The following is a 71399-nucleotide window of genomic DNA, read 5'->3' as shown; positions in this document are numbered from 1 at the left end:
TGATTTTTTTTTTAATTAGAAAATCAAATTAACTTATCTTTAGAATCAAATTAACTTATCTTTAGAATCAAATTAAGTTACCTTTATAAAATCAAATTAAATCAATTATAAAACTAACTTAATAGTAACATACTTTTAGTGATTTAATGTTGGTCATTACAACTTTAGCTTAATTAGGTTATTAATAACAACGTACTTCTAGTAATTTTAATTTAATTATAAAATTAAATTAAATTAATGTTAAAAAAAATCAATAAAAAATAATAAATTAATTGTAAAATCAAATTAAAGTAGTTTTAAAATCAAGTTAATGTTAATATTAAAATAAAATAAAATTAGTTAAAAAAATTAAACTAAATTAATATATATATATATATATATATATATATATATATATATATATATATATATATATATATATACTTTTTTAATATTTTATCCATTTCTAATTAGGTTATTAATAGTAACATACTTTTAGTGACTTAATGTTGGTTATTACAACTTTAGCTTAATTAGGTTATTAATAGCAACGTACTTCTAGTAATTTTAATTTAATTATAAAATAAAATAAAATAAATTTTAAAAAAAATCAATAAAAAATAATAAATTAATTGTAAAATCAAATTAAAGTAGTTTTAAAATCAAGTTAATAATAATATTAAAATAAAATAAAATTAGTTTAAAAAATTAAACTAAATTAATATATATATATATATATATATATATATATATATATATATATATATATATATATATATATATATACTCTTTTAATATTTTATCCATTTCTGATTATTTGTTCATGTGTTCCCATGTTGGGATACTTTTTGAATCATCAACTTTATGAATACTCTACTTGATTTTCGTTTCCCGTAGAGTAAACCTTAAATACTAAATTATTTTTCAGTTGCATCATGTCTATTGATAAAAGCTGGACTACTAATCCACATCGTCAATCTCCCAAGTTCCAACTAGGACTCGACTCTTTTGTCGAGAGATCCATGTTACACCTAGATTGTAAAGGTGAAACCAGATGTCCGTGTGAGAAATGTGATAATCGTTACTTCATGGATCCGAAAGCAATGAGACGGCATGTTCGTATATATGGTTTCAGTCAATCATACGACACGTGGATATATCACGGTGAACCTTTAATCCCTCCAGTTGTAGATGTCGTATCACCAAGCAACGAGATAGTTGATGTTATTGACGATGTTATGTGCGATTCGAGAGAAAATGATACAAACCTCGATGAAGGAACCTCGAATACAGGGGGTAGTGGTGTCGATGATGATTTTGAAGAGTTGTTAGAGGCAGTCGAAACCAAGTTATATCCTGGTTGTACGTTTTTATTTCTTGATTTTTTAGAAAAGCTGATGCATATGAAGGTCAATAACAAATGCATTGATAGTTCATTTGATCAACTCCTTGAGTTGTTGCATTCGACATTTCCACCAGACAACAAGGTTCCCCGTTCATATTATTTAGCAAAAAAGAAACTGAAGAAGTTAGGTTTGGGGTACGAGTCAATTTATGTGTGCAAAAACGATTGTTTTCTCTTCTGGAAGGAACACAAGTCATTACAAGTTTGTCCCGTTTGTAAAGAGAGTCAGTGGATTGATAAAAACACCAAGGGTAAGAAAGTGGCTCATAAGGTGTTACGGTACTTTCCAGTGACCCCTAGACTACGTCGTATGTATTGTTCACGGTACACTTCTAAAAATATGATATGGCATAGTACTAGGAGATCAGAAAATGGTGTGATGCGTTATCCCGTTGATGGAGAGTGTTGGCAAAAATTTGATGTAGATTACCCTAACTTCTCGAGCGAACCTCGCAACGTACGTCTAAGGCTGGCAGCTGATGACTTTAATCCATTTGGTAACATGTGTAATCCACATAGTACGTGGCCGGTTGTACTCACCACATACAATTTGCCACAATGGCTTTGTATGAAAGAGTCATCATTCATGTTGGCCTTGTTGATTCCCGGCCCTCAAGCGCCTGGAAAGGACATAGATGTTTTCCTTAGGACGTTAGTGGAAGAGCTTAAGTTTTTATGGCAATCAGGCGTACGTATTAAAGACACAGCAACAAACACATTCTTCACGATGAAAGCTATGTTGTTATGGACAATAAATGACTTTCCAGCTCGTAGTAGTTTATTGGGCTGGAGCGGACAAGGGTATAGAGCATGCCTGACTTGCAATGAAGACACTCCTTCGTACCGTGCAGTAAATAAAGTCGTTTATATCGGTCATCGTCGGTTCTTAGATACTGATGATCCATTAAGGATGAGTTTGAAATTTAACAGGAAACCCGAGACAAGACCCTCTCCAAGACACTTTACTAATGAAGACATACAAGAGCAACTAGGTCGTCTAATACTTCGTAAACCAGGTAAACATCCTAACACTCTCAAAGAAAACATGGATCGGCAAGGATTCGAGTTGAACTGGTCAAAACATAGCATATTTTTTGAGCTCGAGTATTGGTCTTCTCTGCAGCTGAAGCACAACATAGATTTGATGCATGTGGAGAAAAATGTAGGTGAGAGTCTTTTGGGTACTTCTATGATGAATGATAAGAGTAAAGACACATCAAATGCACGTGAGGACTTGAAAAATCTGAATATCTGGCGTAATCAATGGTTGCAAAAAAAAAGGGTAACATGTTCACTAGACCACATGCAAGCTACTCATTCAAGAAACCTGACCGCAAAATCTTTTGTCAATTTATAAGAGATGTTAAATTTCCTGATGGGTTTGGATCTAACATCAGTAAGAAAGTGGTAGATAATGATACTAACATTATTGGGTTGAAATCTCATGACTATCACATTATTATGCAACTTTTGATACCGATTGGAGTTAGAGCGTTATTGGACAAAGAAACTTCTACACCAATTGTAGATCTTTGTATGTTTTTCAAGCAAATTTGCTCCAGAACACTGAAGGTGGAAGATATGAGGAAAGCAAAAGAAGACATTATTAGAATCTTGTGCAAGTTAGAGTTGATTTATCCTCCAGCGTTTTTCGACATTATGATTCATTTAGTTTTGCATTTACCTGATGAAGCGATTGCCAAATGCCCGGTATGTATGAGATGGATGTATCCGTTCGAAAGGTATATGAAAAAACTAAAAAATTATGTCAGAAATAAGGCGAGGCCGGAAGGTTGTATAGCTGAAGGTTATATTGCTGAAGAAGCTTTGACAGGGAGATCACATATTCCCCTGTCGGGAAGCGTGGTAATTGGTTCACACATGAAATTGGGAGGTATTTGTGGAACAATGTCCCTTTCAACGTATCTGGTTGGGAAAATGTTTCCCCCGCCTTAAGGAACGCAGCAGTTGTACATCTAAAGATAACTTGGATACAATTTTAAGTTTAGTTGTGATTGTTATTTAATTAACTAAATTTTTTGTGTTTTGCAGAATAAATTTGATTTGGATAAGGTTAACATGGATCCGGAGCGTGCTCAATTTTTGCGGAGCATTGATTCGAGTCTTGCAAAAGAGGCCGAAAAAGAAAAGCTCATTCTTATTTTAAGGAAATCGAGGGGCCTGCAGATATCCCAACCGCATTAAACAACCCCCCCTAACGGTATGTCACATGAAAATTGGGCGAAGGCAGTCGAACATTTTCAAACGCCAGAATTTTAAGGCGTTCGGCGTCAAACAAAGAATGTAATGCAAAACAAGTAGTTGTAAACAGAGGGGGTCGAGCTCATACAGCAATGCATGTTTCAAAGAAGTAAGTTATGATATATTTAAATATTTATTTAAAGTATAAGTAATCTAAATTTTAATGTTAAATAGGATATCAGTCGAATCGAAGCTTTTCATAAGGCTAATTCCAATCGCCAAGGGGTATTTTATAGTCCTGCACTCGAGCAACAATATGTAAGTGGTTAATTTTGTATTTTTCATATAAGTGTTTATATCGTCAAAGGTATTTAGTAATCGAATTTGTATGATTTTTATTATTTTTAAAAAATACAGAATGCTTTACTCGAGGAGATAAACCAACGAACCCAAGCTACTTCTGAGGCAAGCGGACTAGCACCAACTGATATAAAAGATTGTTTTGAAAGAATATTGGGTGTTGGACGCGGACATATCAGAGGCATTGGGCATAAACCCCCTACCGTTGTGTCCATGTACGATCAAGAACAACCAATGACACAAGAACAACCACAATCACAGGTAATTGTTAGTAAATGCTATAATGGAAAGTAGATGTATGTTTAAGTGTATTTGATATGTTGATATTTTGATATTTTGTAGAATGGTATAATTAATTATAATGTTATTCTGATATGTTGTTAATATATTTTGTTTTCTTTATAGTTGCAAATGTTGCAAACAATACTACAGGACCCGGCCTGTTCTGCAGCATTGGAAGAGTGGTTTCGCTCATTACCGCCACCAAATAATGAAGGAAATAATCATGAGGACGAGTAGTTACTTTAGATTTTATGAAACGTTTTGTAATTTTGAAGAATACTTAATGTGGTATGGATTAATATTTTGGATTGATTGCATAATATGTATTAATATTTCTATAAAAACTTATCAGATTTTTCAAATGCTATATGGATTAATATTTGGATTGATTATAAATTTAATATTAAATAAATAAACTAAAAAAGATAAAAAAATTAAAAGAGTATTAGCGGCGAAAGCTTTTGTGTCGACATGTATGTATTAGCGGCGAAATGTATTAGCAGCGACGCGCAGCATTAGCGACAACACGTAGTATTAGCGGCGACAACAAGCGTATTAGCGACGAAGCAATACCGGCGACGCATTTGCAGCGACAGGTCGCCGCTAAAGGTATTAGCGGCGACACGTCTAACCTTTAGCGGCGACATGTGTCGCCGCTGTTGCCCAATCTTCTTGTAGTGTTGGAGGTTGTTAATTAAGATAAAACCGTCAGCATAATAGATGAACAAAGATATATAACACAAAATTATATTTCACAATTGCTGTAGATGAACAAGGGTTTGGGAGGTAGTTATCCATGCATATATTTATATGTGGATCTCCCCACAAACGTATTTATGTGATGGTCTATTGATAATATTTTATAGAGCTCTAACAGATTGTATAAGAAACTCAGAAACACCATTAACTAATTAACCGAAACTAACATAAGATAGCTTACCCTATCTCATTGAATAGGGAGGCCAGTAAAAGTTGAGGAATTGAACCCATGTGTTAAACAGGGTCTTCATATCCCCTTTTAACTGGCCTTTGAAGAATGATACTCTCGTCTATAAAAGATCAGAAATTCTGAGAGTAGGATCCTCCGTCTCTAGGCACTAGCAATACTCAAAAGGGAGCCCAATAATTGTCAAGATCAGCACACTGATCCATCGTCATGAACCTATTGTTGCCAAGTCCATTTGAGTTGCTACTCATTTCCCCAACATAACCCATGGCTTGTTCATTGCCAAGTCCACCACTATTTATAAGCATTGAGGAGGTAACATCCTCTTGCAGTTGTGGTGGTAGGGATGATGTTGCTGCAGATGGTTGTTGTTGTGCCATGGCCCTCATCTGTGTTGAAGTTGATCCTCTTAGGTTTAGATTCAGGCCGGAAATAGTAAAGCATTCAGCTCCACCTCCGTCGGGATAGTTCATCTGGGTTTGGTGGAGAGGCATATTGTTGCTACCTCTATAAACCCTAGAAAACTCGGCGAGATCAGCATTGCTCATGTAACTTCTTCCTAATCCAACTGGGAACTGATAGCTTGGATCTGTCGACATGATCTGGGGAGGCAGATGAATCCCTGAAGCTGGGCCAATCTCATGGTTGTATGGATTAATCATGCCTCTTGAATGACTAGACGAGGGATATTTCTTGCCACCAGCAGTCTTTTGGAAAACCCGGCATACAACCCACTCATCCTGCATATGCAATTCAGATACTTGAAAACTTATTTTATGAATAAATAAATATATTCGAGATATACATCATGTATGAACGATTTGTAAAGGAGCTTGATATCGGTCTCATCAAAAATAAATGCAACCCTAGATCATATATACCTTGGAAGTTCGAAACGCAGATTTTGCATGAACACGATATTCATGCATGACCCAATTGGTTTTCTCACCACGAGGTGCTCTCCCTCTATAAAATACCAAAGTCTTCTTCATACCAACAAGATCGGATGTATTGCTATTGAAGATCTCCTTGTCCTTTCCAGTCGTCTTCCAATACCCAGTGTTGGTGGCTCTATTTGTTCTCACTCCTGTTGGGTATTTCCTATCTCGTAGGCTGAAGAAATACCACTCTTTCTCTCCCATTTTCGCCTTCCCTGTTTCAAAATTAATCTCACAATGTTAATTGCTTCTCGCTGTATTTGTGTGTCTGGAAAAACCATCAGTTCTTTAATTTGGAGGGTGCACTAGCAACTTTTGTTAATCTAGAAACACTTGGAAATTGGAATGGTGAGATATTGTAAGATGAAGTTCTTAATTTTCTTTGAATTTTTAACAAAATTAATGTATATGCTGTTTGTGTGTGCCACTAGACTATCATGCATAATTAAGTACACAATTCTTATAGTTTGTTGAGAAAAATGATGGTGTGATTAACCATGGCTATAAGGAATGACTTTCATACAAAACATTACCTTTTATTGTAATCTTCTATGAGAATCATATTTTTCCTGCCAATTCTTATTAGTTTAATATGCAACTTATGGTCATTTTGCTCTCTTTAAAATATGATTCGAATGATTCTCATCATGGTTATTCGTAATCCCACTGAACGTAACACAATAAAATAAATAATATTATACGATAAATTAATCCCAATAATATTATCGATATGATAATATCAACAATAAACTGTTTTATTATTAATCTTGTACACCATCCGTGTTCCCTTTTTCTATTTCATTTGATTTTCGTTCTAATATGATGATGATTGGCTCACACACTACAAGAAATAAGGTAATTAACAGGTGTTAGACATTTATCATATCCCTAGGTAAAAATAGTTCACTTTTTGCCACTTTTGCTCTACGATGGTACTTGTTGATGCTAACGGTGATAGAAAACAAAAGCAAAATAAGAATAAGAACAAAAACAAAATTAAACGAAAACCAATCTATTGACAAATCAAAGATATATATGAACAATATATCACTTGGATAAATAATAACGCCAGTAACTAATTGCTATTTAATTAGTCATGCAAAAAATGTACACCTAAAGAATATAAAACCCTAAGATTTAGGATTTTTTTTTTGACACAAGAAGTATATTAAAACGTAATTATAAGATTTTTTTTGACATTTCGGTACCGGGACAGATACACCAATCATTCCGATTAAGTAAAGCACCTTTTCTAGATCTAATTTTGAGCCATGTACGTAAAAGCCATAATCTTCACTTCACTAGCTAAATCTGCACTATATCCGATTCAAGTTCCAAATTACCTATTTTAGTTATATATTTACATGCATAGACAACATATTATTGAGGCTAGCCCAGTTGGGGAGTTATTAACAAGGAGATTTGGGTTGTCTCCCAAACATATACTTATAACCCGGCCGCTGTTCAAATAAAAAACAAAATAGATCATTGTAGAGAGGGAGAGAGCACATACCTGGAAGATCCCAAGGCTCACATTTATTAAGATCAACATCAGTAATTGCCCTTCCAGTAAAACTTGAATCGGATATCTTGTTTACAAGATAAGAAGTGATGAGTTCTTCATCAGTAGGATGAAACCTAAATCCTGGAGGAAGTTTGTCAGCCTCCTTGTTTACTTCTCCTTCCATATTTACTACCTTTCTTAAAATATTATCTAAAACTAATTATCTACCCTTACTCTCATACAGTGGGTCTAACTATACCATGATTTTGATCAAAAGGGCTAGCTGAAAAGAAAAGGGAGTGTACAGTGTTAATTAACTCATGAGAGATAAGGTTTGGTGTGGAGTTTGGAAGTTTTCTTGCCTACAATTTTAGAATGTAAAACTTGTAACTTACAACTATAAGAAGAAAGAAGGTAGAGAAGGAGGGCGGTTCTATGAAGCTCTCACCTACTCTTGTTCTTAAGATATACTCTTCTCCGAAAAGTCGTATAAAACCCTAGTCGTCGACAACCCTAATTTTTAAACAGTTTGAAGTTATTTCAGCGTAAATAAATAAAAATAATTAAGTATATATATCTGGTTTCCCTTTTCAATTCATAAATCTGAGTTTTAAATCGCAATAAAATTTTAAGTGGTGGTTGATAACTTGTTGCAGTAAATATATAAAATGATATTTTGCACTCTCCATGCATGTGTAGGAAAACCTGTAAGAAAATAATCATTTATATATAATTCAAAACATTGCATGAATACTAAGGATTATTCCTTTGGGTTAATTTCTTATTTCGTTGTTATGTAACATAAGATCCCCTCTTAAATAATCAAGAAAAGATTAGTGTAGTGGCCTGATCGCTTGTTTTGATATAATTAATTTCCCTCCTAGAAGGTCAAGAGCTTCTTTACTACGTTTTCTTCTTAATTATGAGATAAAGGGAAAGGTTATTAAAATGCATGACATGTTCAAAACTCTATGTTTAAAATTCCGAGTATATATATGCTATAAATTTAGTATATCCAATGAATTATTATAGATGTGTCAACAGCAAATTAATAACAGAAATTGTTTTCAAGACTTTTGTTGATAATTGCAAAACATTTACAGCTAGTTAGTTATCTCCTCTCTTTTTGTTATAGTATTACAGCTTTGAAGGCACATATAGCTTAGTTACACATATTATTTAGTTAAATAAAAAAGGGTCTTAAAAAATGCATTTTTAACAATTTGTTAGTCTATTATATGATTAATTTGCAGGAAATCTTATAGAGTAATTTTCACATTTTTAATTTTTTTTACTTCTGATTGAGGTAATTTACTTTTTTAACAATTTGTAATTAATAAATGTACTAAATTTGAGGCTTCCAGGTACATTATAAATCCCGAGTGATCTTGACTGTCGTGATCTGTTTTTGTAATGGTGAAAATGATCGAATAGCTAGCTAAATAGAAAATTAAGTACAGCAATAATAAAGCTTGTTTAAATCCTGTTACGTACAGTATCTCGAGGCATGTATAAATGTATAATTGAATACTCTTGCAAAACATTGGAAGCAGCACAATGAAATTATTTTTGTTGATGATCAAATTATTTGTATACAAGACCAATGTTGTTCACCCTCAATGAAATTATTTGTATAATTCCATGCTGATGATCAAATTATTTGTATACAAGCACTATGAAATGTTGGTGATTTGATATCATCAATATTATTTAAGTGTAATAAGATTAAATTCATTGGCGGATCTACATTAGATCCCGGGATGCCCCTCAAAAAAATTTCAGTAGTATAAATTTTTCCGAAAAATTTCGTTTATGTTGCGGTCCTTAATATAAATATGTTTTGCGAAAAAATAACAAAAGTTTTAGTTGGTTTAGTTGGTTATGACAATAGGGTGTTTTTCTGGAGGTTAGAAGTTCTAATCTTGACCTTAACATAGGTGTATTTTTTTGTTTATCGGTTTCTATCCTATATCCCTTCAACTTCTTTCTTATTTCTTATAATTCTAAAATTGTCCCACATCGGCCATAACATGAAACATAGCGCATATACATCTGTTATAAAAGCAACACAAACTTTTCAATTCTCAACAAGTTAAACATTCAAATGGGTTTGGGTTTAAACCCGAAACCAAGTTTGGAAAACTGAAAAACCAAGAAACTGAATCCATTGGTTTGGGATACCCCTTTATTTTGATCATGGCAGCCCTCTAGGAGCAGGGTCCAAGGGGCAGAGATGGCTAGGTGGTGGTGATGGTGGAACCAAGAGCGGCTCAACCAAGTTGGGGCTCTAAGCAAACAAAAAAATAGGGGCCCTTCAAGTAAGTAAACAATTTCGAACTTGAGATCCTTAATTTTATAAACCAGCACTTTTACTGTTTGAATCCTAAGTCGAGTAGGACTTGGAGACCAATCTAGGTTTTAGGAAATCATCAACAAGTCGGTTTCTAGTTTCCTAATTGTGATCTAATTCTATAACTCGGTAGTTTTAGGAGTATATATGTATAGATATCGAGACATGATATTATGCAAAAAAATATAATTGGTTTTTGAGTTATTTTTCCAATTAATCAAAGAGGTGTTTGATTAAACTGTTTTTGCAATTTTGTTTTACAAACTTGAATTGGTATCAGAGCCAAGGAACCGAAGTCTGTGAGAACGAGTTTGTTACCAGGTCAACATGTCGGATGGAGAAGATGGTGCACAGCCTCCTCCGTCGAGAGTGAAGGAGGTTGGGACAACCACAGTCACATGTCCTATGCTCACATCAACGAATTACACCGTGTGGGCAATGCGTATGAAAGTTGTCTTACGTATCCACAAAGTCTGGACTGTGATTGATCCAGGAACCGAAGTTAATGAAGAGAAGGATTGTCTCGTTGTGGGTCTACTGTACCAAGCCCTACCAGAAAACTTGATAATGCAAATTGGCGATGTTGAATCTTCAAAGGCTATGTGGGAATCGATCAAGGCTCACTATGTAGGAGCTGATAGGGTGAAAGAGGCCCGATTGCAAATCCTAAACGCCGAATTCGATTGGCTAAAGATGATGGAGACGGAAACCATCAACGAGTATGCTGGAAAGCTGTCCGGTATAGCCTCGAAATCAGCAGCTTTAGGAGAGGTTGTTGATGAATCGAAATTAGTGAAGAAGTTCCTTAAAACCTTGCCTCGTTCGAAGTTTATACACATCGTCGCCTCTTTGGAACAGGTGCTCGATCTGAAATCAGTCGGATTCGAAGATGTAGTCGGTCGATTAAAGGCATACGAAGAAAGAATAAGGGAAGAAGATATCAGCGAGGCAGATCAGTCGAAGGTGCTATTTGTGAAATCGACGTCTGAAGTAGGAGGCTCGTCGGCAGGTGGGGGTAACTCATCGGGAACGAAGGTGCGACATCCCCAATTTTCACGGTCAAAAAAGACTGATTTTGTTTATGCTTTATAAAAATCAGAGTACTTCATTTCATAAAAATGTTGCAGAATTTGTTCCCAGAAAAACACGATAAATACGTTATCAAAACAATTTCTAAGAAACGTATTTTATTCATTTTAAAATGTTTGGGATGTCATCGTCAATACAAAAACATAAGCATAAACGGAACTTATATTTATTTACACTAGTGATCTACATCTCTTTAATCTCTCGGTGTAATGTGACTTCGTATCAACACATGTGATGTAAATAAACTGAGTGGGTCAGGTTGGAAAACCTGGTGAGTACATAGAGTTTTCAACCCACAATAATATAATTATTATGTTTAAACAATCAAACAATCAACCCAATTACCCATCCCCATTATCTTCTTTACTTTTAAGGATTTAACCTAAGAGTCATCTATCATGCATTCGTTTATTCCGAAGTCCCTTACTTCCAGGGTTATAGGACTGGCACTAAATCCATAGCTGCCAATGCGCGTTCGTAAAGCACTAATTCCATAGTTGCTATAGTTTACTCATTGGGTACTAAATCCATAGCTACCAGTGTTTATCTAATATGTACTAAGTCCATAGCTACCAATTCCTAACAGGTACTAAGTCCATAGCTACTGGTGTTTGTCCAATAGGCACTAAGTTCATAGTTGCCGATGTTTATTAGGCACTAAATCCATAGTTGCCAATGTTTACTCACATTATCTTTTATCTCCCATCATTCATCTACCCATCTCATACCCAACATACTTGTATATAAAATACATATACAGTTTAAATCCTTTAAAACATGTATAAAACGTTCATCCAGCATAGACAACAAGTATTCAGATAATATGCACACATAGCACGTAGTTTATATAAAATACTTCATATCTATGTGTAACATGAAAGGGACTATGCACTCACCTGAAAGGTGATGACTCAACACTCGGACAGCGCTTCGATACTCTCAAAACAATTTTCCTTCGATAAAACCTAGTACCAATACCACTAGGGTTTAGTCTAACGATAACCGCGACAAATTAATTGTCTGACTATTATTATTATTATTATATAAATGTTAAATAACACTCAATATAACTCATAATAATAGCTCAAATAATTATTTTAAGGACCTAATAACATTCCTATAATTATTTGGAAGCTATATTAAAAATTGCGTAAGCGTAGCTCACTTACAACGAATTTTATCGAAAACCAGAACTTTATTTGGAGCAGCGTTTCGAAACCAAAAGACACTTTTTCTCGGGACTCTGGGAGCCTCAGGGCTTCCCTCGGGAGCTAGGGATTTTATCTAGGGTTTTGGGGGCTCAAAATAGGCTAGAGAAAGAAAGAAATCTAGAGAGAGAAAGGAAATGTTGTGAAAAACTCGGAAATCTTTGCAGCCTTTTATAGGCGCTCAGCAGCTTGGACTATGTTGCGCGTTCAGCAGCTACGTTGGGCGTAGTTCGGATATGGTTGCCAGCTCGCACCAGCTGGCTCGCACTTCGGACTCGGATGGATAAGAACCAAGGTACGCTGGGCATACCGAACTCGTACGCGGGGCATAAAGCGAAGGGCGATGTGTCAAGATCCGAAGCGAGGCTTCCTTCGGCGATGGACAGTTCAGAACGCGCCATGTCATCGATCCTTCATTAGGTCTCGCAATTTCATGCTTAAACTTTAAAAATTCATAACTTTCGCGTACGAGCTCCGTTTTAGGCGTTCTTTATATTCACGCGAAGGTGGGAACGTACTCTACAACTTTCATTTAGACTCCGCCGGCTAATTTTGATTCGATTTTAAATTTTATATGATTAACAGGCCAGGACAGGATTGGTTCGTTAAATCCTCATACCTTCTTCATCCGACGTTCGTTTTCGCCCATCTTTTTCTCGTTACGCTACTCTTAACGAGATCTTCGATTCTCGTTTAGGTCGTGTCGGCTAAAAATCACTCGATCTAATATTCAAATTTCGGGTTGTACACTACTAATCCGAAACTTCGAAAAATCATAACTTCTTCATACGAAGTCAGATTTGGGCGTTCTTGTTATCGATGTTCTTAGCTTAACGTACTCTACGACTTTTGTTTATATCGCTAAGGCTAAAACTCGCTCTATCGTAAATTCACTATTTACGCTTCCCGATGTCGTGCCAGTTCCGTCGCGAAACTTCGACGGGTCATAACTTCTTCGTTATAACTCGGATTTCGGCGTTCTTTATATGTATGGAAAACTTGTGACATATACTAAAACTTGGTTCAAATTATTTATTCTAAATAATCTTTTGTCGAAAAGTCGTTTTCGACCCCTATTGCCTCTAATTTGACTAGCCCGGAACTGCGGGCGTTACAGAAGGGAAAGTGGAAAGGATCAAATGGGTCATCCAGGTTAAGTCAAGCTAATGGGCCACATGGGTTGAACAAAACCAAGTCAGCCCAAGAACAAAAACCCAATAACAATTCTGATTTAATTCAACCTGATTCCAACAATTGCAAAAAATGTAATTGTTGTTGTGTAACAGCCCGAAAACCAGGTACCCTTCTATTTAGCCCCTTCATCTTTGTTATGTTATCATTTTAGGGTTGCATGTTAGGCGAGTACGCTGGGCGTACAAGGAGTACGTTGCGCGTACTCGTGCGCTTCATTTGGACGCGTTCACCCTCAGGTACGCTGGGCATACCCAAGGTTACGCAGGGCGTAACCGGTCCAGACCTAAAAACCCTAATTCATTTGGAGGGCTATAAAAGGAATGTGTGGCTCGAATTCTTAGCCACCATCCCTCAGAAAGAAACCCTAAAAAGAGTGTGCATCCGTTCTTAGGCCATTTGTGAGTATTCTAAGCTTGGTGGTGCCATTTCAAGGTAACAAAGGAGAAGAGGAGCTCATTGGGAAGGCTAGAAGTGGTACTCAAGTGTAGATCTGAGCTTTGCAAAGGTTGAGGCTTCATTATAAGGTAAAAAGCTCGGATCTTGTCCTATAGTTCTTGTAATATGCTTCATGTACCATTTTCTAGGGTTTTAGTCCCAAAGGTGGAGACTTTTGAGCAAATGGTCTCCATAAGCTTAGATCCTTCGTATTTCTGGTCTATTTGAGTTGTAGACTCATAAAAATGTAATCTTGTTCGTGAATATTGCACCATGCATGAGATCTAGGTCCTTGAGTTGGATTAGAGTGATGTTATGAAGTGTTGGAGCCTTTACAGCCATGCCAAGGCTTAAAGGTCTCGACTTTATGGGTATAGATGCATAAGCAGAGCCGGATCTAGAAGTTGGAGTAATGGCTTAACCGATTAAGACCAGAAATGGTGTATGTTAGAATCTGATGATTACGCTGGGCGTAACTTCCAGTACGTGCAGCGTACTGGGTGGAGACCCCGATCCATGGTTGGCGATGTACGCCCCGCGTACTCATAAGATTGACTTTTGTTGACTTTTAGGGTTTTGGTCAACATGAAGACTTTGGGTCAAGGAAGGGTAAAATGGTCTTTTACCCTCTGAGGAATGACGATAAGGGGTAAAGTTTTGTTGTGAAAGTATTTGATTATTAAAATGATATTTTTATGATTAGGCGAGGTAGAGTCGTCGTTGGATTTTGGGAGATAACGAGTACGCGAGATCTTAGACTTTCCACGAGGTGAGTCTTCTCACTATACGTCACGTTGAGTGGTATTCTGAGTTGACCAGAGGGTCTTATGTGCTATGTATGAGATTATGTGTTATATTTGAGATTACATGCTATGTGTTATTTGTATGTTGTATGACTATATAGACCGGACCGGAGGGTCCAACGATTCAGACTGGGCCAGAGGGCCCAATGAGCTATGACTGGATCGGAGGGTCCGACGAGCTGCGGGGCTGGAGGGTCCCGCTGAGACATCTTGACCAGAGGGTCGGGTTAGCCTCGAGTGGCGTATTTGTGGTATGTGGTATTTTAGGGAACTCACTAAGCATTATGCTTACAGTTGTTGTGTTTGATGTCTCAGGTACCAGCGAGGACCGTGGGAAGGCGCCGGCTTGACTCGTACACACTCACACCGATGGAGTTCACTTTTGAGAGATCTTGGGAATTTGTTTTGAAAACACTATTGTTTCGGATTTGAAATTATGATATGATATACATTTTGTGGTTTTAAAAATTAAAAATTTAATTGGAAAAATTACGTTGTTACAAGTTGGTATCAGAGCCTTGGTTTGAGGGATTCGGATGCACCTTCGGGTGTATTTGAACTCAAACCGAGGATTTGAGAAATTTTACAACCAAAAATGCAAATTTTCTAAAAAGAAAAAGAAGTTTTGGAAACGAGCAGAGTGGATGGTGTGTACGGTCAGCCAGCGCCCGAACGGTGAATCCTCAAAATACCCTTACATTATATGTTATGAATTATGAGATATTATTTTATGCATGATAGAGAGGCTAGGTATTCCTATAAGGACTAGAGTGGCCTGATTTGTGATGCCTTAGCCTAGGAGATTACTGCTGCTATGAGATACTTTGAAAGTGAGTAGGTAGCAGTGAGGAGCTCATGATAGGTCTACTGAGGGTAGCCAATGCATAGCGAGAGTAGAGTATTCACGACTTGGGATCCTAGGAGGAGGACTTGGATTGTATATTGATTCGATGTGGACAATAGTTTTGGGCCCGTACTATTGAAAACACCGGATTGGTGCGCAGTCCAAGTAAGAATCCTTGGGGTACCAGGAGTGAGGATGTTTGAGTTATCGAGTGTGAGTATACTCGAGAGTATCCCTGATATTTCTTATATTGTATTTCAGAGGTTGATCATGGTCGGGACACGCCATACCCCCGAGAGTAGTGGGGTGAGTGATGAGGAGATCCGTCGGATCATCCATGAGGAGGTGGCTACTGCCATCAGAGCCGAGATTCCAAAGATGTTTGGGTCTATTAAGACCACACTTATCGAGACGTTTGACGAGCGTTATGCTGCCTTGACTGATGCTGCTGTTGCTGCAGCCACAGCAGCTGTTGCTGCTGCGAGACCCCAGGGTGGTGATTCGTTGCTGTACTGAGAGTTCAGCAACACGAAACCACCAGAGTTCGATGGTACACAGGATCCAATCGCCGCTATGAGGTGGATCTCAAACATGGAGGGGTGTTTCTATACGTGTTCATGTCCGGATCACTTGAGGGTGCGGTTCGCACTCAACCAGCTTTGCTTGGGGGCGAAGGACTGGTGGAAGTTTGTGACCGTGAGCTATTCGACAACTGAGCTGACTGCAGTGACCTGGGAGAGGTTTACTGCGATGTTTCGTGACGAGTATGTTCCCCAGGTGCAGAGGGAACGCTTAGCTCAGGAGTTTCTGACCCTCAAGCAGGGGACAGAAGCGGTGACAGTGATTACGAGGCTGTTTCATGAGCGGGCGCTGTTTTGCCCGGAACTGGTGTCCACTGAGCAGGCTCGCATGAGCCGTTATCTGAGTATTTTGAGGAGGGACATCCGCGAGTTCGTGGCGAACTCGACTTACCAGATATTTGCCGAGCTCCAGGCAAATGCCAGGAAGAGGGAGATTGAGCTTGAGACACAGACGAGGGAGGAGACTGAGTTGCAGAGGGGTGATCAACGACCGACGCAGTCGCAGCCGGCCGCCAAGCGGGCAAAGCCCGCTGATTCGAGGACGGGTAGTTCGAGGGGCCGCACTTGTGGGAAGTGAGGCAAGAGCCATGATGGGCCGTGTAAGACTGGGGTATGCTACAAATGCGGGAAGGAAGGACATTTTGCGAGGGATTGTCCTAAGGGGTTCTCGGTTTGCTTCCATTGCAACCAGACCGGCCATCGAAAGACCGAGTGCCCCCAACTTCATAGGTCACTGCAGGGATCTGCACCTGCGGTTCGAGCTACTAAGACCCGGCCAGTGAAGGCGGAATCACCGAAGGCTAGGGGGAGAGCCTTCCAGCTGACTGCAGAGGAGGTCCGCGCAGCACCTGACGTCGTGGCGGGTATGTAATCTTTATCTATTTTATATTGAGTTTATGTTATTGTAATTGCTATACGTTATGCGTAGGTACTTTTCTTGTAAGTTCTGTACCTGCATTAGTTTTATTCGACTCGGGTGCGAGTCGGTCTTTCATATCTATGACTTTTAGTCAGCACATTAGTATTCCGAGAGAGGCATTGAGTCGACCTCTGCGGGTTTCCATAGCAGATGAGTGTGAGGTATGTGCTACCGAGGTGATACGTGGATGCATGCTGAAGATCTTCGGGGTGGAGTTCCTGATTGATTTGATTTCGATTGCTATGGGGGATGTTTGTGTCATAGTAGGCAAGGATTGGTTGAGCCGTTTCGGGGCTGTCATAGATTGCGAGCGTCAATTGGTGACGATTCGAGATCCTAGTAGGGGAGCGCTGACGGTTTATGGTGAGGGGACTCGTGGTGGTTCGGTTTTCTGTTCGGCCGCTAGAGCGAGGCGGAGTTTGCAGCAGGGCTGCAAGGGGTTCGTAGCCTATGTGTCGGATGTACGAGAGGCTGCTGGGAGGCCAAGTTCAGTGGATGAGGTGCAGATAGTGCGTGAGTTTCCGGACGTGTTTCCTGAGGAGTTGTCGGGTGTGCCTCTCGAGAGGCAGGTGGAGTTTTGTATCGATTTGATTCCCGGGGCTGCACCTATCGCTAAGGCGCCATGTCGTCTAGCACCGCCAAAGATGCAGCAGTTATCCTCACAGCTGCAAGAGTTGTTGGGGAAAGGGTTCATCCGTCCCAGTAGCTCTCCCTGGGGAGCGCCGATCCTTTTTGTCAAGAAAAAGGATGGTTCACACCGGATGTGCATTGATTACCGAGAGTTGAACAAGTTGACGGTCAAGAACCGTTATCCGTTACCGAGGATCGACGATTTATTCGATCAGTTGCAGGGGGCGTCTTGGTTCTCCAAGATTGACTTGAGGTCGGGATATCACCATATGAGAGTTCGGGATGAGGATATCCAGAAGACGGCGTTTAGGACTCGTTACGGGCATTACGAGTTCGTGGTGATGCCATTCGGGCTCACCAATGCACCAGCGGCGTTCATGGATCTCATGAGCAGGGTGTGTAGGCCGATGTTGGATCGTTAGGTAATTGTATTCATTGATGACATCCTGGTGTATTCGAGGACCAGAGAGCAGCATGCGGAACATTTGAGGGAGCTCCTCGGAATTCTGAGATCGGAGAGGCTCTTTGCCAAATCCTCCAAGTGCGATTTCTGGTTACGGGAGCTCCAGTTCTTAGGGCATCTCGTTAACCAGAATGGGATATTGGTTGACCCAGCCAAGATTGAGGCTGTGATGAGTTGGGAGGTGCCAAGGTCACCTACGGAGATCAGAAGCTTCTTAGGGCTAGCAGGCTACTATCGGAGATTTATCAGAGATTTCTCCAAGATCGTCGTGCCACTTACCAAGTTGACCCGGAAGGGTGTTACTTTCTCATGGGGTCCAGATCAGCAGACCTCGTTTGAGACCCTTCGTCAGAGATTGTGCGAAGCTCCCGTGCTCGCACTACCGGAAGGGATGGTGAATTTCGTGGTGTATTGTGATGCATCGATATTGGGGATGGGAGTGGTGTTGATGCAAAGAGGGCATGTGATCGCGTATGTATCGAGGCAGTTGAAGCCTCATGAGACGAGATATCCCACCCACGATCTGGAGTTGGGGGCTGTAGTGTTTGCCCTCAAGATCTGGCGTCACTATCTGTATGGGGTTCGGTATACGATATACACTGACCACAAGAGCTTAAAGTACTTGATGGATCAGCCAAACCTGAACATGCGCCAGAGGGGATAATTGGATGTGGTGAAGGATTATGATTGTGAGATCTTGTACCACCCTGGCAAGGCTAATGTCGTAGCCGACGCTTTGAGCCGTAGGTCGGAAAGCGCCCCGATCCGAGGCATTTGTATGAGGTTGACGGTGATGACTCCGGTATTGGACACCATCCGAGGGGCCCAGGCTGAGGCTGCGAGACTAGAGAACCAAAAGCGGGATCGGGTTGTTGGGCAGGTGTCGGAGTTCGTTACCGATAGTCTGGGACTTGTGACGTTTCAGGGTCGGATTTGGGTACCGTTTGTGGGCGGGACGCATACCATTTTGATGGAGGAGGCACATCGATCGAAGTTCTCGATCCATCCCGGGGCTACCAAGATGTATTTGGACCTAAAGAAGGAGTATCGGTGGCCCTGTATGAAGAGGGATGTTGCTTGGTTCATCGAGAGGTGCCTAACTTGTCGCCAAGTTAAGGCCGAGCACCAGCGTCCGCATGGTAAGCTGCAACCGTTGGAGATTCCCGAGTGGAAGTGGGAACAGATTACCATGGATTTTATCACCAAATTGCCAAGGACTGCGAGAGGAGTCGATGCAATTTGGGTGATTGTGGACAGGTTGACGAAGAGCGCTCATTTTCTTGCTATCAGTGAGAGCTCTTCTACTGAGAGGTTAGCAGAGTTGTATGTGAGGGAGGTGGTATCGCGGCATGGGGTTCCGATGTCGATTGTTTCAGATCGAGACGTGCGATTTACTTCCAAATTTTGGAAGAAGTTTCACGAGGAGTTAGGTACGAGGTTGCATTTCAGTACCGCATACCACCCGCAGACGAACGGACAGAGCGAGCGGACGATTCAGACGCTTGAGGATATGCTCCGAGCATGTGTTTTGGATTTTTGGAGGGAGTTGGGACACCTATTTACCCTTAGCAGAGTTTTCGTACAACAACAGCCATCATTCGAGTATTGGTATGCCACCTTTTGAGCTGTTGTATGGGAGGAGGTGTCGCACCCCCATCTGCTAGGGAGAGGTGGGGCAACGGGTAATGGGTAGCACAAAGATTGTACTCCAGACAACCGAGCAAATTCAGCAGGTCAGTCAGAGATTGTTGATCGCGCAGAGTCGCCAGAAGAGTTATGCGGACAGGCGTCGGTCCGAGCTCGAGTTTCAGGTTGGTGACCTTGTACTCCTGAAGGTCTCTTCTTGGAAAGGAGTGATACGATTCAGGAAGAGGGGCAAATTGGGACCCCGATACATTGGACCCTTCAGGGTAATTGCTAGGGTAGGCAGGGTAGCCTACCGGTTGGATCTACCTGCTGAGTTGGGACAGATCCACGACACCTTTCATGTCTCTTAGTTGAGGAAATGCATTGCCGACGAGTCGACAGTGGTGCCTTTAGATGATATTCAGGTGGATACAGGCCTGAACTATGTGGAGAGACCAGTGGCGATCAGGGATCGAAGGGTTAAGGTTCTGAGGAATAAGGAAGTACCATTGGTACAAGTGCAGTGGCAACATCGGAAGGGGTCCGAGCTGACATGGGAGCCCGAGGCTGAGATGCGGGATCAGTATCCGGAGTTGTTTTCGATTTGAGACTTCGGGGACGAAGTCTGGTTCTAGTAGGGGAGAATTGTAACAGCCCGAAAACCAGGTACCCTTCTATTTAGCCCCTTCATCTTTGTTATGTTATCATTTTAGGGTTGCATGTTAGGCGAGTACGCTGGGCGTACAAGGAGTACGTTGCGCGTACTCGTGCGCTTCATTTGGACGCGTTCACCCTCAGGTACGCTGGGCGTACCCAAGGTTACGCGGGGCGTAACCGGTCCAGACCTAAAAACCCTAATTCATTTGGAGGGCTATAAAAGGAATGTGTGGCTCGACTTCTCAGCCACCATCCCTCAGAAAGAAACCCTAAAGAGAGTGTGCATCCGTTCTTAGGCCATTTGTGAGTATTCTAAGCATGGTGGTGCCATTTCAAGGTAGCAAAGGAGAAGATGAGCTCATTGGGAAGGCTAGAAGTGGTACTCAAGTGTAGATCTGAGCTTTGCAAAGGTTGAGGCTTCATTATAAGGTAAAAAGCTCGGATCTTGTCCTATAGTTCTTGTAATATGCTTCATGTACCATTTTCTAGGGTTTTAGTCCCAAAGGTGGAGACTTTTGAGCAAATGGTCTTCATAAGCTTAGATCCTTCGTATTTCTGGTCTATTTGAGTTGTAGACTCAAAAAAATGTAATCTTGGTCGTGAATATTGCACCATGCATGAGATCTAGGTCCTTGAGTTGGATTAGAGTGATGTTATGAAGTGTTGGAGCCTTTACAGCCATGCCAAGGCTTAAAGGTCTCGACTTTATGGGTATAGACGCATAAGCAGAGCCGGATCTAGAAGTTGGAGTAATGGCTTAACCGATTAAGACCAGAAATGGTGTATGTTAGAACCTGATGATTACGCTGGGCATAACTTCCAGTACGCGCAGCATACTGGGTGGAGACCCCGATCCATGGTTGGCGATGTACGCCCCGCGTACATCAAGTTGTACGCCCCGCGTACTCATAAGGTTGACTTTTGTTGACTTTTAGGGTTTTGGTCAACATGAAGACTTTGGGTCAAGGAAGGGTAAAATGGTCTTTTACCCTCTGAGGAATGATGATAAGTGGTAAATTTTTGTTGTGAAAGTCTTTGATTATTAGAATGATATTTTGTGATTAGGCGAGGTAGAGTCATCGTTGGATTTTGGGAGATAGCGAGTACGCGAGATCTTAGACTTTCCACGAGGTGAGTCTTCTCACTATACATTACCTTGAGTGGCATTCTGAGTTGACCAGAGGGTCTTATGTGCTATGTATGAGATTATGTGTTATATTTGAGATTACATGCTATGTTTTATTTGTATGCTGTATGACTATATAGACCGGACCGGAGGGTCCAACGATTCAGACCGGGCCAGAGGGCCCAATGAGCTATGACTGCACCGGAGGGTCCGACGAGCTGCGGGGCTGGAGGTTCCAGCTGAGAAATCTGATGGGTTTTGGTCATAAGACATCCTATGTGCTCATACAAACCCTAATGCTTAGATCTAGGTTTCTCTATTGTACATGCTTTGAATCCAAGACTATAAACCCTAATTCTAGCATATGGAAATCAATATTAACATATAATTAGGTTTAGGATATTACCTTGATTGTTATGTAGCAATAACAATCCCAATTCCTCCTTGAATTGACCTTAGAAGGCTTAGAGTCACAAGTGTCACTCCTCTAATGGCTTACAAACACCAAGAGCAAATGGAGAAGGTATAAAAAGAGAGGAGAGAGGTAGGAATTTGTCCTTAGGACTTCTTGGGAAGGGTTGGACGAATTCATGAGACTTAGGGGGTTTATATAGGTGTAAAGATTAGGGTTTTAGTCCTTATCCTTATCTAGTTGCTTGCCCACCAAGCAACCATAAGATAAGTCTTAGAAACCCTTATCCTAGTCGAATTCTAAGGCATTATCTCCTTAAATTCGTTCACCCTATATTTAAGATAATCCTTACCTTATTTTGTAACTATCACATAATTACAATTCAGCCCCTCTGGTTTAATTAATTACACTTGATCACAAAATTAATTCTTAATTAATTATTGACCAATATTAATTAAAAAATATGATTTCTCCTTTAATATATTATTCTTATAACATATTAATAAATCATAATAACCTCTCTCTCTATTTATTTCTCCAATCAAGTTGCTTTGGTGAAGGCAACCCAAAAGGACCATGCACCATCGGGTCAAGTACCTACCAAAATAGTTATGGACTTAGACACTAATCCAACAGTCTCCCACTTGGATAAGTCTAATAACTATTATGCGTATGACTTCAGATCCTGATCTGCAATCGTAGCTTTCCAAAGCCGCTTTCAGCTCTGATCCTATCAGATACGCGTGTCCTTAGATAAGGGATCATATATTCCTCCATTCTAGATATCATATGAGAAATGATTTCAAATCATTTTCTTTGTACTATATCTCGATTTCTGATTTATGACGACAGACTAATTGAACAAATCAAACTAGCCCTAGCCCGGCCGAGCATTTACGTTTGTCATCACTAAACCATCGAGGGGCCCAAAGATATCGTTTTTGTCCTACTTTGAATAAAAGGAACGGATAAACTTTGATACAATGCTTGCTTGCACTTACGCACCGAATCACACACAACAATATGTTTTATAACACCAAGTTACTAGTGTGTTTACATATTATCAATGTGCAACCGATTCGCAAGATACAACTCACACATCTCGGTTTCAAGAATATAAGATGTTATCGTCTCACTAATCACTCGTGATACAATTCATGGAGTGATATAAGTGAGCGTGGGTTTAATCCAATGCTCAAATCATATTCGTAAGCACTCAAGAACGTTGCAGCAAACATTTGCTTATGTCTAATACTCTTCTAGACAATCCACACACCAATTCACGACAGTCTTCATTCATATCTACTTCCATCATATGAACGACTGTGGCCCGTCTGAATAATTCGATTATTCTTAATAAACTCAATTATTCTGGAAGTCAAAACATGCAAATATGAAACACAAGAATAATACTAATCCCATATGGCCTCAACTCTTTGAGCATAAATAAAACACCTTTTATTTATCACCATATCGATTACTCATTATTTTTCGTTTCGGGTAATCAACTTCTTACTTGAATTACAACACTTGTCCCATGCTCCTAGCATGCACACAATGTTTACCTATGGTTCTTACTTTGTGAAATAGATCACATTGAACACATTTCCAATCATTCTCATTTCACAACTCCAAATCCATTTTTCATAAGTGTAAGAATATCAAATTCTTACTACTTATAGAATATGCTAGATTCTAACATTTTATGCAATGATCCTTTCGTAATGTCACTGCACCAAAGTCACAAAGACTATTGCCAATGATATTACAAAGTCCTCTATCGGAGATTGTTACAAGACAATTCCATAGACGTGATGTCTCTCACTCAAAGTACATTCTTTGAACATCCTTTTGCATAAAAGTTTCTAATCTAGACATAGGTTTTCAATATTCAATTCCCCATATGGACACGTTTCCATATTTTCCATATGACAACTCATTCTTAATAGAATCTTTTCTATTCATAATAATGTCAATATGGTCCATCCAATACCATGCTTCCAACTACTCACAAGCAACCAATCCTCATCGAACTTTGGATTGTCCTTTGATAGTTGTTTAATTATTTTAGTCAAAACTGATTCTAGTCCTTTTTCCCTCTAAATGCGCTAGACATTTGGAAAATTTTAGAATGGTCAAACATTAAAGCATTTGCAATCGATCCTATGCCCGAAGCGTATGGGACACGACGCATAATGTTTTATTTGCTATGTTCTCAAAATTCAAATTGTGAAGAGGAATGCCGTAATCATAATCGAAATTTTTAAGAACACACTATGTACCTTTGACTAAGTTTATTAACATTTCTCAACCTAATCCTTTAGATTTGAAATGAAGCATAATATTCTCTCCCTTAATTATAGCAAAACAACCTTTCAACTCTTACAACTTTGCAAAGTATGACTCTTGTTTTCTATAATTAATATTGCTAACCTTGCAATACTTTCCTTGATAATCATACAATCATAACTTTTATGCTCCCACTATCATGATGATTACTATAAAACATAACACTTATGCTCCCACTAGCTTCGACATGTATTCATGAACATCTTAACTTTCAGAAAAACAATACTTATTGAATTTCTTAAGTTCATGTTTCTAATACTTAGTGCTTTGATAATCTTTTATCAATTCTTCTTGAACTTATACACCTTTGCCTACGATAGTTCATATGTGTGTGTAAACATTTGCCAAACCTCACAATTCAAATTATGGAAAGGGATGCCGTAACCATAATCGAATTTGAGAATGCAATTTTACAATCACTATCTTCTTAAGATCTTTCTTAGTGAAAGCATTTCCTCACAATCATTTTCATGAAGGAGTAAATCTTATGACACTTAGATTTAAATGGTGTATGTGTTCCTATCCATGTGAATTTGTTAAAACCAAAGTTTACGACAAATTCAAACTCATATGGACCGAACTTTCTTAATCTTGATTTCTTGCCTTATGATAGCACAGCTGCCCACCATGTCTTCCAAGTAGTTAAGCAGCTCACCCTTTCCTATCAATGTACCTTTCATTGATTAAGGTGCTTTGCCTTTTATGCGTTCAAAATGAGAACTCATAGAACTCACATGCATAATTAACTCGATTGGATTGGCACAGAAACAAAATAATGTCTTCACGATAGGTTGTAAACCTCAACTCGTGTGCAAGTGATGATCGATAAGGTTTATTTGATTTGTTCTTGAAACTTTTCAAGACTATTAAGACTCCCACTGACTCCTTGACATATATGATTCTCTTGTCAAAACATTTCTTGACAAACAAATATTCAAGAGCTAGTGTAGCTTTTATTAAAACAAAACACTTCATAATTTTGGTCTTAGTTGGTCTTAGTTGGTCTTTGTCTTATCCAAGACATCACAACTTTCCACAATTGATGAATGTTATAAACCTTCTTAATACTATTCACTCAATGTCACAGTCTTAACTTTAAGACTTGTTATTGGAATGAAGTATGATTGACTTCTTGATTTTACCATTTATTCAATTCTTGATTCCTCTTCTTAAACATACAATTGTATTAAGACTCACTTAGAGGATCAATTGAGATATGGTTCTTAATCATTAAGACTTATCATAAAGCATAAAAGCTACTCTCCCTTCTTCTTAGAATGGAGAAACTTTTATCTTTCTTCCTACTTGATTCTTCTTATTCGTTTGCTATTGATTTAAACCTTTTTAATCAATTCCGAATTACACTTAATCTTATAAGTATAATTATATTTACTAAACCTTTAGTAAATCATGACGAATATCTTGTTACTCTTATGGTGGACTTTGATCAACACAAAACTTTGTGTACTCGATCTCCTAGTCCTTCACTTGACACTTTGTCAATGAATTAGTCTAATTTCCAAATACGAAATTTCTCATTCATCGTGCATCCACATTGCATGATTCCAAGTTTCTATCCAATTGAAACTTGGGCGATGAGAAACTCTCCCTATTTGGTAAATTTTCGACTTTTCCATAAACACCAAAAATAAGAATCATATCCATTTGTTGTAGAAATATGCAAACACCAATTTTCATAATGATTTCATTGCAAGGAAATAAACAAATAAATAAGTCAAACAAAAATTTATTTTATTTATAAAAGCAGCGGAAAACATTTGTCCTTACAATGCAAAATCCATTGAAAACTATGTATTTCAAAAGAAAATTTTCTAACAACTCTATCATAACTATCTAAGCTCAAAATCTAATCTTCAAGTCCATGCGATCAAGATCCATTCCTTGTGATTAGATTCATCTTGCTCTTTCACCAAGCTTCCTTTCTTTTCACCGATCCTGCAAAACATTCAAATGCAATCTTATCACGTTATGTATTAAGAATCAATGAATAGGCACTTAATGGAGTTAGATAGTGGATTTTACCTGAAGCACAGCCATACTCTTTGACTCTCCCATCTTCTGGACTCTTCAGGCTCTTTGGGCAGACTTGTATCCAACGCCCTTTCTTTTGGCAGCAAACGCAGGTCGGTTCTCCTAGAACGTCCTCGGAAGCATGGTCGGTTGACTTTCCCAACAAATACGCTCCATTGCTTCGCCAAATCATTTCTGATTCAGCAGCAATGAGCATGTAAGTTAGGTCAATGAGGTTGTCATCATGATCCATCATATAATACTTTCTTTTGAACTCATTATATGATTCAGGAAGTGACTGCAAAACCCAATTCACAGCCAACTCATCTGGGAATGATGCACCCAACATTATCAACCTATCAATGTGTGATTTCGTTCCTAGAACGTGGGCACACACGGGTTTACCATCTTCATGTTTCATTTCCAATAGGGTTTTAGTGATATTGAACCTTTCAATTCTTCGATCTTGTGGGTTGTGGATAACAATAGGAGGAGGAGGAGGAAGTGAAGCATGATTTCTCGTTCCTCGATTGAATCGTGGAATACCATCTTCATGTGGAATGCTTGTTCCACGGGATTTGGGAAGACCATAGTTGTCGAACTTTGACATCTACAAAACGGGAGAAAAACAAATTCAAGTTAGTTGATTGATTGAGTCCTTAGTAAATCACCCAAATGAGATACTACGGCTAGGACCCAACATAATATTCTACAACTCGGGAGAGGGATGCCGTAACCCTAATTGAAGAATATTTGAAGGTAAGTGAATGACGATTCACTAATTTCCACCACGAAAAACGAAAAAGAAATTTAAGTTTTAAATCTATGAAAACTCCTAGATCCTTTGAGATTCATTGAACTTTCAATGGCATGTTTAAATCTCGATATGCCCCTCTTGTTTGTGACTGGGATGTCGAGGATCACAAAGCGGGTGTGAATAACCATGCAAACTTACATGGTGCCCTCACATGTTACAGTCACCTATTCGATGTGCCGGTAAACCACACACGCTCCACCGAACTATGACAAACATTGAGTCACCCTTTGCTACTTTTGCTTAGAACCATTTAGTGTGTCGGTAAACCACACACGCTCCACTAACGTCTTCGCAAGGGCACAAAGTGTAATTTCATGGAATTGCATCAATTCACTTTTGCCTAAGTAACTAAGATTGGGAATTTTCTGAAAACATTTAGTTACTTTTATATACTTTATTATACTTATAATGGAAGGTTTCGTCCTATCCTACCCGTTCGGCTAACGACCATCCACTAGTCAAGAGTGCGGTGGGTAAGAGTGTATACCCATTCAATCGCCATTTTATAGGCAATTTCCTTAAACACCCCTTATAGACTAGCTTCGTGAATGAGGCCTACTAACGGTAAGACTGACTTTTACTCATACATATATATATAATGTTCGACTTTTAATGTTATATATAGTATAGGGTGTATTTTACACTTTTAAAATACTAGGTGGTCTAATTTTAACAATTATACCTTTAATTCAATTAAATTGCAAACCTAAACTTTTATGGATTTATTAAATCTCTATTAATTATACACCTTAATTAATTAATAAAACCATAAGGGTGTGATTTGAACTTTTTCAAAACTATACTAGTTTTAAAATTTAACATTCCTAATTAAACTTTTAATCAACTTTTAAATTCCAAAACTTGAGGGCAAGTTTTGAAACATTTCAACACATTAGGGTTTAGAATTTAAATATACATCAAAATTAAACTATTAATCAAAATTTAAATTCCAAAACTTGAGGGCAAGTTTTGAAACCTTTTTCAAAACATTAGGGTTTCAACTATTTAAATTTCAAAACAACAAAACTTTTGGGTTCAAATTTAAACTATAAAACCTTAAGGGCAAAATATGAAACTTTTCATAACAACAAGGATCAAATAACAAATAATTCAAATTAACATTTAATCACGTAATTATTCATATTTGATTTATTTAATGATTTCTTGCAAAACAATTTATCAATTTAATCAAAATAATTTAAGCAATTATCACATAAGGAAACAATTATCTTATTGATTGATAAATATCTTCAAGTAGATCAAAAATATAGTCAAATATATTATATAATCGGATTAATATTGATCTAACATGATAAGGTAACCATCCATAATCAAAAACAACAAGAAATCCCGAATATACCTTTGTCTGACGAGTTGACTCGTCGAGTCAAGCCTGGACTCGTCGAGTCAGCATGGACTCGGCGAGTTCAGCTATGGACTCGGCGAGTCCAGCCTCCAGAAACCCAAAAATGAATTTTCCAGTTATACAAAGCATCAATACAATTGAAACCAAGCTAGTCTCTGATACCACTAATGGGTTTTGGTCATAAGACATCCTATGTGCTCATACAAACCCTAATGCTTGGATCTAGGTTTCTCTATTGTACATGCTTTGAATCCAAGACTATAAACCCTAATTCTAGCATATGGAAATCAATATTAACATATAATTAGGTTTAGGATATTACCTTGATTGTTATGTAGCAATAACAATCCCAATTCCTCCTTGAATTGACCTTGGAAGGCTTAGAGTCACAAGTGTCACTCCTCTAATGGCTTACAAACACCAAGAGCAAATGGAGAAGGTATAAAGAGAGAGGAGAGAGGTAGGAATTTGTCCTTAGGACTTCTTAGGAAGGGTTGGACGAATTCATGAGCCTTAGGGGGTTTATATAGGTGTAAAGATTAGGGTTTTAGTCCTTATCCTTATCTAGTTGCTTGCCCACCAAGCAACCATAAGATAAGTCTTAGAAACCCTTATCCTAGTTGAATTCTAAGGCATTATCTCCTTAAATTCGTTCACCCTATATTTAAGATAATCCTTACCTTATTTTGTAACTATCACATAATTACAATTCAGCCCCTCTAGTTTAATTAATTACACTTGATCACAAAATTAATTCATAATTAATTATTGACCAATATTAATTAAACAAATATGATTTCTCCTTTAATATATTATTCTTATAACATATTAATAAATCATAATAACCTCTCTCTCTATTTATTTCTACAATCAAGTTTCTTTGGGGAAGGCAACCCAAAAGTACCATGCACCATCGGGTCAAGTACATACCAAAATAGTTATGGACTTAGACACTAATCCAACAACATCTTGACCAGAGGGTTGGCTTAGCCTCGAGTGGCGTATTTGTGGTATGTGGTATTTTGGGGAACTCATTAAGCATTATGCTTACAGTTGTTGTGTTTGATGTCTCAGGTACCAACGAGGACCGTGGGAAGGCGACGGCTTGACTCGTACACACTCACACCGATGGAGTTCACTTTTGAGAGATCTTGGGAATTTGTTTTGAAAACACTGTTGTTTCGGATTTGAAATTATGATATGATATACATTTTGTGGTTTTAAAAATTAAAAATTTAATTGGAAAATTTACGTTGTTACATGTTGTGAGAAAAATCGGAAAAATAGGGAAAATGATCAATCTAAGGTGATTTGTTTTCGGTGTGACAAAGCGGGTCACTTTGCCTCGGAATTTCCGGAACGACTTCAAAAATTAAAGGAAGGTGATTTTTCGGAACGTAACGACAGCGACGAATCCATTTTTTTTAAAAAAACGAAACAGGGTTGAAGAATTCTCTAGAAGGATTTAGAGATTCGGGGGTGATTGTTGGAATCCTAAGTCGAGTAGGACTTGGAGACCAACCTAGTTTTTAGGAAATCATTAGAGTAAATTACACGAATGGTCCCTATGGTTTAGGGTAATTTGCGCATTTGGTCCCTAACTTATTTTTTTAACTCGGAAGGTTCCTATTGTTTGTTTTTGTTACGCGTTTGGTCCCTGTCTTACCTATAAAGACTATTTTTCCCTTGATTTTTAATTTATTTAAATAAAAAGACCCCAACCCCACCCCTTACCTTACCTATCCCATCAATTTTTTCTATTTAAATAATAGTCTTTTTAGGTAAGACGGGGACCAAGCGCATAACAAAAACAAACAGTAGGGACCAAGGGCATAACAAAAACAAACCATAGGTACCTTCCGAGTTAAAAAAAATAAGTTAGGGACCAAACACGCAAATTACCCCCAAACCATAGGTACCATTCGTGTAATTTACTCAAATCACAAACAAGTCGGGTTCTAGTTTCCTAATTGTGATCTAATTCTACAAGTCGGTAGTTTTAGGAGTATATATATGTATAGATATCGAGGCATGATATTATGTAGAAAAACATAATTGGTTTTTGAGTTATTTTTCCAATTAATCAAAGAGGTGTCTGATTAAACTGTTTTTGCAATTTTGTTTTACAAACTTGATTTACTACCAAACCAAGCTCCAACTTATCTTTATAACCCAAGAAATACGTATATATACATATATAATTAACAAAATAAGCTTTAAAATTAGGGGCCTTTTAGAATTGGATGCCCTAAGCCCTTGTTTAGTTTTGCAAAAGTAGAGCCGACCCTAGGTAGGACCAATTATAGTAATACATCTTTTAATTAATAAATAATAGCTATATATATATATATATATATATATATATATATATATATATAGTCTTTTTAGGTTTATGAGGGACCAACGACACAACAAAATCAAATAGTAAAGACGGTCCAAGTGCAAAAAAAAAAAAAAAAAAGTTAGGGACCCAATGTGTAATTTTATCCAAACCATAGGGACGATTTCAGTAATTTATTCTTCTCTTTTAGTGATTGGTGAAGTTTTGTTAAGTGTTTGAGTGTTTCATTCTAAAGCACAGAAGAAGAAGAAAAAATGTTGATATTTAGTTAGTTTTTCATGGAAATGCATTAACTGTTTGGTATGTTTTACTTGGTTTCACACATTTGTGTTTCTAGAAATTTTATTTATCCTTCATTCTGTTTTACTTGATTAGGATGTCTGATTTTTTTCTACATTGTCAGTAATATTACCCTCGACCCTTATACATTTGATTTTTTGCGATCTTTCTAGCACCTTACTAGCACTACTAGAAAAAATAGGTAAATACCTATGGAAATTAGTGACGAAATTCTGATGTAATAGTGTTAAAGATAAATACCATAACTTTAGTGACGGAATATTGAAACGATAGTGATGAAAATTACTTTCGTCAGCAATCTATCAATGATTACCAATGAATTACAAACGAAGTTTAAACTTGTGTTTTCTTTGTTATCCATCGGTAATCATCGACAGTTTTCTGACAAAAATATTTTTATAGAAAATAAATCATTTTTTATTAGTATTACTATAAAAAATAATTCAATTATTAGTATTAGTATTAGTAATTAAATAATTATCTACTTTTATAAATAAAATAATATAATTATTCATCAAATAGTTCAATTCTTCTAAATATTATAGTATTAGTATTTTTATTATTAGTTATAATTAATAAGAAATTAATAAATTACCAATGGAAATGTTTTTTTAGAAAATAAATCAACTTTTTTCTTAGTATAGTTATAAAATAATTCAATTATTATTATTAGTATTAATATTTAAATAACTATTTACTTTTTTAATTAAAATAATATATTTGTTTACCAAATAATTTAATTCTTCTAATTATTAGAGTATTAGTATTTTTATTATAATTATAATTAATAAGAAAATAATAAATTACCAATGGAAAATCTTTATTAAAAAATAAATCAATTACTTGTTAATATTAAATGGTATTAAAATAATTCAGTTATTATTAGTTTGTGTAACATATAATTACTTACAGAATAATCGCCTAGTTCAAAAAATATATTGTAACCTTAATTATATAGTTATGTAACTTACAATATAAAACATCATATATAGGCTAAAAAAATCGTGTGAACTTGCCAACATAATTATATAGGTATGGAACTTACAAAAAATTGGTTTATTTTTAAAAAAAAAGAATTTCCACTGGTAATTTATTATATTGTGAGAACTAAAAAAAATTGTATGAACTTGCCAACATATCATTTTCCAAAACCAAAATCATCAATCTTTTTCAAATGGTACGTCTAAGTCATATCTAGGCTAAAAAAAGATTTGACAATTATTTTTATTTTTTTTTTAAATTTGCATGTATGTATGGACTGTTGATGAGCACAATCAGCAGTCATATGTGACTGCGGATGTGCACAACCAAAAGTCATATGAACTGTTGATGAGTAATCAGTAGTCCATATGACTGCTGATTGTGCTCATTAGCAGTTTATATGACTATTGATTGTGCTCATCAACAGTCATACAAAAAAAATCGTTAAATCTTTTTTTGAGCCTAGATATGGCTTAGATGCATCATTAGGAGAAGATTTGTATTCTTGGTGTTGAAAAATGATTAGCTGATTATGAATTCGTAAGTTCTCACAAATCTTTTGGTTCTCAAAAGACCTGACTATATATATATATATATATATATATATATATATATAAAGAGAGAGAGAGAGAGAGAGAGAGAGAGCTAGGTTCAAGTATTCTAACTAATTATTATACATCTATCGTATGTTATGAGAATGATAAAGAAAATATGTTGTTTGATAATATAAATACGTTCAATCTTACATAACTATTGTCATTAACACACATTATCACTTATTAAATCGTCTATAAGGTTATTATACACTTATTATTATTATTATTATTATTATTCTCATTTCTGTCAGAATGTTTTATTGGGTCGTATTCTGTGAGAATGAAAATGAGTGAAAAAAGATGTGTGAGAACAAAAAATAATAATAATAAACGAGAATGCATGAAAATGACAATATTCTTGTAAGGTTGAACGTAGTCGCATTACTAAATAATTTATTCTCTTAGTAATTCTCATAGGATACTATAGATATACAATAATTAGTTTAAATAGAATAACCTAAGTCTATATATATATATATATATATATATATATATATATATATATATATATATATATATATATATATATATATATATATATAGAGAGAGAGAGAGAGAGAGAGAGAGAGAGAGATAGAGAGAGAGTGTATCAAGATCAAATAAGAAGGAAAATTTTGGTAGGATGGTAATAAATTTTTTGTATACATATTTTCTTAGCAAAAAAATGATTTAGATGATTCAAAAGTAAGATAATTCACAAGAATAAATTCCGAAAAAAAAACACCTTCATGATTTATTTTTAGGTAAATCAAGAAAAAAAATTTACTTTTATGACAATTTTAGTGAATATCAACAAAATCATCGTAAAAATTAATTATCGAAATGTTTTTTCGGGATTTTTTTTGGTGAATCATATTATTATTGATTCATCTAGTGATTTATTTGTTTTATTCGCAAAAGAAATAAGCCGAAAAACCTTACTCCCAACAAAATTTCTTACCGGATCTATATGGAAAGTGAACTATTGTTGACTACCTACTGATATGCTTATTGCATTGTCGAAATTTTGCTTTGTAATTTTCAAACCCAAAAAGAGAAAGGAGGTGCTTTATAGCATGAGTTTCTATTATATGAGTCTAAAAGTTCTACACAAACTGAAGCAGAAATTGTTACACTTATTTCGAGGATTATAAATTATGAAGGAACTATTTAATTTCTAAAAATACATAAGATGAATTAGCAATTGTATATTACTCAAAAGGATTTTATTATCTAATTATTTACTCACAGAATAGTGATATAAATTAACATCTTATGGACTGTTTCAGTGTTTTGTATGAGTAAAATAATTCCTTCTGGAAGTGGATCAGTTATGATTATGGAAAGATTTATGGGCATAAAAATACTTTGTATTATTGAGTATTAATGGAGACACATATATATCTGCATCAGTGGGTCGCCATCTTTTCTTTACTTGTCCTATACTTCGAAATTTTGTTGATCTTGAAACAAGTCTTCATCACTATTCACTCCTACCTGCCTGATCATAACTTACTTATACTATTTGTATGTATAACAGGTACGTGTCATATGCAAATAAATTTCGAAAAACTATTGCAGTATTGACATCTCTTCTTTAAACTCAAGGGTGTCCGGGTTTTGGAATAATGTGATGAGATATATGAATTTCCATTAATTATTTTATTCATTGGAATCTCAAATAAAAATGGTAAACTGCAGCATCATACGCATCTTAATTAATTAAGATGCGGTTCGGTATTTAAATAGCTGTAGAAATTGAACAAATTTCAGAACCTTTTTTTAATTGTCTTGAAAGAAAATTCGGAAGAGCAGTCTGATTGTTCACATTAAAAGGGGCAGACTGTTGACAGAAGATCAATGAATATGACAAGGATTTCTATGAGACAATGATCAGTTGAATACCTTTCGTCACGAGTATACAATATTATCTCAAGCAGCACACAGTCTTAATTAAGAGTCATTTGGTCATGTCGTATATGTATGTTTTAGTCATAGAAGAAACCAAGTTGAAAGCAATGTTCAGATCATCATCTAGTTTTCTATAAATATAAATAGGTTTCTTGCTTGTTTGGGCAAAATGTTTACATGCGAACAACGCGCTTTCACTGTTATATCGTTCACCAACGACTTTATCGACATATAACAAGGGTCAATCATGGCACAAGTCATTGAAAGGCACTTGTCACCAAGACCCTCTCTTTCTCTATTAATTATAAGCAACACCCAAGAACCATGGGCTAGTAAAAAGACAAATTCCTCCAAGATAGGCTACTTGTCAAACACTTCACTTATAAAATATACATTACTGTTTATCTAATGCTAGTTGTCTTATCATGGATCAATGATTACGAAAGTGAAACATAATACAAGTAGAATTTTGTATATAGGCTGATGCATGCATATCTACGTACTAAAGTGAGTTTTAAGTAATTGTAAAGGAGACCATGATATTGATTTGATATTAGGCAGTAAAGGGTTAAGATGGTAGCATTTATTTCCAGAAAGGAGGCAAATTTTCAAAGAGTAGTTACATGTCAACATAAGAACAAAGTTTGGATTTGAGCTATGTTTCATAAGCTATCAATACTCATAAGCTTTAGCTTTAAGTTGTTTCTTACTTGGATCTTTGTTTCCATGTCATTTCATGTTTCATTTTCTCTGTTGTTTTTTTTTTTTTTTTTTTGCAAGATAAATCACAACATTCCCATAGGACACTAATTAAAAAGGTAGTCACGAAACATATGAGATTGAAATAAAAGAGTACTTAAACCAAGAACTCGTGTTTTACACCAGGTAAAGACAATCAATGACCTAAACCAGATTCGAAGCAAAATAATGTTACAAAAACACATACACAATGAATATAATAATATTACATACACACAGCTCTAAGATACAAGTCTTCCTCCTTCCTTTTCCTATGAATTACAAACATACAACAAACAACACACAACCGACATGCAGAAAGTATCAGTTCTATCTGCAAAACCACAAACCCAATGATTACTAAACTCGTTAAAAATATCTTAAAAACAAAATATGCAATTTGGAAATGGCATACCTCGTATTCATGTTTAAAGAAAAGCATTTATCTTCAACGTGGTGTGTATTATATTACTACTACTGGTCTGGATGCGCACGTTTAGCCTTGCGACGTGGTTGGTTAGGATGGCGAATTGGTCTTTTTGCCTTTTTACTGTATTTTATTTACATTCTTTAAGTTAATAACATATATTAAGTAGAAAACAACTACAAGAATATCTACTCCATCATCTTTTAGAAGAAAATCAAAAAAACAAAATAAACTTACAAGAAGATTGCTGAGAAAGTTTTGAACAGAATGATTATAGGCAATGCCAAGAACGCGGAAGCCTGAAACAACATAAATAATAATATTTATATACCCCTTCATCTGTTACTTCTTTTTATCTTTACATGTGAAGGAGAACATGTATAATACAAATACACACAGAGTGAGAGAGACAGAAAGACATACAGCAAACCACACTAACTCCTTAGTTGCAAGAGCTCTGCTAATGTCATGTCTTTTCAGTGATTCTTCAACAATGCCTTGAACCTTCGGTGTTTATAAGTAAAATATATATATATATATATATATATATATATATATATATATATATATATATCACTTTAAAGTTTAAATAAAAGAGGTAAAATACCAATCCATAATAAGCAGTATATGTTATACTATACCTGATGATGGTATTTAGAGGCAGATTCAAGAAACCTCCCATAAGCTTGAACTGCCTCATTAGTGTAAGGTGTCATTGTTTCACGTGCTTTATCAAGGTGAGGCCTTGTTGCAGTGGCAATTTGGTCAATGTACGGATTGCAAACCTTCCTGAAACTCTGTCCACAAGTAGTTTTCCTTTTCCATTTAGGACACAAATTTATTTAAAGAAAAAAAGGGAGGAAGGTTGAGTAAAAAGATACCTGAAAGTGAGGGTCTACAGCTTCCTTGATTTTGATCATATGTGGAGTTATGGTTCCCTTGGTTTGAATATAAACCTCTTTGGTCTTTCCTTTCACTGATTGGAGATGCGGTTCTGCATTCGTTATGAACAACACCCATTTTTCCCTTGCAGCTGGGACCCATTTCTGTGTATATTAAGAGATACAACACTTTTGATATAGCTAGAAAAGTTATTAAAAAAAACAAGGAGAAAGAACGTGTATATTTCATGCTATTACAGTTGTGATTGTCTCCACATGAGGTTCAGCCCATTTTTCAGCTTGTGCCTTTTTCTCTAATGCCTGTAACAACAAAATGAAAAGTCTTAAAAAGACAAAAAGTAAACAGGTCTTACCAATGTGTATAATAATAATACCTATTAATGTCTCTACCAGAAATAAGATATACAAAAGATACCTTCTGCAAAAACGAATCAAAAGCAGGTTTTCCATGCTTATTCCAATGGCTCTCTGCATAAGACTGCAAGATAATAACATAGTCAAAGTCAAACCTGGTTCTTTTAGGCATAAATGGCATATACTCTATAAAGAATCACCTGATAACCAACCAAACGAGTTGCAAGCCAAGGTGGTAGCCATGCACCATGAACCTGAATACAGTTTACAAAACACAGAATAAGTTTGTGTATTATGTATACGCAACAGGAGCACCATAGATATGTAAAATAAAACAAGATAAACCATTTATGTGTTTAGAAACATGGAATAAGTTCCAGTTTTTACCTCTGTCAGTTCTTTCACCTTAGCTGTTGCTTCAAATTTTGCCTTCTTAAGTTCCTCCTGCATACGATTATACATGTAATGAGTAATGACATAGAATATTCTTATATTTGAAGCAGTATAACAAACACCATTATTGTGAAAATACCTCAGCAATTTTAAGGGCGCGCTCAGTTTTATGAAGCTTTGTCTTCTGTTCATCAACAACGTGTTGAAGCTGAAATAAAAGATAGAAAAACAAAACAAAAATGTGTGAGGCTCAATCTTTTCAATTTAATGAATGCCCACCGTTATAATTAAGATATAACAAAACAACTTACATTTTGAAGCTTGGGGTTTAGATCAAGCACTTTTTTCTCCAATTCTTTTGTACGGGTTTCCAAGGCCTCCCTCAAGCTGTTCTTATATTCCATCTCCATTTGAAGCTTCTCCACCTGCAAGAATTTTTAATGGTTATGTAACTTCAATGTTCAATGATCTTGACTTGGGAAGAATGTGATATAATTCTAATGCAAACCTGCTTCTCCAATTCATGAGCCTTTGTATGAGCTTTTTTGACCTGTTCATTAGCATCTAAGGACACTTTAACCTGTTAAAAAGAACAATGGGGGCTCAATATAGCAAGAGGGTTCATTTACTTCTGTAGTAAAATCACTGTGTGTGGGCTTCACAAAATCATTTAATAACTTACCTCAAGCTTAGCTACCTCATGTTTCAACGATGTAATGCTATCTGACTTCTCTTTGATGGTTTTTTCAACTTCTGCGATTGCCTTTTCTTTTTTGGCAATGATCTCATCCTTGTTTTTTAGCTCTTGATTATTCTTGTCAATAAATGATTCTGAAAAAACAGCATATTGTTGATGTAAATATGCCTATATTATATGCTTCAAATTAATTAAACCTCTCTCCCAACAATGCTCTGCCTTTTTGTTGTGTTTGCATTGGGGGTTCCACAACTAACTTCTGGATACACGTACTTGAAGTTTAAATAAAATCCATATTTACAGACCAATTTTTGTTCAGGTTAAGGTCATTTAACCACCAATCAGCCTTATTCAAACCAATTACATTATAGAAATTTCATTTTCAACATAGATATGATAAAGTAACCCTCAGGTGTTCAGTTGGTTATTCAGGTTTATAAGTTGGTCTCCTCCAAAATTCACCTGAGGTCGAATAAATCAATCAACTTCCAAACCAAGGGACGCCCTGGAGATGATTTGGGGTTCGCACTATATGTGGTCCCGCTAGGTTCAAAATCACCTCCTTCAGGCCAATTAAAACACCAACTTGTTTAAAGAACTTTCAACCAAAAATAAAGCAACAAGTTTCGAAGTTGACAGATTAAATACAGGAAAAAGAAAGAAACAGTGTGCTAACTAGAGAAGATTCAATCGATATAGGATTGGAGGAACACATGCCTCTAATTACTAACTAAACTTTGATAATTTAGAGGGTTAAAGTAAAGAGGGCAAACCAAGTGACTGGATCTTGGAGGTGAGTTTATCGACTTCGATTCGAAACGCCTCGGAATTGTCGGATTCAACTACAACTTCTTCAACGGCACTATCGGCTTCCGTTAGAGTGAAAATTAGGGCAAAAAAGAGCGAAACAAAGAAAAAGATATGGAACTTCGAGGCCGCCATAGATGTAAAGCTAGCCACCGAAACCAAAACCCCTGTGAATTCAGCGGAGTTCCTCTCAGCTGATTTGACTTTTGGGTGAGAATAGTAGGAAATGTTTTGGGGAGCAAAGTGGAAGTAGTTGGGACTCAAAAGATCTTGGTTGAGTGAATCTAATCTGTCTCAATGTTCGAAATCGTGGCCCTCGTCGGCAACATCAAAATCATGCAACACTTGGCGATTATTTGGGACTTTTACCCAATTTACTTTTAAGTTTACTTTTTTTCTTAAATCAAAATAATATTCGAGAAATCAATAACAGGTTATTGTAAGAAAATCAGTGTTTTTTTTTTTTTAACGGCAAGGGAAAATATTCATTAAAAAAAGTCAGCAGGACGCTGGGCAATCACAGTACATACATGAGAAGGAATAAGAAAGATAGAAGATAGATGTAGATAAAATAGCCTAGACTAAGTTAATGTTGATCTAGGAAATTTAAATGGAATCCAAAACATGATTACAACCAGATTCTCCACCTAGGGTGCTTGAGGTATCAGCATCCTTTTATTGAAATAACACCGACATTTTAGTTCTGCACTACGGGTAAGATGGATGTGCTTCAAAGCAAACTAACGATCCTCTAGGAGCGAATATGAGAGCCTTCATGAAAATTCTGCATGTTATCCAATCCAATCCAGTTCCAGGGAATGCATGTGTGTGCCCCAATTTTTTTATGACCTTGATGAATCTCCAGGAGTGAATATGTGGACCTTCTGAAGTTTATGTAGATACCTCCAACTCCAAGAATTGCAATTGAGAGACCCTGCAAGATGTTTTGCGACTACCTCCAAAACCGAGAATGAATTGAAAGGAACCTGCAAGAGTAAACAAACCACGAATAGAGAAAAACGCACACCAAGATAACATTTCCCCCCAACCCATTTTAATTCGGCCCACACTAGAAAGAACAACACGAAAGAATGCCAAGTGTAGTTATATGCCTAACAGAGATGTCTACCCGGGGTGAAGAAAAAACGCACACCAAACACACACTTAAACTACTACCTGGCATACACTAAGACACCAAAAGAAATGAGGTAGAGCCACCCCCCCCCCCCCCCCCCACTTGTATTTTACATCAGGCCAACCTCTTGAATTGGGTTGCAACACCATTCTAACCATCTAAGCTTCTTAGTTTTATGTCTAACATTTATCTATAGATACGATAAGGTCTGAATATCGTTTATGAGACCGGAAGGAGAGATGCATTTTTCTGAATAAGCCAGTTTGTTTCTATAATTCCAAATGACCCAAATAAAGACCAAGGCCACAGCTTCATGAAGTAAACCTAGATCATCATTAGAGTGGAGATTTACTTTGCAGTGAAGTAAATCTGTAACCGACTGGTAACCCGGTGGAAACCAATGCCACCAAGATCTAACGTTACCCCAAACTTTTTATGACATTGAGCAAGTGGTGAATAGATGGCTCTCGGATTCTGCATGCTGATTGCATAGGGTACATAGAGGGTTGGAACCGATTCCTAATTTGAACAAGTTCTCTTTGGTTGGTAATCTGCCATGACTAACTCTCCAAGCTAGAATGTTTACTTTCCGAGGTAACAGATGATTCCAGATCCAACGATAGCTTGATTTTGGCAGGATCTTGTTATCGATATGGATTCTCAGAGAGGCTACTGTGTATACTCCTGAGGCCACAAGCTTCCAGAACCTACCTTCACTATGAATGGATTAACGAGATTCCCACTGTCCCTGTCTACTATCCAGCGAAACCCCACAGCCAAGGGAACGGGCTTGGCAGAATCAGCGGGGAAAGAAGACCCTGTTGAGCTTGACATTAGTCCGACTTTGTGAAATGACTTGAGAGGTGTAGTATAAGTGGGAGCCTTCGGGCGAAATTGAAATACCACTACTTTTAACGTTATTTTACTTATTCCGTGAATTGGAAGCGGGGCAATGCCCCTCTTTTTTGACCCAAGGCCTGCTTCGGCGGGCCAATCCGGGCGGAAGACATTGTCAAGTGGGGAGTTTGGCTGGGGCGGCACATCTGTTAAAAAAAATCAGTGTTATTAATTGTTAATATAACCATTTTTTCAGTGTAACAAATTCTAAAAACATGAATGTTTTTTTTGGTGTAACAAATTGGGAAATGGACTTAATAAGGTAATTAACTTTTCGGTTTGTTAACATCTGGATAACTATCTTTTTTTTATACATATCTAGGTAACAAACTTTTTGTAAGTGTTCACATATGACCATTATGACCGCCTGTAGCAGGTTATATCCGGTCATAACCAGTCATAATGGTCATATGTGAACACTTCTAAAAAGTTTGTTACCTAGATGTGTACAAAAAAAGATAATTACCCAGATATGAACAAACCGAAAAGGTAACAGTAAAATACACGAATGGTCCTTGTAGTTTGGGTAATTTGTGCGTTTGGTCCATAACTTATTTTTTAACTTAGATGATCCTTACTATTTATTTTTGTTGTGCATTTGGTCCCTATGCTACCTCAAAAGATTATTGTAGGACCCAATTTAAATTTCTCAAATGTGGTTTCAGGTTTAGGGTGAGGAGATGCAGATATATGGGGTCTATTAATTCTTTTTAATATATAAAAAATAAATACATAAATAAGAAAAAAATTAAAAAGGGCACAATAGTCTTTTGAGGTACGACAGGGACCAAATGCACAACAAAAATAAATAATAGGGATCATCTAAGTTAAAAAAAAATAAGTTATGGACCAAACGCACAAATTACCAAAACTACAGAGATCATTCGTGTATTTTACTGTTAACTTTTCGGTTTGTTCACATCTGAGTAACTATCTTTTTTTGTACACATCTAGGTAACGAACTTTTTGAAAGTGTTCACATATGACCATTATGACTGGTTATGACCGGATATAACCTGCTACAGTCGGTCATAATGGTCATATGTGAACACTTCCAAAAAGTTCGTTACCTAGATGTGTACAAAAAAAAGATAGTTACCCAGATGTGAACAAACTGAAAAGTTAATTACCTTGTTAAGCCCATTTCCCTAACAAATTTTAAGGTTATGTGTGGGTATGGTAGTGACTAGTGACCATGATTTGTCATGTATGCGCAACGCTTATAGTTCTTCTTATAGTAGTGTCGAGCACAACTAAGAATTGTTGAGTCTCTCTCCTTTCTTCTCTTTCTCTCAATCTTCTCAAGCCATCTTCCCTATCTTTCTTTTCCACGACCCCTTGCCCATAGTTTCAAAATGGATGTCACGCCACAATTTTATGTGGAGTTGAGGCGGAAAGTTTTACTACAGTAAAACTATGACATGACAAATCCAACCTAAAACATGAATGTTAAAAATTATTTGTTTTTTGTCTCTAGATTTTTTTTGTTTTTTATTCTCTACCTCACACATCACACATACATTAGTTTTTACAACATTAACCTTAAAGATGATATTCCTGTAACAACAAAGTTTATTTTCCATGTTTCATATAATATAATTACATATAAATTTAACTTATTTGGAATATTTATATTTAAATATTCAACTTAAATGAACATAAAAATGATCAAATTTGTGAATATATTTTATTTCCCAAAGCCAGCCATATTAGCGTTTTACTGTCGGTGTATTTTAAAAAACTTGTTCATTTATTTATTTATTTACGATTATTATTGTTAGTATTAAATAACTTTTGCAAAAACTTAAAGTGACTCGGTGTTTTATTCATTTTCTTCGTTGTTGGATGATACAAATATCAACCTCTATTTGATTTTCAGCAACGCAACTCCATTTTTCCAATCGAAATCTTTCTTATCCTTAGTTTATATAATAACTTTGTTATTATGGTTTTTTTTTTAAATAACACATTTTATATAGCCAGTGAATACAATGATAAGGAAACTAATAAACACTCCTAAATAAAAGAGATAAACACAAAATGAATAGATACAGATATAAATGGAAGCAAATATTATTCTCAATACTCTCCCTCAAGTTGGTGCATGGAGATTCATTGTAACATCTAATTTTAGGACGTTTCTTATTTCGAGATTATGGACCGTAATTCGATCATGTAAAGGCCTTAGACTTCAAGAAAATGAGGTTTACACCTTATTGGATGTTGATAATATCGGTTATGAGATCCAAGCCCTTGATTTATGTTTTGGAGAAAAAGGTAAATAGGAAAAGTGATGTTTCAGACTTCTTACATGAATTAAGGAATTTAGTTCGGTATGATTTAAGTCAAAAGTAATTGGATAGAATTGTGGGGATTGTCAATACCTTCATGTGGATATAAAGATCGTAGAAAACATAATTAAAAAGAAGAAGTTATGACTATTTGAAGTTGGAATGAATTTGGGTGAAAACCCACCGCCACGGGGTGGAAAATCAGATTGCCACGAGGTGGCAACTGGGGCAGCCCAAGCCTACGAGTTTTTGGGTTTTCAAGGTATTTAAAGGTAAGGATTCATGTTTTAGGGTATTTTCTTAGCCTCCATCACATCTAGTACTCCTTGGGAGAAACCCTAGCCTCCATCTTCAATATTTGAACTCCTCCTCTATCATCTCTCCTCTTTTGGATGATTTTGCTTATGTTTTTATGAAACTTGAAGATCAAGAAGGTTCTTTTGGGTGTAAGGAAGGTTATTACAAGTTTAGTTCCATCAAAGCTACTTCATTTTTGGACTATCGTGAGTATAAAGTTCATATTTTTCTATTTACTTTTTTAGATCTCTTCATTTATGGTTCTTGGAACTTTTGGTCCATTATATGGCTGATCTTGGAGTTGCGTGGACTCCAACATCTTTTGATCATTTTGGAATGCTTCTTGGACCTCATGGACTATGAAAGTTATGATTTTTTGCCTCCCCTTTTGGCGATGTAAGTTATCTTGGTCCTTTAGGTCATTTTGGTGAATTAAAGTTTAGATTTTTGAAAGTTTGTGACATTGTTATGGATAAAGTTGGAAACTTTATCCATCTAAACCTCATGTTGATTCAGATCTGAAGGTATGAGACTTGAACTTAATGGATTAAGTTGAGAAAGATGCATTCTTGGTCCCTTTGAGACTTAAAGACTAGACCTTGGTTGTTTGGACCATCCTAATGGATAAAGTTTCACTTATGAAACTATTAGGATCCAGATCTATTGATATCAGTTTTGGTCTTTATGGGTTAAGCTCTTATTAAGGGAAAAATATTTATGACCAAAACCACGACGTGGCCAGGGAAAGCCCACGATGTGGTGGTGCACTGCAACGCGTCTATTTTGTATGTAAGTGATCACGAATTGACGAAGGAATTGCCACGACCTGGGGGTCATTTGAGTTGACTTTGACCGTTGACTTTTTGACCAATTTGACTTTTGGTCAAACTCGGGTGGAATTGAGTATCTAGCTAAGAGATAGTCTTGGTTTGGCTTTAGGAAGCTCAGGTTAGCAATTTTGTTGCTGAGGATGTTGTTGAGTTTCTACTATTTAGTTCAAGTGAGTTTTCTCACTATACTATGTACTGGAGTATATGTCTTTGTGTGTAGGATGTTGTTATACTATAGTGTTATGTTACACTAGTAGATCTGCTATGATTACCTGTGTTTGCTTGTTATTGTTTTGTGCATAGTATGGTTGGGTTGAGGCCGTACTGCTTTGTGTTGTAAGACAACAAACCTGGGAGTAATCCAACCATAAGTTGAGGTCCGGGAGGGGCAATCCAGTCTTAGGTTGCGGGCTTGGGAGCAATCCAATCTTAGGCTATGGGCCCAGGGATAATCTAGTCTTAAGTTATAGGCTCATGGGCAATCCAGTCTTTATGATTATGGGCCTGGGGGAAATACAGTCTTCGCGTTGTGGGCCCCAGGGTAATCTAGTCTTTATGGTTATGGGTCTGGTGTGCATGCATTGTATATGTATTGTTGTGTGGGTTATTTTTGGGGAACTCACTAAACTTTGGCTTACAGTTGTGGATTCAAATGTTTTTCAGGTACTTATCAGATTGCGAAGGCAGGAATGTACACACGCACATCAATGGTTTTATGATTCGAGATTCGGCATTGTTTTCCTTATAACTCTGATTTTGAATTATGGTGTACGAAAAAATGGTTTGACTTTAATGTAAATTTATAAAAATAGGGTTTATTCTATTTTAAAAATGAAAAATTTTATTCTGGAATTTGGGACGTTACATTCCTAATGCCCAACTTGTCAATAAAATCACGAAAATGTTAAGCCCCTAAAGGCTTAGTGAAAACATCAACAACTTGAGTCTTAGATTCAATCTTCATAGGTTGAATTTCTTTGGACTCAACACGTTCCCGGACAAAATAACAATCAATTTCCACATACTTAGTTTGCTCATGGAAAACCAGATTATTGGCGATATGTCTCGTAACTTGATTATCACAAAAAAGCTAAGTTGGACCAAAACAATACATTCAAAGTTCATTCAATAAACACCTCCTCCATATTAGTTCACTAACAGTAGATGTCATGGCTTTGTATTCGGCCTTATATGATGAAGGGAGACAACTGACGCTATCTTTGATTTCCAGGAAATTAGAGAACCAGCTAATAGTAGAAGCTATCCAGTTCTAGACCTTCTAGGCAGTGGGCATCCTAACCAATCAGAATCATAGTAAGCAATAAGATTACTCCCCCTTGTTTGGTAAGAAGTATTCCCTGCCATGTGGTAGCTTTGAGATAGCGTAAGACTCAATTAATTGCTTCAAGGTGACTCATACAAGGATCACTAACAAATTGGCTGAGAACATTGACAACATAAGTGATATCTAGACAAGTTTCTTGAAGATAGAGCAATCTACCCACGAGACGTCTATATTGGTTGGCATCTATCGTGGCTTCTCCTTTTACATTCATCTAGTTTCAAATTTTGCTCCATAGGGAATGAAACATGTCGACAACCAAGCATATTTACATCTTCTAAAATATCTAATGTGTATTTCCATTGACTTAGGATCATGTCGACTTGTGGTCTAGAAACCTCAATACTGAGGAAAAACTTTAAAGGACCTAGACCCTTGATGCTAAACTTAGCAACAAGATCGCTATTCGTATCATATATCTTTTGCATGTTATCACCAACAATGATAACATCATCCACGTAAATAAGAGCAGCAACAAAAGAATCATTATTTTACAAAGAAATAAGGAATGATCAGCTCCTAAAGGTTTGAAACCAAGGCGTTGTAAGAGAATAATAAATTTTTTATATCAATTTCTAGAAGCCTACTTAAGCCGACAAAGGGACTTTTTTTAATTTGCATACACGAGGATCATCCTTTAACCCAAAACCTTGTGGCATCTTCATGTAAACATCTTCATTTAAATCCTTGTGTAAAAAGGCATTGTTCAGCTTTAGTTGGTGAACATAATAACCCTTTTTCACATTAACAACAAGAAGAGTTCTGACTGAGACAAGTTCTGCAACTGGGCAAAGGTATCGTGATAATCCACTCCTTCCATTCAATACTCCATCAGCATTTTAGAGCAATAAGTTACACAAAGAATTAACCCTTCATCATAAAGTCTCAATGCATAAATAGACTAATAAAAGTCATTATGCATAAAGATTAAAATTTTCGTTTAAATAAACCAAAAAGAGGTTATTGACGCACGTTGCTAAGAGATGCCTCACTAATGTTATGTACCTAAACGATTGAAATTCTATCTCATGGATAGAAAAATCAATAAGGAACTGAAGCTATCAGTAAGGAGGTAATTAAATGCAGGAAAAAAGACCAATGATTGTAATTCAATTTCATGAGAAAGAAGTTAACATTTAAAATTAGAAAAGATGAAAAATCAACAAGATCTACATAAAACTATTTGATTACATGGATCGATTACAGATTAGTTAAGTGGACGATGATGATTGCATATCACAAGAATCTCGTAAGATGAGAAGCGATGTTTCGCATAGATGGAAAAGGGGTGCAGGCAAATGAGAACAGAGAATCCATCAAAACCCAAAAACAAATTAAATAAAATTCTCATTAGAACCACGAAGTATTTAAGGTTCTACACCTAAGACTACATACACAACACCCATATATTCCCTTTTCCATATATATATATATATATATATATATATATATATATATATATATATATATATATATATATATAGAGAGAGAGAGAGAGAGAGAGGTGGGTTCAATTGAGAAAATAAAAAAGGTTAAGAATGGGGGAATCATTTTCAGCCACTCATTTTATCTAAGCATAAAAAGACACGGTGACAAACTTGTAAATATGATAACAACCTTCAATCTAAAATACGTATCGGTAGAGAATTAGATTACAGTTTAAACCATTCATCGTTCATCATCCAAATTTCTTCTCCAACTTTCAACAATCATCCATATTTCTTCAATGAAACCATCATCAACATCATCCGGTGCTAATCAATCATCAATCTTCGTCAATAACATGTTTATCAACACGATTCAACAGTTAACAACAAAAATTCGTGTTTGGTTCTTTTAATTCAACCTTCAATTGTGCTTGATTACGATCAGATCTTCAACATCTATGATTAATTATACTCCCAGCGTTATTAGATCAACATCATCGATAATCAACAAAAATCCACTTCATATCATTCATTCAACATCGATTATCAAATAAAACTTCAAAATTGAGGTTAGAAAAATATCAAATCGTTTTTTTTTTTTTTGAAAAATTTCATATAATTTTCTATCAATCTACTCTTTTATAAGATTTAAATAGTCAAAATATCATGTTTTTAACATTTTTAAAAAAAGTTAAATTGTATGCACTCCAACTGTTTGATGAAATGCATGAACTAAATTATCACGTTATATTCATATATGAATATGTTTTCTCAGTATATGATTATTAAAACAAAAAACAAATATGCAAGTTTGTATGTTATTCATATGTGAATAACATATAAAAACTATATATATTTGTGAAAATACCTTGTAATATTCATATGTGAATATACTGTGTAATATTTATAAGTGAATATATCATCTAATATTCACAAATGAATATACTATGTAATGTTCACATGTGATATACCATGTAATACTATGTAATATTCAGATATGAAAATATTATCTAATATTCATAAGTGAATATACCATCTAATATTCACAAGTGAATATACTATGTAATATTAATAAGTGAATGCATCGTCTAATATTTAAATATGAATATACTATGCTTATTATATGTTATATTCATATATGAATGATACTTAAATTGTTAAAAGAAAAAAAAACTAATCATAGTTTTTATTAACGAATGTATTATAGTAAAAACCTGATTCATTTTTATTCACTTATAAATAACAATAGCTGAAAATATAAAAAAAATAAATTTTTTATTTTATCTTAAAACTATATCAATATGGATGTATGTTTGTAGAGAATAAAAAATCATGAATTTTGGTCTATTTAAAATCATTTTTCGATAAAAATAGCTTTTTAACAATTAAAAAAAACGAAAAAACTATGTTTTTGTATATATTGAGGTAATGATTAATAGTTTAAGGAAACATGTTTTGTTGGAAAACGCATGTCTATTCATTTCCCATTTCTGCTGGTACGACGGAGGCTTTTGCGGCAAAAATAAATGAGTGGCTGAGAATGATTCCCCCATTCTCAACTTTTTTTTTCTCAATTGAACCCTCCTATATATATATATATATATATATATATATATATATATATATATATATATATATATATATATATATATATATATATATATATGGAAAAGTTCAATAGAGAACCATAATTATGAGTTTTCAAGGAATCAAATGTTTTTTTCAATTTTTAGAGCTTATTATTTATCGAAAAAAATATATATAAATATCTAAATTCATATATTAACATTGTGAATGTGAAAAATATTTTTCGGATTCACCATGTGAATCCGGATTCACGTTGTGAATTTTCGAAGACTCACATTGTGAATTTGACGTAAAAAAAAATTCGAATTTTATATCATTGGAAAAATGATAAAAAGTTATGAATTTTTGTATTTTTAGTTTTTTTTTTTGATAAAAAATAAGTTCTAAAAGTTGAAAAAAACTTTTATATATATATATATATATATATATATATATATATATATATATAGGGTTAGGTTCCGAAAATAATATTTAAAAAAAGAATTTTTGGATTTTTCTATTTATTTTGCATTTTAAAATTATTTTTTTAGAATATGTATAGTGTAATATTCTATTAGAATATTTCATGTATTTTTCAAAAAAAATGGAAGTTATTTTTATTATTTTTATTTTTTTTAGTTAATTCAGGTTCCGAAAATAATATTTAAAAAAAGAATTTTTAGATTTTTCCATTTATTCTGCATTTTAAAATTATTTTTTAGAATATGTCAGTGTAATATTCTATTAAAATATTTCACGTATTTAAAAAAAAAAACGGAATTTTTTTTTATTTTTTTGATTTTTTTTTATTTTTTTAGTTAATTCAAGTTCCGAAAATAATATTTAAAAAAAGAATTTTTGGATTTTTCCATTTATTTTGCATTTTAAAATTATTTTTAGATTTGGTTTCACGGTCTCATAAAATTAGAATGGACTCAAATGAACCTGAACTTTTATATATATATATATATATATATATATATATATATATATATATATATATATATATATATATATAGGGAAAAGTGAATATACCCTTATGGGTATATAAGCTTACGTACCCAAACCTATAATAACGCGTCATTTTGTTTGATATATTCATTATAATGTTTTTAAACTTCAACCCTAACTTCATTTACTTTCAAGATTTTTAAATTTTCACTATTATATTCATCTTAAACTATATATTTTTGTTGAACATCTACTAAGCTATATATATACTATAGTTTAAAATGACAATTATATGAGAAGAAGAAAAATGTGAAATTTATAAAAATCTTGGAAGTAAATCAAGTTAAAAGTTGAATTATAAGAACATTGGACAAATACAATGTATATATATGATACAAAATGACGTAGTATAATGAGTTTGGGTACCTAAGTTTATATACCCTTAAGGGTATATTCACTTTTCCTATATATATATATATATATATATATATATATATATATATATATATATATATATATATATATATATATATATATATATAGAGAGAGAGAGAGAGAGAGAGAGAGAGAGAGAGAGAGAGAGAGAGAGAGAGAGAGAGAATAAATGAACAATAAACCGATGAGAATAGTTTGGAATGCTTCGTTTCGAACATGTTGGTCATTTTATATATCTCTTAGAAAATAGTTATATTTATTGATACTCTCGTTTATTGATTTATATGAGTTAGGTTAGTTAATTTTCTTTAGAAAAACAGCCCCACCTGACCCTTTTCTAAAAAATTAGAAAACAAATTATATTTTATTATCTTTGTGTTGTGCATGCCACTCATCGAACCTCTGATATTTTTTCCTCAGGTCAGAAACTACCTCCGTCAAATTGAAGTCCCAATGGCGTACGAACACACTATCAGAATTCCGCCGGAGATCATCTCCAACATTTTATATCGACTTCCGGCCAAATCTCTTGGTCGCTTCAGGTGCGTTTCAAAGGATTGGCTATCCCTAATTTCAGAACCCCAATTCATCAAAACCCATCAAAATACCCGCAACCGAAGTCAACTCATCTTCGTCTCCAACCATCGTCCACTCTATTCACTTCCAATTCATCACGATGAAGCAGAAGCAGTACTAGAACCAACGAAGATTCTCCTTGAATCGTATCACACCGACTTCAACTTCCATGGTTCTTGCAATGGCCTTGTTTTGGTGTCTGCTCGTACCTGCGCGAGTGTTCATGTGCTCGTAGTTTTAAATCCAACGACAAAGGAATTCGTGGAATTGCCAGCATCCGATTATGAGATGATCAATGCTTCCTCAGAAATTGAAATCATGTATGGATTTGGCTATGATTCATTGAATGATGATTACAAGGTTGTTACCATCTCCTACTTTCATTATAACTATCTGATTCCTCCTGATGATATGGCAATCCATGTTTATAGCCTTAGAACTAATACTTGGAGGAGGGTGTCTGATTCTCCTTATGATCATTCTTATGGGAGGAATTTACCAGGTGTTTTTGTTAATGGATTTCTTCATTGGGTTGCTATGAAGGATTCGGATCATGTACCAGTGATTCTTGCTTTTAGTTTAGCAGAGGAGAAGTTCAGTGAATTGCCATCGCCCAGTTTGCATGAAGATGTTGATATCATGTATAGGAATGATTGTAAACTGGTTGTTCTTGGTGGAAAGCTTGCAGTTTTCATGGAAGATGAGGTCTGGTTGATGAACGAGTATGGGGTAAGGGAATCTTGGACAAAGATTTTAGTCCATGGAATCCATGAAATTCCAATGGTTGAACCAATGATTTTTTATGACAATGGAAATTTTCTGTTGGTCGGCCGTGATCTAATGGTTATATACGACATTAAAGAAAGAAGTTTCTGTAAAAGTGGTAATGTTTCTTGGAATATGAAAGACTTGAAGGTTAGAGGTTCTTATGTTGAAAGCCTTGTCTCGCCAAAATTTATCTGATCAAGTGTAAATCGATAAATTGAAGCAAATGTGCGTGTCTAGAAATAAGGCTTAGTTTATATTTCCAAGCATGTTTGTTGTATTCTTAACTTTGCATTATACAATTTGTTAAAGTTGAATTTATCATGAGATAATTTCAACTATTAATGGTGTTTTTCTAAATAAAGTACCTTGCAGTCTTTTAGATTTGTGAAGAACTTTTGGCATAATTTCTTTGCGAGATAAAATTTCCTCCTCAAACTTGATGGACTACTTTTGCCCAATACTTCCATGCAAATAAAAATTCAGTTAACAACTAGCTTTATCAAACGTACCATTTAACAAAGAACTCACATGAACCAAAATTCCTATTTTTCGAGATAAAATTGTACAAGAATATTAAGTAGCCCACAAGTGGAGCTAAAATATTGGTGAGTGGGATCTTAAAAGTGAGGTCTAGGTTTAAATTCGAGCCTACTCTTCATTGGTGTTCTGTGATATACCTCTCACATGATGACCTTGAGGCGGATGTGATGTGAGATTGTCAGTTAGGGTATATTTATCCTTTTTTTTATTTGAGAATAAGTAGGAACGAGAGAATTACATGGATAAGAATGAGAGGATATTCGAATTATAATTATGATTACAAATTAGTATATCTAAACCGAATATCTTTGGCATAGTTTGGAGAGGGGGCATAATGATGAGGGAGTAGCAGTCTCTATCGGGGAAAAACTACTAGCCTATGATCAAAAAGTAGGGCGTGTAGGGGAAGAGGGAGATATGCAGCACTAGCAATTAGTATTGACAATGGAACGACATACTCGGATTATGTTGTTGTATTGAAACAAAATTGAAACATGATGTTAACGAATGACCAACAATCGGAAGGAGACCAAGAATCACATTGTAGTAATCAGACAAGTACCCAAAGATATAATCTCCACACCCTTAAATATGTAGAAGTAGACGACTTCATGACTCTTTAGCAATGAACATTTATGTCCGTATGGTTGAACGAAATGTCGTGTGCAAATAATTGCTAAATCGTAAATAAACTGTTGCATGCGTACATGTTTAGCGATTTTTATTCTGTAGATAAGTTGATTCATCTTAAATTATCCCCACGAAGAATATTTGTAGTCATATGTTTATCAGCGATGTTGCAGGTCCTAAAGTGTTCTTGCAAGTTGGCAGCATGATAATTGTAGTTATTTTGTTAGAATCCGATAAAATTGTAATGTGAATGATGGTATTAGGTCCATTCGTATGACCCAATAGCTTGACACCTTGGCTGCGGTGCTGGCCAGTCTTGGATGCAACATTGCTTGTCTGACACCACTTCGCAACCGCCCGACTGGTGCTGCCGCTAGCTAGCTGGGCTTGAATTAGGCTGACCCAAGGCCTGACCTAAGTCTATTTAACCTATTTGTCCCCTATAAATAGAAGGCTTCCTCCCCCATGAGGAGGATCCCTTCCGAAATCTCTCTCACTTTAAGGATCAACCTCCATTATGCTCATACTCACACCCACCACACCTAGATGGTCCCCTCCGGCCAGGAGGAACCATCTTCTTTCACACACCGATTCGACTTGATCTTCGGAGCCTGCTCCCAGGGCACAATCCATAGGGTGGTTTTAACGGTCTTGTTGTATGTTGCAGCTAGGAATCCCGTCGGGAACATGCCAACGACGCATATCTCCGATCCACAATCCAGATCCAACACTCAAGACCCGATGACCCGGATTCCGATGTCACATCATTGGCGCCATGCGTGGGACTCAAACCCACGATCACGTATGGTTATTTTAATGAATAATTCTAAAACAAATGGTAATATTAGGACATGTAAGTAATCATTTAACTTGAACTGGCCAGCAAACTTAGCCATCCCTCGCTTCTCCCAAGTCTTCTCTGATTTCAGCGCCAAAAACAACATACATTTTGATCACTTTCTTCCCTACATCTTGTATCTTGCAGAGTACAATTTGGAATTGTTGCCCTTTCCGTTCAATTGCAACTTCCTTGAAATTTCGTGAGAGGTTCATCCAAATTTCTTGCAGCATCTGCAAAGGTTCGGCTAAATTTCCTGCAACATTGTTATAAAAGGGATGTTGGTTTTGTAAACAATTAGCATCAAGTTACATTTTACTTATGTAAAGATTTCAAACATGAGCGAATACAGTAAATCATTGGATTCCTTGTTTTGCTTTTGTGATGTCATTTTATAATAGCAACCTTATTGGTGAAACTTGCTACCAATATATTGGCGATCATTTGACTTAATTAATTGCGAAAACAATTGCATTTTAGTAATCTTTGAGATTAGATTACTAAAAAGCAGTCGTTTTTCATAATTACATCAACTGATTGTGGACATATTGGTAGTTTGCTTCGCCAATATAGGGGTAGTAAGACCGAAATGCCTTGTCTTTCCTATGTAGCCAAGCTAATTTCTGACTTCATAGCAACTTTTTCTTGTAAAATGTGTGTCCAATCCTCAAAGTATAATTACATCATAAAGCATTGTAAAAATATAGGCTGTTTGTTTGGGTGTATTTTTCTATTTCTTTTTGTTTTCTTTCAATGTTATTTAAAAATCCCGTGATTCGCTATGAAATTTGAAGTTATTCAAAATGTTTGATTGACTATTGTTGATTATGAAGGAAATGATAACAAAACTAGGAGGGGAGCATCCATTGAGAACAGGAGCAACTATAATATAAAAAATAAAAACAAAAGACTTGTTTCAATCTGTAAATGTCTATTTACAGATTGTGACATTCAACATCTTACATAACTCATAAAAAGACTACTTACTACATACTTGGTGAATTGGTAGAAATACAATGTACATAAATGTATTTTAACTTATGCTAAAAATACAAGCACAAAAGACCATTTTAAAGGTGGGGTGAGGTAGTAGGACGTATAATATATGATTAGGTTTCCTGGCGACTTGTAGAGAATTCAGGGGGCTTATGTGTATCATCATCATCATCACCAACAAACTCAGATCTTAACTTCATCAGCAACCGGCCTAAATAATTAAGGCCTTCACCATCACGACCTCCACCCCAAAACAGATCATGAGGAGAAGCTTCAACAAGCACACAACCCACAGTTGACAGAAGCATCGATTTCAAGTGTGGGTATATTGAGAACTTGCATTTTAATGCTGTGTACATCACATCTGTCTTCACACTTTCCCAATCTGCCCTTACCTGCACAATTACAAACCAAGTGTTTAATCAACATGCCCGAAGAAACAAACATCTACCCTTACCCAATCACAGATACCATTGTGTTGTCTACTTTCATTTGTTTTCTTATCAAGACATTTGTGTTCCCTATATAGGTTCCAATTAAGGGTTTTTTAATTGCACATCTGCTTTTATCACATAGCCCTGATTTCAAACTTTAGAACTCATCTTTTATCAGAAAATTGAACTTGAAAACTGGGTCGCATCAACAAGTGTATGGAAGACATAACATACCATATGAGGGTGTTCCCTTTGCATTTTTCTTCCCATTCGTGCTGCTTCTTCAGGACTTTTTGCCAAAAATATTTCTTCAAAATAACTTCTTGCATTAGGATCACTTGACCCCACAAACTTATGTGCCTGCATTTATAGCATCATATGAAACATAAGGAACATAGAGCTAAAGGCACGAAATAGCAACCTACTTAAGTATATAAGTCAAAGTACCTGATAATAGTGCTCTACACTTGACCAAGTAACATAATCACCATTTTCATCAGGCATTCTAATTGGATGAGGAGAAAAGTTGGAGAAACTCCCATACGGGTCCCATGTCTTATAGAAGAACATGATTGGTGAATCATAAGGAGACAAAGATGGATCAATTGCTGAAGTCTCATCAACAGATGGAATAACAGGTGTCAAATCAGGAATGGGTTGCAGAAATCCACTAATAAGCACATCCGCTCCTATCTGCAATTTTTACTGAGTTCATCACAACATAAAAATCATCAATGAAACTACCTTGCTATTTTATATAATACCGACCTGCTCATAAGAAACATCAATTAGTTCCAAAGCCTGTGTCATTTCAACCATCCCAAGTTCCCCAACTGGTGAAGGCGCATTCCTTCCACCAATAATCTTAGGGGCAACAAAAGCATGCACCTGAATTAAACAAACCATATACCCAATTATAGCATTCTACTTTCAAACAAAAATGAAAGATAACCAAAATTATGATTCATAAACCTTGTGTATGACACCAGAGGAAATAGCTGATGCCGATAATGTCCCTCCACATTCCCACAAGATTGAAAGATACCCCCGATCATAAAGATAGTCCACAACATCTTTAGGGTTCAACATGTCGAATTCCACCACCTCTACACCTTTAGAAGCAAGAAGTTTCTGGAAGCTTCTTCTTGCACCTCTCTGAGTGACAACTATTGTGGGCACTTCTCTAACATCCCAAAGATTTGCAACCTCGGGAAGATCAAGAGTTTGGGACATAACGATTCGCATGGGTAAATGCCCACCACCATGCCTTGGAGTTAAACGCGGATCTATATTTCAAAATGTAGTAAGAAACTGGCAAGGGTACTTCAAGAATCTGCAGAAATTATAAGTGGCTGACAATAAAGTTTCATACTATCTTTGCGTACAGTATTTCCTCCAACAATGACTGCATCACTTCTACCACGTAACTCAAAAACTCGTGATCTTGATTTTTTGCTGCTTATCCATGATGCATGACCGCTGCTAGCAGCAATTTTTCCTATCAGAAAATGAGGATCAAATGGTGCAAATGCAACATTTTTTGAAGAAGATGATACTCACCGTCAAGGGTCATTGCATACTTGAGAACAGAGAAGGGGACTCGAGAAGCTGATCTATATAGCAAAGGGGCATTGACAAGGAGACAGGATTTCAGAGCATCCTACAAAAATGCAACGCATTAGAAGGAAAAGAGCATCCATAGCATGCCATGTAACCATGGCAGAAACAGAGTTAAGTTCAGAGAGAATAGTTACACAATAATATATACCTCCATGGAGACGCTTCTTAAATCTTCCCCAAGAACATCAACCTGCAATCCTTCACTTCTCAATGCCTGGATAGCTTTTCCCCGTAGATGTTGCAATGGATGCCTGATCCCGATTACAACTCTGGTGATTCCTGCCTAAGGATTATTAAGCCTCAAATGCATGTCAATTTGAAGTAATACTTCGCATTAAAAGTTATATATGATGATAGCAGAAAGAAAAGGAAGATGGATTGCCATAGTTGTACACCAATAAAAATCAATCAAACAAACTTCTAGCAACTTCGAATTTTATGATGAAAGTGAGTGAAAAAAACCTGAATAAAAGCAGATAGAGCGGTGTTATCACCATCGCAGTCTCCGGGTTCCATATTGACATAAGCAGTGGCGCCTCTGCAATACTCTCCAGCGGCCTCCACCGCCTGAACCTCCGCCGGCTTCGTCCCTTGCGCGTAAAGATATCCTTCTCCGACAACATTCCTCAAGCTGCTGGTTGTTGCTATCACGCAACCGAAGTTAGGATGCGGCGAGGTGAAACCGGCTGACTTGTCAGATAACTCGACGGCGCGTTTCACATACGATGCATCAAGCGCATGGTAGTGATCGCTGTTATTGATGATAGAGCTGGCCTTGAACTTGATTGGGGTAGCAAACCCCATTGCCATCGCCATCGCAGATCAGAGATAGCGAGTTCTTGTGGCGGTCAGAGGGAATAGCTCATTAGCCCAGCCGATCGTCCTAACAGGGTTTATGCTTTTGAACCAAAATGGTCCTCAAACTACTTAATATTTGCTTATAAGGCACTCCTGTTTTATATTTTGCAACTATCGGACCTTAAATGATCTTCAATTCCACATTTCCACTGGTTACTAGCATCCACAATAAGAAAATATATTTGTTAAAATTTCCATCATTTTATAATTATATTGTTTCGATTGTATTTTTTTATAGGTTGACAATCAATAATTGGTTGTAATTTTATGACACCCGTCAATACTATAATGATAGAAAAAGCTACGATCAATAGTTTGTAAATTTTAAAGCTTAAATCTCGATTGGTAAATGTTTGTTGAAAAAACTCCTACAATAAGAAAGATTTTTCATAGTTTTTTCCGAAATGAAGGTTTTCAAAAAGCTCATGGATGCACTAAGACCTTAGTAATTTGGTATATGAAATCGGGGAATTAATAAAATCCATTTAATTGAAATAAAAAGAAGTTATTTGCCCTGTTTTTTTCTATCGTGAAATGGAATGCGTAAGTATAATATGATCCGGTTTTATTTATGAACTTTTTGCCTATGTAAAGCTTAAAAATTACATCATTTTAGTTAACTTATATTCGTTTTCTAAAATAATTAAACTAAGTTTTTTGTTATATTGTTATTTGGGTTCTGATGATGTTTTATTATGTTGAACTTTTAGTTTTGCAAATGAAAAACTTATATGATTATAAATTAATAATACAATAAATTGTGTTTAAGATATACATTGTATATACCTATAATATAAATAATTTATGTAAGAAATTATTTCATTCTATAACAAAAAAAACATGATCATAAACTATAAGAGCATCCGTAATATATAGTTTAATGGAAAACCTAGAATAATATGGATTGTCTAGCTGCTATTTGATAGATTAAACTCAATCATTGTTAGATACCACGTTTTTTATTAAAGGATATTAGGCGTGTTTGGTAAAACTAATTTGTAGCTAGTATGTAGAATTTGGAAGCTATAGTTTTTATTTGTATATGAATGTTTAGTAGACCTGACAACTTGTATATTTATGTTATGGAAATGTGTCAGCCATGAATTTGACATGATACGAATACACGAAGAGAAATAAGTTTTATCTTGATTTTTAAGATGTATTCTTATCGTGTCACTCACAGATTTGTATATTCATATATTGAATTGCCAGGTATTGTTTGGCAAAAACAGGTAGAGGTTTTTAAGCACGTAAAATTACATTAAAAATGACTTATATAAAACATATCATTGATTTTAAAAACGGATAATTAAGTCGATTTGTAAAATAATAAGACTTTTTTGTTGAATGCTATTGAAATAGGTTTTGAAATCATAGTTTTTGTTTTAGCTAAATGTTATAGGCTATGTTTGGCGGACTAGCTGAAAAGCTAGCTGTTAGCTGAAAAGTTAGCTGATGGCTGAAAAGCTAACTGTTAAATAAAAAGCTAGCTGATAGCTGAAAAGCTAGCTGATAAAAAATAACGTTTGGTAAAACTAGCTGAAAAGTTAGCTGAAATATATAAAATTACATAAAAGGACATGTAAGAATATGTGTTTCTATAATTAATTAAGGGGTGTATTTGGAAAATTGAATAAAAGCTCCTAAAAAGCTAGTCTAAGTGGCTTTTCAAAAAGCTAACTTATAAGCTAGCTTATCAGCTACTTTTTGGCTTACCAAACACGACAACATAAAAAAACTCGAAAAATAAGCTAGCTTGTCAGCTAGCTGTGGCGCGCCAAACACAACCATAATCTCCTATTCCAAACAAAGTTTTCCACTGCCTAACAAAGTTTTCCACTGCCTTAAACTTTTTAATGGTGAAAGAAACTTTTTAATCAATGTCATAAATTAGATTTTATGGTAAATTGAATAAATTAATAGAATCGAATAAAATTAAGAGTTAATGTATTGTAGATGCCCCTGGATGACTTATATCATTATCTTATTTTACTACCTTGGAATTTCATTCGTTTACCATTCCACTTCTTTCAATTTGAGCAGTTTCTTAATCTTAAACAAAGAAAAATCATCAAACATATTGATACTGTTATAACAAAATATAAACCACATAATTTTCATTTAACTTTTAATTAAATTAACAAAAATGAATTATTAAATTATCAGGAATAATTTACTTTTTTCTAGAACAGCTAAACTCACACATCCCCTATTCTACTCCGTTACTCCAAAATGTACACCTTTCCTCAAAAGCAGGGCTTGAACCCTCAACCCATTTGCCCAAGGCACCTTTCCAAAAAAACAACTCATGATACCAAGATACAAAAAAACTAATGTGACAGGTATTCATTCAGTCCGCTCTCAGTTTCAGTATCTCCTTCGCAGTCCTTAACCTAAAATATGGCATGTTTTCCTACATAAATGATAAAACCAATAAATTCAAATTCCCATTTAACATCTGAAATCATCACAACTTATCCCCACAAACGTCATGTCAGAACTCACCTGTTTGAAACAAAGGCCAATGTCCCTGCTATAAAAGTCTGCATATTTGATCATAAACACACCACAATCAAACCTGCCCCCCCAAAAAAAAAACATAATCAATTAATTATATAATAAATAAAACCCTAACATTCGAAAAATCCTTCAAATAATCATTTAGTAAAAGCTTTGAAACACACACCCGTTCTTCTGTATAGGAAGGTCCTTCACATATTCTTGCTTCCAAGAAGACACATCAATGTCTTCCCCATTCTTATCTTTCACCTCATCAACAATGTACTTGGCCTGAAGAATAGGAGAAATAAATAAAACAAAAACTTTCATGTTATTAATGAAAAATTAAAACCACTATGAAGCATGATCACACCAAACATACCAATACTCCCATTACTTGTTTGTCGATGCCTCCAAGTGAGTCTAGATACTGGAATTTTTCTTCTTTTTTATTGATAACAGCCAAGCACCAATGTATTTCTTTATGAACAGGGATAAATATCTGTTAAAAAAAAAAAAAAACTTTGGTCAAAATATATAAAAAAAATAATAGCATTGTAATTAGAAAATACAAAGAAAGTAATAAACTTTACTTTGTCACAATCAAGAAGACTGTATCCCAACTTCCTTTGGGTAGTCCATCTTCTAACTGACTTGTAATCATAGCCGAGCTTTCCACATATCAACTATATAAGTAAATTAGCAACAACATTATAAAATAATAATAATCATGGAATATACCTTAATAACAAAAGGTTTATGGAGATGAGATTGAGATTGACTAACCTTCTTGTAGAAAAACGTGTTGAAGAAATGACATTTTAGAAACTTTTCTGGTTCCTTCTGTTCCCTCTCTTTCAGCAACTCAAGATAAACATTAATAACCTATAACATGAAAATTTCAAAACACTAAAGAATTTGCTTAACAACAAGTTATATTGCTCCAAAAAATCACGTCAAAAATCAAAAATTACCTCATCGTTTAACCATTGGCAAGGTTTTAAACACCGTAAAACTTCTCCGGTGATTGTAATATTTGAATTCTCATGAGTAACCAAAACCTTCCTTCTACAGATTTTGAGCACCATTTTACACCAAATCAGATAGCAAAAAACACATAAAGAAGCCATTCGTAAACAGGCATATGATAGTATTTAACTTGTATAGATAATCCATCAAATCATACCGACTAGAATTAGACAATGCATCAGCAACCATTTCCTCTTCATCATCTGTAAGAGGCCGAAAAGGCTCAATTAGTGTGTCCTGAAAAGATGAATCAATTTAACATGAGATACAAATCATTAATATAAGTTACATTTCCCAATAGACATGAAACATAAACAGTTCACCTCCTCTTTCTTCACAGGATGCAACTGCTTATACAAAGCTCTCTTTTGTTCCTGTAGTTTGATATCATAGCTCAACCTCCTAAGATTTGAGTCGTGTTTTTTGGCTGAATCTTCTAATAGCTTTTTATGGTAAGGCAAACTTGCATCTACATCCGAATCATTTGGCCTCTGGTTGAGTGATAATGATTCTAATGTCTTCCAATCTGTCAAACCTGCATCTACATCCGAATCATCTGGCCGGTGGTTCAGTGATAATGAGTCTAAATTCTTCCCATCTGTCAACTGTGAAACCACTCCTGAAGAAGTAGAAGGCTGAAAGCCAAGATTTTCTTCAGCCTCTCCATCTAATTCTCTAAATTTAGCTATGATGTCTTGTAGATCCCCTGATTTGTCAATGTCTTCTCTGTCACCTTCCACCATTGCAACCTCCTCAACATCTGAATCCCGTGAAGCAGCTTCTTCCTCATTAACATCCTGTATATTGTCGACATCTATCTCATCCTCAGTTTCAGACTTAACATGCGTATGACTGCCGAAAATTGCTTCCTTCACTCTTTCACACGTCGCACGGAAAAAATTCCTCATCCGGTCCACAAAATTATCTGGTTGTTGTCTATTATATTCACTAGAACTACTATCTAATCTTTTCGAGTTTGCAGTGAATCCCTTAACAACTATACAAGGAGCATGAAGTTCTCTAGGAATCTGGGTCACCGGTTGCGGATATCGACTAAGCCTTAAAACCGAACTCTCCTTTGCGGCAACCGAAGTCGAACAGCAAGATGATGGCTTCTGCTTCTTCGAGATGTGAGGGTGGCAATAGGCATAACCAGAAGTAGATTGTGATGAAGATTGAAATTCTCCGACACGCTTGTTGCGGCTACACGTCAAAGGACCCATTTTCGATTGAGAAAACAATCTAGGGTTTCGCGAAAAACCTTAAGAGAGAAATCTACGAAGCGACCGGATATTGGCATGCGACCAGAGAAATTCTTTGAGCATTAAATCCCTAAATTGAGAGAGGGATTATCTCGGAAGCTTTTGATCGGTTGTCTTCACAGATTTGACTGGGAGGAAAACGGCTGGCTTTGAAGAACAGATTGGACGAAGATTTTAGCCGAGTCTGATAGCAGATCTGATTGGGGTTTTGACAGAAGCATCAGTTTTGAAAGTATAAAGAGGTTTTTGGAAGATAGTGTGCTGAATCAAAAATAGACCAGAGATTGTTTTTTTATTTTTTTATCATTTCATAGGTGCATATGCATAGCAATTTAGCAATGACATTTTTAACCAATTAATTTTATTCTGCAATTTTATCATATTTAAATATAGTCTTAAACTAAATTAGTAAATTATAATCTCGTGAACATGACATTACTGGATTCATAGGTTTAATACGAAAAGTTATGTACTATAATTGGCATCGTATATTTTGCATGTTTACATTTAAAACATATGTTATTATTCACCTCCCAAAAGATAATTCAGTCAACTTAATTTATTAATATCAACTAGTTGAGCCGTTCGAATTATGGAACTTACGATATTTGCAACCAACAACCATTGGGTGCTCGTTTATTGTAATTTACATTGGGTACCCGTTTATTGTAATTTAAAGCTTTAAATTTTCAATAATTATAAGTTTATTCACTAACCTTATTGTTTAAGGATGTTAAAATATGTTTGTATAATGAACATCGTCTTTATGTATATTGCCAGAAATGGATCAAGTCTTTACAATGTGTAAACTGTGGACAAATATGCAAATTATGTCAAATATTACCTAATGGTCAAGTTTATGAGAAATCTAGGTCTATAAATCTTTGTTAGAGGATGAAACCTTTATACTTAAAATTATGTTTATGTAAGAAATGGTAAAATTGACAACGCATGTTTTCATTATGTAAGAAAGTGGGACAAAAAAAAAAAAAAAAAAAAAAAAAAAAAAAAAAAAAAAATCACCAAATATAGTATAAAGAAAACAAATAATATAAGGTTTACTTAACCTACATACAAATATAACAAGTATGTTAGAACCTTGAAGTCCTAAAAAAATAGGCCCAAAATGGTTATACACAAGAATCCGAAGAAAAAAAAAAGGTAATATATGACAAAACATAAGAAATTGTGCCAATGGAACAATCCATTACATTTCTTTGTTATTAGTACCCGAGGACATACCTACCTCCGATACATAACATTATACAAATGCACTCAAAAGTGCATTCAAGGGAACTAGAGTCCAAACTTTTTTAATAAGCTTGTAAATATGAATTTGGATTTCATTTCCTACATCGATGACAACCCCACAAAAGTATAATATCAAAATAAAACAAACCACCTACACGTCTGATACATTATTGTTTTTAACAATGCAAAAAGATAACAAGTAAACCAACATCTAAATTCTTATGTTGTGCAAATGGCTTAATGACATTTTAATGTCTAAACTCATAAAATGACAAACAAGCCCATAAGCAAAATGACACCAAATCTCGGCCAAATGGACCCAAAATAATGATGTTTACATATCTACCCCACGCATGCGCCGCCTCTTTGACCCATCTAAAACCAACCTTCCCTGACGGCGGGCAATCCGAGGAATGTAATTACGAACACGCCTAGTGGCGGCACCACCGCCATCATCATCCACTGACTGACGACCCCTCTCCAATAACGCATAGCTGCCCTGGGTAGTCCTTGATCCTAACCGGAAAAGTACATTGTCAAGATAATTATCCATCTCCATGTCTCTAGAAAACCCCCGAAAATTCCCTTCAATCACATAACCCCCCATTACAATCGAGTCAGGCATTGTCGAGCTAATTGTATTCATTACATCGTTTAACTCCGTATCATTTTCAAGCTTTTTCCATTTTTCAGCAAGTGACGGGTCAACTTTTAGCGGGCGGGCCAACGGATGATCCCCCCATACATGCTTTCTCAAATCTCTGTATGACCCAACAAACGAACAGTCATCTTGCATGAAGCTTCTCTTTTTAGAATTGAGAAACTTATGTGCCCGTTCCACCACGGTCCACCCTTTCACCTGACCGCAGCAAAGCGGGCACATAAGCCCAGAGTCAGACGGGTCAACGTTTGATCCGTCTAGTGACTCTGTGTAACGCCCGTAGATCCGGGCTAGTCAATTTAGAGGCAATAGGGGTCGAAAACGACTTTTCGACAAAAGATTATTTAGAATAAATAATCTTAACCAAGTTGTAGAATATGTTACAAGGTTTCCGTACATATAAAGAACGTCGAAATCCGAGTTATAACGAAGAAGTTATGACCCGTCGAAGTTCCACGACAATACCGGCACGGCACCGGGAAACGTAAATAGTGAATTTACGATAAATCGAGATTTAGCCTTAGCGATCTAAACGAAAGTCGTAGAATATGTTAAACTAAGAACATTGATAAAAAGAACGCCCAAATCTGACTTTGTATGAAGAAGTTATGATTTTTCGAAGTTTCGGACTAGCAGTGTACAGCCTGAAATTCGAATATTAGATTAAGCGGTTTTTAGCCGACACGACCTAAACGAGAATCGAAGATCTCGTTAAGAGTAGCGTAACGAGAAAAAGATGGGCGAAAACGGATGTCGGATGAAGAAGTTATGAAGATTTAACAGACCAATCGTGTCCCGGCCCGTTAATAATATAAAATTTAAAATCGAGCCAAAATTAGCCAACAAAGTCTAAACGAAAGTTGTAGAGTATGTTCCCACCTTCGCGTGGATATAAAGAACGTCGAAAACGGAGCTCGTATGCGAAAGTTATGATTTTTAGAAGTCGGGAGTGGAAATTGCGAAATCTGATGCGAGATGGATGACGTGGCTGCATCTGGGCCGTCGCTTGCTGATCACGGCTCGCTTCAGATGAAGAACACGTCGCCTTCGCTTACGCCCCACGTCTGAAGCCGGTACGCCCCGCGTACCCTCGCCTTATCTCTTCCGACGTTGCAAGCCAGCTGGTGCGAAGCTGGCACTCTTATCCGATGGCTACGCCCCGCGTAGGTCCGAGGTACGCCCAGCGTACCGAGGCCTCGCAGGGCTATAAAAGGAGGCCAATACTTCATCATTTTTCACACCTTTTTCACTTCTCTCTCTAACCTCTTTCTCTCTCTACAACCCCAAACCACCCCTAAACCCTAGTTAAGCCCCTTAGCACCCTAGGGAAGCCCCGAGGCTCCCGGAGTCCCGAGAAAAAGGAGTTTTTTGGTTTCGAAACGCTGCTCCAATTAAGTTCCGGTTTTCGATAAAATTCGCTGTAAGTGTGCTACGCTTACGCAATTTTTAATATAGCTTTCAAATAATTATAGGAATGTTATTAGGTCCTTAAAATAATTATTTGGGCTATTATTATGAGTTATATTGAGTATTATTAACGTCTGATAATACTCGGACTAATTAATTTGTCGCGGTTATGGTTAAACTAAACCCTAGTGGTATTGATACTAGGTTTTATCGAAGGAAATTGTTTTGAGAGTATCGAAGCACTGTCCGAGTGCTGAATCACCACCTTTCAGGTGAGTGCATAGTCTCTTTCATCTTACACATAGATATGAAGTATTTTAATATAAATTACGTGTTGTGTGTGCATATTGTCTGAATACTTGCTGTCTATGCCGGGTGAAAGATTTTTATACATGTTTTAAATGATTTAAATTGTATATGTATTTTATATCTACAAAATGTGTTGGGTAAAACATGGGTAGATGAAATAGTTGTTTTGTGATAACACGATGGGAGACATCAATGTTGTCAGTAATCCAGTCATCTAATGGAGTATAGATGATGACCATGGGGGATACTAGACGGTCCGGTGGAACGCTAGTAAGCTCGTAACCTGTAGGTGTTTTTGAACTAGGTGCTCATTAGGTATTTTGAACTAAGTGTGTTCACTACGTATCTTTGAACTGAGTGTGTTCACTAGGTATTTTGAACTAAGTGTGTTCACTAGTTACTTTTGAACTAAGTGTTTACCAGATGTTTTGGACTACGTGTTCACCGGTTGTAATCTATAAGCTTTGGTAACAATGGACTTCGTGCCGATTCCTTAGGATAATCCTTAGGAATGAATGAACGATAAATAGTTGATTCTTAGGGTAGATCCTTAAGAGTAAAGAAGATAATGGGGATGGGTAATTGGGTTTAATTGCTTGATTGTTTATACATAATAATTATATTATTGTGGGTTGAAAACCCTATGTACTCACTAGGTTTCCCAACCTAACCCACTCAGTTTATTTATATCACAGGTGTTGATATAAAGTCACATTACACTGAGAGATTAAAGAGATGTAGATCACTAGTGTAAATAAATGTAAGTTCTGTTTATGCTTATGTTTCTGTATTAACAATGACATCCCAAATGTTTTAAAATGAATAAAATACGTTTCTTCGAAAATGTTTTAATAACGTATTTATCGTGTTTTTCTGGGAACAAATTCCGCAACATTTTTATGAAATGAAGTACTCTGATTTTTAAACAAAGCATAAACAAACCGGTCTTTTCTGGTCGTGATTTTGGGGATGTCACACTCTGAGTCTTCCTTCTCTTTCTTGTAGGCGTTTTTGTATTGGTCTAAACAATTGGAATACCGATAACTAGTTGCACACATGTAAGGGCGACACCCCTTGTGATGTGAGGAGCAAAGGAGGAGAACAACATTGTGAGGATACTCCATACAAACAGCACATCTTGCATCTTTATAATCTTTCTTCTCGGATTCCTTTTTTTGTTTCTTGTTGCGGGCATCTTTCATGATCTTTTATTGAAATGATCGTACGGAATATGGGGTTGCCTTGTGATGCTTTGATCCAGATTTTTGTGGTGCCTTCTTCACTTTAGTCATTGCAAGTCAAACCTAGTATACATAAAGAAACCATGTTAAGGATGTTTTACAGTTTATAGAACTTTCACAACTATTATTCTATCTTTTAATTTGATTGACCTTTGTTCATTCTTAATGGTTGGTTGCTTATAAAAGTTTTCAATTTCTCTATGGATCTTTAAGTTAGATTCATGCATGTCCCAGTTTTCCGCATGCTATGACTATTATTGATGGAACAAATCACAAATGGGAAGGCGACTAGTTCCGCTTTTACCGAACTTACCTTATGCCTAAAATGGTACAATATAAAATATGGAGTTTAGATACAAAGTGATCTACAGAGTCGTGTTTCGATCGTCTTCGCTTATAAATCACACTTAATGCTTAAGAGAATTTGTCATTCAGCAATCAGCAGAGTTGATCATTTCAACGAATCTAAATGCACACTTAGACAAAACTATAAATCCAAAGAATGACAAGGCCATACAAATCATTACACATCAAAACACAAATCGTCGATGCAAGTACACATGGCAAACTCTTTTAGGATTAGGGTTTGAAATACATGAAAAGCCCCAAATAGCCCCTGCATCTAAGCATCGAAAAGTAATTTTAATATCATTAATCTGCGTAATGTGTGATTTGAAGTTCTATACGTGGAATTAAAAGATATGTATTTTTTACAAAATGGAAAATAGCGCCTCGTTTCTTAGAAAAATATAGTTTAAAAAGAATCGGCATCTGTAATCTTATCGGAATAAGAGTGATAGCAAGATCGACTAGGTTGAGGGGCAGAGCCGTTGTAGCCGGTGTATAGGTGGGTGGAGAGTGGAGACGGAAGAAACTGTCGTGCTCAGTCGCGTATGAGTTATGAGTTTATTACTTTGACCTGCGGCATCGGGAGTTAATAGAAGGTTGCAGAGAGATTTGAAAGTTCGTTCAATCTGACACCAATGTTTTTTATTTTACACAAAGGATCCCAATAAATTATGTTTCATCCAATGTGAGCCACCATGTTAGTAGTTTTCTGATTCTTAAATTACAACGTTGTTTGAGATTGAGTTTGAAGGCTCTTAAATTACCAACCGGTTTTTGAGATTGAGTTTGAAAAATGTTTATTGATTTATGGATTGTTTGTTTGAATGGTGTAAAGGTCTTGAATGAATTTGTGTATGAATGAAAGTATTTTTTTTTGTTAGACGTCTAAATAATTAAGTTGAGCGATAAAAATAATCATTTAATATTTCTAAACTATTTTCTATTGAATTAAATGTGAATGTTTTATAATATCTGAACTAATAATCACAAGATATATATACAAAAAACATCAAACAAAATCCAAATTAAACATAAATCTTTTCAAAATTCTAATTCAATAATAATATTTTCAAATCTACAACAACATATTAAAATACAAATAAAATCCTACAAGTTTATTAATTTGAAGCAGTTAAAAATAATTTATTTGCAATATGGTCACACAAATCAGTCATGTATTCATTGTCTTATGATCCCCTGTCAACATCGTGTATGTTTTGGAGATTACTCTCTCCCCTTTGTACTTCATATGTGATTGTAGTGTTCTCTTTGAAGTTTGCAAGTATTGTAATTCCTTATGAAACTATAGACTACGAAACAAGCAATGACTATGTCTCTTTGCGCTAGAAAAATATAAGTATTGAGAATCTTGCATTCAAAACACCCATAAAACGCACTCACTGATATTTTTGAGTTGTACGTAAGCATGATTGATTTTTTCTTCCTTAGTTGATGCACATCGTCGTCGATAATCAAATAACCAATATCTCGTGTGCAGTAGGGGGCCATAAATCCACGAGTATTGGTGTATAGAACATCATAAAAGTAATATTTATATGTAAATGTGAGTGATAGAACTGTTGGAATATGATCGTATTCATAACAAACGTAATAGAAACAAATTAGAACTTTTACCATCATATTGCACCATGGATCACAAGTTCATAAACTAAAAACTTAAAGATATGAGAATGGTATACATTTCTTTTTTGTGTGAGTTGATTCCTTCATTCTTTCTTGGGTGATTTATAACATAAAGTAGAACTCTTATAATATGGAAGCAACCTAAGATAGATGATCTATAAAGAATGGCAATAGTCTCTTTCTTCCATGTAAAAAAACATAGTGAAGGGAGGAAGCCAGTGACTAGAAGAAACGAAAAAAGGAGAAAATGAGAGAGAATCTTGTTCGTTTCTATGCCTTGGGTCTGGTAAGGTTAATGTGTTACACATTATCCTCTTTAATCAGTACATATCATTACCAATCTATACCAAGTGAACTTATGATAGTCATACAAATTGGCATCGAATATACTTGATATAATACAGATAGGTAAAGAAGTTGGAAAAACATGTGGCATCATACCATGTTCACCCTAAATACAAAGTATTTCATTTCAAATAATAGAGTCTTAAAGCCACATCAGTAAACCAAGTCACATCATTACTTTAACTAGTTAAACACATTGCAATAGAGGTCCTAGTGGTCGAATTTTTCAAAGAATAATACTTTTACATCTAAACTAGGGTAAATTACACGAATAGTCTTTATGGCTTGGTGTAATTTACATGCATAATTCCTAACTTTTTTATTTTTTAACTCGGGATGCCCCTATCATTTGGTTTTGTTTCGGGTTTAGTCTTTACTGGACCTGAAATGGTTGTTATACCCTTATGTATTTCCTTTTTATTTAATTTACTGTTTCCTATCAATTCATTATGATTTTTCTCATGTAGATGTTAACAACCACCCCATCTAACCCCACACCATCATCCTTAACCCCTTTATCACATCCATGTATATCCCCTTTTCAAAAGCTCTAGCGACTTCCACCGTCTTCACCTTTGGAGATCAAATGAAAAACCTGAATAAAAATTAGATTAATTATTCATGAAAAAGAAAAAATTGCTCCAAAACTAAACCAAATCAATGTGAGGTGGACCCTGAAGCAAAATCTCTCGAAAACCAAAACAAATAGAATCACATTAATTTGTGAATTTCTCATTCCCAAACAACAACACAAGAGGCAAATACAAAATATAAATAAAAAGGAAAAAAAAAACGACATCTATACACCAATACTGGAGATTGAGAGCTTATCAAGCATAATGGTCGTGTGTCAATAATGTTGGGCTTTCATATGGAGATTAGGTAGTTGAAATGGGTGTAAAATGAGATTGAAAAAGATGTCATAGTGGAAGGGTAGATCTAGGGTTAGGAGGGTTGAATGGTTTTTGGCAGGATGGTTGGGGAGAGAGAGAGAGAGAGAGAGAGAGAGAGAGAGAGAAGGAGGGGGAAGAAGTGACAATATGGGAGAACGAAACCTCCCACCAACGGTGGGGGTTAACAAGTGACGATGGTGTGTAAGATGATCGAAGCATAAGTGAGCGACAAAGAGCTTTCAGGCACAAGGACCGAGGTTGAGCACCTTTTATGACAATTATGGTAGTGATATTGTGGTTGTAGATCAATAAAGGGGAGGGTGATACAAGTTACGTTATGATGGAGGATGAAGAAGGGGTGTGTGGGGTTGGTGGCAGATAAGAGAAACAAGAAAACATGATTGTCGTTTGTATTATGCAGGGTAATAGCCTAATCAAGGGAGAGGGATAGAGGGCAATGTGAGTTTTTTTTTATATTTGTTAATTTAGTTTTTTTTTTTAATAAGTTAACATATACAAAAAAGTAAAAATGATATCTATAAGGACACATTAGTCTAGGACAAAATCCGAAACAAATCTAAATTACAGAACCGACCCGAGTTAAAATAAAAAGAAAATAGTGACCAAACACGTAAATTACTCCAAACTATATAGATTCATGTAATTTACTCTCCGAAATACAAGATAGTCATTAAACAACAAACAACAAATATTAGATATAATTATTTTATGTAATCTGCGCTGAATTTAATTAGTGGTAAATGCTAAATCATGTTTACGAGTATATCATAAGAAAAAGCCACGTAAATTTGAATGGTTACTGAAGTTTATCGGATATTATATGGATATTAATGATTAATGATATTGATAAGCTTTAAAGTTTAAAAAGTTTTTTAGCCTTTATCATAAATAAGATAGATGTATTTGATTATTGGGTGTACAAAATTGAATATGTTTTATAAATATCGAAATGAGATTTTTTTTCGTTGGTTACTAATGATATACGTTAAATCAACTATGCAAATATGCAAATAAAGTAGTTGTAGTTGTGTCGAACTCATTTTAATTAATCTGAATAAATTTATAATCTTCTTCTTATTTAATAAAAGACTCTTTTTGGTGCCAAGTGGTATCTCT

At 35.7% G+C, this 71399-nt stretch overlaps 8 protein-coding genes and 1 long non-coding RNA gene across 9 annotated transcripts; 4 read left to right on the top strand and 5 right to left on the bottom strand.

The window, feature by feature from the left end:
* The first annotated feature begins 914 nt into the window (after positions 1 to 914).
* Positions 915 to 2741, top strand: LOC145095139 (uncharacterized). The gene has a single exon (XM_079033069.1). It carries the CDS (start codon positions 915 to 917, stop codon positions 2739 to 2741), a length of 1827 nt encoding a protein of 608 aa, XP_078889195.1.
* A 2222-nt stretch (positions 2742 to 4963) lies between these two features.
* NAC038 (NAC domain containing protein 38) lies at positions 4964 to 8022 on the bottom strand. The gene is made up of 3 exons (XM_079029707.1): positions 7626 to 8022; positions 6056 to 6327; positions 4964 to 5914 (listed from the first exon to the last, which is right to left on the bottom strand). Exons 1-3 carry the CDS (start codon positions 7798 to 7800, stop codon positions 5336 to 5338), a joined length of 1026 nt encoding a protein of 341 aa, XP_078885833.1. The 5' UTR covers positions 7801 to 8022; the 3' UTR covers positions 4964 to 5335.
* A 2271-nt stretch (positions 8023 to 10293) lies between these two features.
* Positions 10294 to 14630, top strand: LOC145095137 (uncharacterized). The gene is made up of 2 exons (XM_079033068.1): positions 10294 to 10981; positions 14596 to 14630. The coding sequence occupies exons 1-2, from the start codon at positions 10294 to 10296 to the stop codon at positions 14628 to 14630; spliced, it is 723 nt and encodes a 240-aa protein (XP_078889194.1).
* Positions 14631 to 35463: 20833 nt separating this feature from the next.
* Positions 35464 to 39246, bottom strand: LOC145091886 (uncharacterized). Its single transcript, XM_079029706.1, has 15 exons — positions 38909 to 39246; positions 38121 to 38269; positions 37947 to 38018; positions 37750 to 37863; positions 37578 to 37646; positions 37433 to 37489; positions 37246 to 37299; positions 37107 to 37169; positions 36929 to 36991; positions 36671 to 36835; positions 36431 to 36586; positions 36213 to 36293; positions 36027 to 36088; positions 35778 to 35912; positions 35464 to 35696 (listed from the first exon to the last, which is right to left on the bottom strand). Exons 1-14 carry the CDS (start codon positions 39075 to 39077, stop codon positions 35837 to 35839), a joined length of 1350 nt encoding a protein of 449 aa, XP_078885832.1. The 5' UTR covers positions 39078 to 39246; the 3' UTR covers positions 35464 to 35696; positions 35778 to 35836.
* An 11094-nt stretch (positions 39247 to 50340) lies between these two features.
* LOC145091885 (F-box/kelch-repeat protein At3g06240-like) lies at positions 50341 to 51849 on the top strand. Its single transcript, XM_079029705.1, has 2 exons — positions 50341 to 50406; positions 50534 to 51849. The coding sequence occupies exon 2, from the start codon at positions 50567 to 50569 to the stop codon at positions 51650 to 51652; it is 1086 nt and encodes a 361-aa protein (XP_078885831.1). The 5' UTR covers positions 50341 to 50406; positions 50534 to 50566; the 3' UTR covers positions 51653 to 51849.
* A 924-nt stretch (positions 51850 to 52773) lies between these two features.
* On the top strand, positions 52774 to 53832 carry LOC145091884 (uncharacterized). The gene is made up of 2 exons (XR_013702322.1): positions 52774 to 53480; positions 53613 to 53832. It is a non-coding gene; the product is annotated as an uncharacterized LOC145091884 (long non-coding RNA).
* A 499-nt stretch (positions 53833 to 54331) lies between these two features.
* On the bottom strand, positions 54332 to 57409 carry LOC145091883 (cytidine/deoxycytidylate deaminase family protein). Its single transcript, XM_079029703.1, has 9 exons — positions 56978 to 57409; positions 56664 to 56798; positions 56456 to 56555; positions 56268 to 56393; positions 55868 to 56181; positions 55664 to 55783; positions 55343 to 55588; positions 55130 to 55255; positions 54332 to 54856 (listed from the first exon to the last, which is right to left on the bottom strand). The coding sequence occupies exons 1-9, from the start codon at positions 57329 to 57331 to the stop codon at positions 54575 to 54577; spliced, it is 1803 nt and encodes a 600-aa protein (XP_078885829.1). The 5' UTR covers positions 57332 to 57409; the 3' UTR covers positions 54332 to 54574.
* Positions 57410 to 59462: 2053 nt separating this feature from the next.
* Positions 59463 to 62437, bottom strand: LOC145091882 (ubiquitin-like-specific protease ESD4). The gene is made up of 9 exons (XM_079029702.1): positions 61225 to 62437; positions 61059 to 61138; positions 60847 to 60940; positions 60659 to 60757; positions 60466 to 60558; positions 60255 to 60374; positions 60060 to 60163; positions 59879 to 59951; positions 59463 to 59786 (listed from the first exon to the last, which is right to left on the bottom strand). The coding sequence occupies exons 1-9, from the start codon at positions 62122 to 62124 to the stop codon at positions 59724 to 59726; spliced, it is 1626 nt and encodes a 541-aa protein (XP_078885828.1). The 5' UTR covers positions 62125 to 62437; the 3' UTR covers positions 59463 to 59723.
* Positions 62438 to 63748: 1311 nt separating this feature from the next.
* Positions 63749 to 67043, bottom strand: LOC145095136 (uncharacterized). The gene is made up of 3 exons (XM_079033067.1): positions 66770 to 67043; positions 66047 to 66058; positions 63749 to 64301 (listed from the first exon to the last, which is right to left on the bottom strand). The coding sequence occupies exons 1-3, from the start codon at positions 66991 to 66993 to the stop codon at positions 63749 to 63751; spliced, it is 789 nt and encodes a 262-aa protein (XP_078889193.1). The 5' UTR covers positions 66994 to 67043.
* Between the last annotated feature and the right edge of the window lie 4356 nt (positions 67044 to 71399).

This window comes from Lactuca serriola, chromosome 3, assembly GCF_051521515.1.
Source record: "Lactuca serriola cultivar US96UC23 chromosome 3, Lser_US96UC23_V15, whole genome shotgun sequence".
Classification (NCBI taxonomy): domain Eukaryota; kingdom Viridiplantae; phylum Streptophyta; class Magnoliopsida; order Asterales; family Asteraceae; genus Lactuca; species Lactuca serriola.
The sequence above is the reverse complement of the archived record's forward strand: the minus strand, read 5'-3'. Positions and strand labels throughout refer to the sequence as shown.

Excerpts from the sequence above, each read along its gene's own strand:
- LOC145095139 (XM_079033069.1), top strand. The coding sequence starts at position 915 with ATGTCTATTGATAAAAGCTGGACTACTAATCCACATCGTCAATCTCCC.
- NAC038 (XM_079029707.1), bottom strand. The coding sequence starts at position 7,800 with ATGGAAGGAGAAGTAAACAAGGAGGCTGACAAACTTCCTCCAGGATTT. Across the intron at positions 6,328-7,625 it reads TGAGCCTTGGGATCTTCCAG|GGAAGGCGAAAATGGGAGAG; the intron begins GTATGTGCTCTC and ends ATTTTGAAACAG. Across the intron at positions 5,915-6,055 it reads CTGCGTTTCGAACTTCCAAG|GATGAGTGGGTTGTATGCCG; the intron begins GTATATATGATC and ends TTGCATATGCAG.
- LOC145095137 (XM_079033068.1), top strand. The coding sequence starts at position 10,294 with ATGTCGGATGGAGAAGATGGTGCACAGCCTCCTCCGTCGAGAGTGAAG. Across the intron at positions 10,982-14,595 it reads AGGCTCGTCGGCAGGTGGGG|GCGAGGTAGAGTCGTCGTTG; the intron begins GTAACTCATCGG and ends TTTTATGATTAG.
- LOC145091886 (XM_079029706.1), bottom strand. The coding sequence starts at position 39,077 with ATGGCGGCCTCGAAGTTCCATATCTTTTTCTTTGTTTCGCTCTTTTTT. Across the intron at positions 38,019-38,120 it reads ATGAGGTAGCTAAGCTTGAG|GTTAAAGTGTCCTTAGATGC; the intron begins GTAAGTTATTAA and ends TCTTTTTAACAG. Across the intron at positions 37,170-37,245 it reads CTCGTTTGGTTGGTTATCAG|TCTTATGCAGAGAGCCATTG; the intron begins GTGATTCTTTAT and ends ATTATCTTGCAG.
- LOC145091885 (XM_079029705.1), top strand. The coding sequence starts at position 50,567 with ATGGCGTACGAACACACTATCAGAATTCCGCCGGAGATCATCTCCAAC.
- LOC145091883 (XM_079029703.1), bottom strand. The coding sequence starts at position 57,331 with ATGGCGATGGCAATGGGGTTTGCTACCCCAATCAAGTTCAAGGCCAGC. Across the intron at positions 56,556-56,663 it reads TAAGAAGCGTCTCCATGGAG|GATGCTCTGAAATCCTGTCT; the intron begins GTATATATTATT and ends GCATTTTTGTAG. Across the intron at positions 56,394-56,455 it reads GTATGCAATGACCCTTGACG|GAAAAATTGCTGCTAGCAGC; the intron begins GTGAGTATCATC and ends ATTTTCTGATAG.
- LOC145091882 (XM_079029702.1), bottom strand. The coding sequence starts at position 62,124 with ATGGGTCCTTTGACGTGTAGCCGCAACAAGCGTGTCGGAGAATTTCAA. Across the intron at positions 61,139-61,224 it reads ATCCTGTGAAGAAAGAGGAG|GACACACTAATTGAGCCTTT; the intron begins GTGAACTGTTTA and ends TCATCTTTTCAG. Across the intron at positions 60,164-60,254 it reads AACAAGTAATGGGAGTATTG|GCCAAGTACATTGTTGATGA; the intron begins GTATGTTTGGTG and ends CCTATTCTTCAG.
- LOC145095136 (XM_079033067.1), bottom strand. The coding sequence starts at position 66,993 with ATGAAAGATGCCCGCAACAAGAAACAAAAAAAGGAATCCGAGAAGAAA.